The following is a 72089-nucleotide window of genomic DNA, read 5'->3' as shown; positions in this document are numbered from 1 at the left end:
ACCATACCAATATGGCTCGATGCGACACTGCATTTCGTGCATACACCGCCAGAATTTCGCTGTGAACCTACGACCAGTTCGTTCACAACAGTCGTAATGCATCACATGCTTAGGCTTTGGAGTACTTTTCCAGTTGTCACGCCAATTTCACTCGCTGACTGTGATGCACCTGTTATGCGTACGGCAGAACAACTGATAACTATGTCTGCAGGGCACCCAGAACTATATACTCTCTTCTGACAATGCGCTACTCTTATTGCATATTGGTCGTACGGTAGGAGGAAGTGTGTACCTTAGTTTCTCAAGTCCCTGTACAAGTCAGCATTCGCCGCTGAAATCTTGAGCTTCTTCGTGTTCCAGTCAAATGGGTTGTACTTCACTTGGCCAAATCTGTATTACTTTTAAGGAAATGCATAAGGCAGTTTTGGCAATATGAAGAAAGTTTCTTACATATTTCATTTCAACCCAAACAGAGCTCATAAATGTCTTGGTTCTTGTAACCAGATCAGTATTCTTTACCTCTTGAGGGAGCCGGAATCATACCAATATATAATACACTGACGAGCCAAAACACTATGACATCTTGCGTAATAGCCCGTTTGTCCGTCTTTGGAACGAAGTGCATCACTGTCTCTGGGTATCAGGGATCCGACAGTTTGTTGGTATGCTATGTGATCAAAAATATCAGGACACCCCCAAAAACATAGTTCTTCATATTAGGTGCATTGTGCTGCCACCTACTGCCAGATGCCCCATATCAGTGACCTCGATATTCATTTGACATCTTGAGAGAGCAGAGTACGGTACTCAGCGAAACTCTCGAGCTTCGAACATTGTCAGGTGATTGGGTGTTACTTGTGTCATACGTCTGTACGTGAGATTTCCACACTCCTAAACTAGATCCACTGTTTCCGATGTGATAGTGAAGTGGAAACGTGAATGGACACGTACAGCACAAAGGCCTACAGGCAGACCTCGTCTGTTGACTGACAGAGATCGCTGACAGTTGAAGAAGGTCGTAATATGTAATAGGCAGACATCTATCCAAACCAACACACAGGAATTCCAAACTGCATCAGGAGCCACTGCATGTACTATGACAGTCAGGCGGGAGGTGAGAAAACTTGGATTTCATGGTCGAGCGGCTGCTCATACGCCATACATCACGCCGATAAATACCAAACGACGCCTCGCTTGGTGTAAGGAACGTAAACATTGGACGATTGAACAGTGGAAATACGTTGTGTGGAGTGATGAGTCACGGTACACAGTGTGGCGATCCGATGGCAGGTTGTGGGTATGGCGAATGCCCGGTGAACGTCATCTGCCGACGTGTGTAGTGCCGACACTAAAATTCGGAGGAGGTGGTGTTATAGTATGGTCATGTTTTCCATGGAGGAGGTCTGGACTCCTTGTTGTTTTGCTTGGCACTATGACAGCAGAGACCTACATTGATGTTTTAAGCACCTTCTTGCTTCTCACTGTTGAAGAGCAATTTTGGGATGGCGATTGCATCTCTCAACACGATCGAGTACTGTTCGTAGTGCACAGCCTGTGGCGGAGTGGTTACACGACAGTAACAACACTGTAATGGACTGGCCTGCACAGAGTCCTGACCTGAATCCTATACAACACCTTTGGGATGTTTTGGAACGCCGACGTCGTGCCAGGCCTCAACGACTGACATCGACACCTCTCCTCAGTGCAGCACTCTGTTGGCCCGAATGGTCGAGCGGTTCTAGGCGCTACAGCCTGGAACCGCGCAACCGCTACGGTCGCAGGTTCGAATCCTGCCTCGGGCATGGATGTGTGTTATGTCCTTAGGTTAGTTATGTTTAAGTAGTTCTAAGTTCTAGGGGACTAATGACCTCAGAAGTTAAGTCCCATAGTGCTCAGAGCCATTTCAACCATTTGCAGCACTCCGTGAAGAATGGGCTGCCATTCCCCAAGAAACCTTCCAGCACTTGATTGAACGTATGCCTGCGAGAATGGAAGCTGTCATCAAGGCTAAGGGTGGGCCCACACCACACTGAATTCCAACATTACCGATGGAGGGCGCCACGAACTTGTAAGTCATTTTCAGCCAGGTGTCCGTATACTTTTAATCACGAAGTGTAGGTTTGTCTAGGAATGTGGCATTGCATGTCTACGCAACAGGTCATGTAATTCGCGTAAATAGCGTGCCGCCGGTTTTCGTACGTTGTGATGACACCCGACAGTGACCTAGATGGTTTCCATAGGTTTTACATCAGGCGAAGTTGGTCTCCGAGTCATCAATGTGAGTTCACTATAATGCCTCTCAAACCAGTGCAGCACTGTTCTGGCTCCAAGCCACGGATAATTATACTGCTAAGAGATGACATCGGAGTCGGGGAAGACATCATGTATGGGATGTAGGTGGTTCGCGGCTGTCAGCGTGTCATCGGTTGCTACCATAGGCCCATGCATGCGCCGGAGAATGTCTCCCACAGCATAAGACTGCTCCCACCAGCCTGTGTCCATGGCGCGCTGCACGTTTAGAGACTACCTTCACCTCGATTACGGCGTTTGGGGAGACGACCAGCGACCTAATGTAGCAAAAATGTGATTCACCCGAGGAGCCGACACCTTTCCATCGATCGATGGACGAATACCGACAGTTCCGCTCGCACTGCAATCTTATTTGACGATGTTGTTGGTTCAATATGCGAACACGTATGGGTGGCCCGCTGCGGAACTCTGTGTTCAACAATGTACGATGAACGGTGTTCCCCGAAACACTTGTGCGTGCACCGATATTGTTCTGTTTCGGCAGAGATTCCACAGATCACCATCTATCCTACTTTACAGAGCAGAGAAACCTCCTAGCAGCACGTTCTGTGAAGGTTCGTGGACATTCAATCATTTAACGCGTATTGTTAGTTTTACTGTCCTATCTCTTTCCGTAGACGCTCACGCCGGTAGCACGTGAACATTCGACCAGCTCTGTGGTTTCCTAGATGCGCGTTCACAGCTCTCTGCAGAAGTAATCTGCATTCTTTCGAAGTGGCTTATCTCAATGGATTTCCCCATTTGCAACCTATATCTTCGCTAGAGTGATCCCATGTCCGTGTTGGCCCCGCTTACTTACTTCAGTTACCGCGTCACGTGCTCGCAACGCCAACAGGTGGCATCCAACGTTGTGGTGGGCAAAGGTCATAATGTTTTACCTTATCAGTGTAGCTTTATTCGCTAATATCATATATTGCATGAATGTATTGTATTTGAAATAAATCTAGTTAATATCTGCTTTTCTTACATTCCTTTCGTTATTTGTTATTTGCCTAGCAAACATTATTGTTCATATTTAATATGTTATATTTAAAATTAAAACGCGGGGGCTATTCGAAAGTAAGGTCTGGTAGGTCGTGAAATGAAAACGACGGTGCAAATCCTATGAAGCTTTGGGTAAATGTATAAGGCAGCGTCTCTAATATGCTTGCCGATTGCGTCACGTTGTTCTTTTCAGTTCTGAACAGAGAGTGGGCACGTAAAGTGTCTCCCGCTAAGTGTGGGTGCCCTGATTTCGTGTCATCCCATATATAGCACCTGTGATGCATTTCCTCCTTCATGATAATTCTCCGCCGCAACGAAGACGCCTCTACAACATTTTCCATGGGAAGTATTTGACCATCCACCATACAACCCGCACTTGGCTCCCTCTGAAAGACATCTCTGTTCCAATGATCCACTGGCTAGGAAGACAACATTCTGACAGAGACGATGAACTCGTGACAACCCTAGAGAAGTGGCAGAAAGCACAGCCGGCTGCTTTCTATAACGAGGGTACTGGAAAGTTGGTATAACGCTGCATCGAATATCTGAGTCGGAGCAGCGAAGCTCGAGGAAGCAGCGAAGTATTGCAAATAAAATATCTTTGATTTTCGCTTTAGATTCACAATCGATCGGACGTTTCTTTCGAACAGCCCTTTTACTTATTGCTGTATGGATAATCTTATGGTCACCACTTTAATTTTCACTTAATTTTACAAGAATAAATGAAAATGCCTAATAGAATATTATCTTGACAATGGTGAGGGTCTGGCAGTTAGCCTCCACTGTTAATGAGCGCTGGAGAAAAAGACTGAAAAAACCTAGGATTAATGAAATATTGAAGCAATTTCGTTTTGCCTACATTTTTTGTTGTAGTCAGTTGTAGTCTTCTTCGTCTCATTGGCTATATTTTCTTGTTCATAAACTGTTTGCATTAAGTCAAAAACAAACGTTCGGTTTCGCCTCTGTGCATAACATTAACGTCAATAATAAATGTATTAGCAGTTTTGGACTTATTGATTCCATCTTCATTGAAATTTACTCCTATACTTCTGCTACTACAGAACCACACACGATCAAGATCAGGCATAACTTCTTCGTAACACACGCCATAAACAAATCAACTCACGAAGAACAAAGGTAAACCTACTCACAACACAGATCTCTTGCGAGGTATCGATTCTTTCATGTCCAGGGAGATTCACATATAAATAATTACTTCTTTCTGAATAAGTCACAAAAGGTGCAATAATGGCAATAATTGTGGATATAATTACAATTTTAATATAAATCAAAATGTAGAATATAATTATGTTATTTGAAAAATAATTAAATTATAATTGCTTTTGCAAGATCAGTCTCTTGTATACAAACCGGCCGCGGTGGCCGAGCCGTTCTAGGCGCTTCAGTCCGGAACCACGCGACTGCTACGTCGCAGGTTCGAATCCTGCCTCGGGGATGGATGTGTGTGATGTCCTTAGGTCAGTTAGGTTTAAGTAGTTTTAAGTTCTAGGAGACTGATGACCTCAGCTGTTACGTGCCATAGTGCTCAGAGCCATTTGAACCATTTTTTAAGTTGCTGTGAAAGCAGCTACGCTACACTCCTACGTAATGGTTCTCTCTGCGTGAGGTGTGGACGGTCTCATGTTTGTGCTTCTTCGCAGAATCTGCTGGGGTTCGTGATTTATAAGGAACGTTCATTCTGTCCAGAAAACGTCTTTTTAAGCAGGCTGACTTCTTTCGCAGTTCCATAGATTCACCGCCCGCTCGCCCCCTCACTGTGCAAATTGTTGGCGCTTTTATGTCTGCAGGGGTCCTGGAACTGTAGGCAAGTTCTTGCTTCCCAAGGCAGGTAAAATGGCTGCTGTGAGCCAGAAGATGCCGACGCCTCCACGCGCACATTCTTGACGCTTTTTCCCAGTGGCTGCAGGAGATTTCGGCACGCGTCTCATTGTCCACCAGGCTCTTCGCAAGGTGTCCATTCTTATGCGAAGCGAGGGCGTTCTCCGGCCTACTCCCTACGCGTTTGCTGAATGGCTGCAGTGTCCGTGTGTCGGGCGCTCGTCGCACGGCGTTCGGCTCCCTCCTCGTGCTGGGTCGCTGGCGCTTTGAATCGGCGGTAGTTCCCACGGTGGAAAAACCACAACCTTTTATGTTGGAATAATAAAGTAACAGTTTGCTATTTGTTCATTCAAAAACTGAAATTTATGTAACTTCCGAAATGTGTTTATGTATCTGGTGGTCTAAATCTCAAAATGTGCAAAACAATGAAATTTTCACTCTGCAGCGGAGTGTGCGCTGATATGAAACTTCCTGACAAATTAAAACTGTGTGCCGCACCGAAGTGGTAGAGCACTTGCCCGTAAAAGGCAAAGGTCCCGAGCTCGAGCCTCGGCCCAGCATACAGTTTTAATCCGCCAGGAAGTTTCATATTAGCGCACACTCCACTGCAGAGTGAAAATTTCACCCTCGGAACATCCATCAGGCTGTGGCTAAACCATGTCTCCGCAATATCCTTTCTTCCAGAAGTGCTAGTTCTGCAAGGTATGCAGGAGAGGTTCTGTGAATTTTTTTTTAGATGGTAGAAGAAGAGACACTGGCCGGATTAAGGCTGTGAGCAAAGGTCATGATTCGTGCTTGGGTAGCTCAGATGGTAGAGCATTTGCTCCACACAGTTTTAATCTGTCATGAAGTTTCATGTATCTCTTTGTTCTTTTCTCAACAGTTCTTTCGGTGATGTTAATTAATCGTTTTGAATATTGTGAGGTATCAGTTCTTTTATTTGCTAATCTCATGCAGTTTAATGAATCATAAATTGCACGGTGATGTTTTATAAAATTAAATAATAAACTTAAATGCCCTACTGCCCTGTACCACACTGTTGGACAGCATTAGAAATCGTTGATATACAGGGGTGGGATCAGGAATTCCAAGAGAATCGTATAGTGTATCTTGACAGGTGTGAGAGCTATAAAAATTATAAAAATGGGGTGTACGTGCTTCTATATATGTTTTTACGATCCATATCTCCTCCTAATCTACTGGACCAGTTCCCACCGCTCTGATATATATCACGTAAATTGAGAGTGCGGAGGGGAAAAAGGCAAGGGAAGAGAAGGAACTAACAACAGCTGCAAACAGGACTTTATCCGGAATCACAGGCAACGAGTGACAATTTGTGCCGGACTGGGACTGGAAGCCGGGATTTCCTTGCTAGGCAGATGAGTTAACCACAGCGCCACCCTGACGCAGCGTTCAGCGCAGATGCACGGACCACGGCCGACTCACGGGACCCATGGACGGTGACAGCGGATAGGTGGCACTAGGATGAAGTGTTAGTCGGCTGGGGAGGGCACCTGGGTTCAATTCCCGATGTTGCACACACATTTCCACTTGTCGCCACTGATTTTACAGGGTGTCCTGATGCAGCTGATATTAACACTAAAAAAATTGCAAACAGTGGCTGCAAGTGGGCATTGATTGAAATCAATGGGGGAAGTTGAAAATTTATGGCGGACTGGGGTTCGAACACGTGTCTCCTACTAATTAGGCAGATGCTCTGACACCGAGCCATCCGGACACAGTGGTCATTGCAGCTGCACAGATTACCAGAGCACGACTCAGCTCGGACCAGATTCTCAACTTACCAAATTCACAACTTACCCACACACTACTAAAGTAGTCCCCCTTGCCCTATATCCTCATTACTCGCGGTATTTTGCCGATTCCCGTAATATTTCGAGCTTGGTGGACATCTGCGCTAGAGAGATCACTGGCCGTCTCGCCTATATGGTGGATGGTTAAAATTAAACTTTCCCTGATTAACACCTTATAACACGGAAACTAATTGCCGTACCATCGCCGTATCAGGACCAAACGTGGTAGCATTAATGTGAAGAACATGGAAAGAGAAATAATACAGAATCAATTCAACTGAAAGACTTTCAATGTGTTGCTACAGTAAATGATGACCACTACTTACCGGTACCATTATTACTACAAAAGGGGCTCAATATGGCACCCATCAGTGTTCAGAAGAGACTGAAAGCGCAGGATTGCATTCTGAACAGCAAAACGAAGCATGTCCGTAGTTATACTGACTGCCTCTCTTGATATGCTGCGCTTGAGATCAGCACATGTGTGAGTGTACCTCTGGGAAACCCTGTCCTTCAGGCAGCCCAAAACCCAGAAATCACAGGGAGTGAGATCATGTGATCGTGTAGGACAAGCATATGGAAACTATCGGCTGATAATTCCATCGTTTCCAAATGTCGATCGGAGAAGCATGAAAACCATTGAGTTCAATGCGTCTCTCTCCTTAGGGCGAGTACGACGTGCTGACGAAGCACATCGCAGTAACGGTGGCCAGTCACATTGCACGTCTTTAGTTCTTGAGCGCCAGCCTATTAAAAAAATAATGGGCCAATGGTGAATGACGCTGTGAAGCCACATCATACGGTAACACGTTCACCATACAGAGGAACGTCATGCACAGAGGCTGGAGGTGAAGATGACCACATTTGGCAATTCTGTGTGTTAACCTCATCCATCTTTCCATAGAATGGTCCATGAACAGCCCTTGTCAATTTCAATCCTTGCGAGAAAATGGAGAGCGAAGTCATCAAGTCATTGTTTGTCCTGTGGTGCAAGCTGTTATACGACATGGATATCCTAAGGATAGCATTTGAGAATGGTTTTAAGCACCTTCCGTACGGCGGATGATCAACTGTTATGACACAGCACGCACACAGCCTGACGATCGGGAATTGCGAGCTGCGTTGTCTGCCATAGCAACAAATGGTTCAAATGGCTCTGTGCACTATGCGACTTAACTTCTGAGGTCATCAGTCGCCTAGAACTTAGAACTAATTAAACATAACTAAACTAAGGACATCACACACATCCACGCCCGCGGCAGGATTCGAACCTGCGACCGGAGCGGTCGCTCGGTTCCAGACTGTAGCGCCTAGAACGGCACGGCCACCCCGGTCGGCCGCCATAGCAACAGTGATTTCATCAACCACCTGTGGTGAACTGGTTGTCCGCCTCTTACTGGAACGACGCCCAGTTCTCCAGTTGATTCGAACTGCTTCATCATACCATCATGAGTTGCCGAGGCATTTCCGTAACCCTTGCGTGTTGTTCGAAGCTTCCGGTAACAAATCTGGCAGCCCACCTCTGAATTACTTCGATGTCTTCCGTTAATCCGGCACGGTACGGATCCGAAAGATTCGAGCAGTACTGAAGAATTACTAGCGTCCTACACATGGTCTCGCTTACGGATGAATCACACTTTACCTAATTAAGTGGAAGTCGGCCAGTCGCCTTCCCAACCACAATCCTTGCATGCTCATCCCATTTCATATCGCTTTCCAACGTTACGTCCAGATATTTAAACGACGTGACTGTATAAAGCAGGCCACAACCAACCCTGTATGCAAATATTACGGGTTTGTTTTTCCGCAGTAACTTACGTTTACCACATTTACAGCTAGCTTTCATTCATCACACCAGCCAGAAATTGTGTCTATATCATTTTGTTTCCTCCCACAGTCGCTGAACTTCGACACCTTCCCGTACATCACAGCATCATCAGTGAAATATCCTGTTTTATATTTCTTAGTATTACCCCTATACAACTGGGAGACAAGGGATGTTCAGAAGTAAGGCAGAAGATGCAATGGATACTGAACTATTCATCGTGAAATTTCAAAACTATTTCGCCATTTACCGTGACGATAGCACTAGTCAACTCCTTCCTACCTAACGTCCTCGGTACACTTATGTTGCAAATATTTATCTGATGTGACGTGTTACAGGAATTTAGGCCCCCATTTTGTGATCAGGTACCTTGCATTCATCTACATTCAAGGAGAGCTCCCATCCATTACTCCAAGTGGAGATTTCTTCCAAGCTATCTGAATTCCTCATGCTCGTTCAGTGACAATACTTCCCCTACTTGCTAAGATACGTACAAGAAATAATATTATTCAAAAGCTCGCCAATACTAGCTGGGGAGCTGATGTACATACTCAGAATATTTCTTCTGTAGCGCTGGTATACTCTGTTGCGGAATATTGCAGCACTGTTTGGCTTAACAGCAGCCACACGCCTAAAGTAGATATTCAACTAAACAATACCATGAGAACCATAACTGGGACCATTAAATCCACCCCACTACCTTGGCTTCCTGTTCTCTGCAGTATAGCTCCACCACATCTTAGGTGGGAAACCGCCTTAGTTAATGAATGGTGTAAAATCTCCTCCAATACCAACCTTCCAATCCATCAGGACATTGTCCCAAATCTTTTCCGACTAAGATCTAGAAGACCACCATGGAGAAAAGCTCAAAACCTTAATTGCTACGTCTTACGATGCTATGGATACATGGAAAAATTAATGGTCTCAGACCGGACTATCCAAGAACTGTAATGAAATATCACCTGGTGGAAACCTACCTGGTACAGACATGCCAAGAAGAACTTGGGTTATACTCAATAGACTCACAACTGGTCATGGCAGAAGTGGCGAGATGCTCTGTAGATGAGGCATACGAGATTCACCACAGTGCGATTGTGGACATCCAGAGCAAACGATCCAGCACATCATTCAGGAATACTCTAAACGTGCGTTTAAAGGATCCATTCGAAAACTTTATGCAGCCTCCCCTGCAGCCGTCGAGTGGATGGGAAACCTAGACATAGAACTTTAAAGAGACTCTATAGATTCCATATATGTGATTGCTGAATGACCTTATAGCAACAATTTCTATATGATAATTTTATCTTATCTATGACAAGATACCTTATTGTAAGAACCTGTGTATGCCTACTTTATCCTTAAATGAATGTCCATAAGACGAGACATTATTTATGTGTTATAATGTATGTTGATTTTATCTTTATCTGTCTGTATGTATTTAAATATGAAACCATTTGTACTTGAAAACCACATACACTAAATAAAATAAAATAAACTTCCCCTACATAACAGAGTAGTTAGCGAACATTGTGATTCTGATCCTGTCTGATAAACCTTTTCTCTAAATTGAGAACACTAGAGGTACTATTGGGCTTCCGTAGCCCCCACAACATCTAATAAAACAAGGAAAATCAGAGCTCGTAGGAAAGACATAGGTGTTCTTTCTTTCCGCGCGCTATGCGAGATTGGAATAATAGAGAATTGTCAGGTGGTTCGATGAACCCTCTGCCATGCACATGAATGTGATTTGCAGGGTGTCCATGTGCATGTAGATGTAGAACCTTCGCAATGTAGAACATTTATCCTCCAATATGTGGTGGCGAATCTTATTAGTCAATAATTCTCTTATCCAACCGCACATCTAAGAAGATGCTTCGCATGACTGTATCTTACTTATTCGCCGAAGACGTCTTTCAGTACCGAAAGATTGTCGGGATTCAGGATAGGCAGAATCGACCTGTCATCGGCATTTCCACTTTGCAGTAAATCATGTGCTGGTTAAGCAAGCAATATTTAACAGGAATAGATTTTCTTGTATCCGTGCCGATTCTTCGAGAGAAATTTCTTCTCCTCCAGGAGTGACGTATTAATTTTAACTTAGAACATGTTAGCGATATTTGGCAGAAAATCAGAGCTTTCGTAGTTTTACACTTTTTGTGAACAGGAGTGACCTGCGCCCCTTTCCATTGACTCCGGGCTGTTCGCTTCGCTGCACAAGATGGTTTCGATGAATATGAAAATGAAAATTAAAACTGACCAATCCCACTGCTCATTCAGTGTTGTTTCAAGCCTGGTACCTTCTCCAACTCCGTATCAGTACCTGGGATGATTTTTACAATATCTCTCATATGTGAGTATACGGACATCCGACAATGGTGTGAGTGTATTTTCTCATGTTGAGCACTGAGAAGGAACGGTCTGTTTTACTGAGTAAAAAACTTTCTATAGGAATGATCGCATAAATAGTTCTTTATTTTTGACAACAGGTTTCGACAGACTTTGCTGTCATCTACTGGTCCTAAAAATATTTGTTACAAAACTTGTTCGCTTTGAGTTGGAACTTTATGCGTCGTTGTCATATTAGTGGATAAAGTGTAGCACATTACGCAGAGGTTTACCAGAAATAAAACATTTACACCCTAAAGGCTCGTTGTACGCATGGCCATGTCCCTATATGTAGAGCTGACAGGTGTTTCTTAAGTCTTAAAAACGACAATAAAAAGTAAAGCGCGCTTTGGCACATGAGTTTAGGCTAGCTTCACATGATGTATTCATTGCTGATCCACATTAGACGGCGTATATGGTACAACTGAACCTGTGCGTAATATGTTACTCTTAATTCACTAATATGACAATATAGCATTAGGATACAGCTCACAATGAACACGTTTTGAAATAAAAAATTTTAAGACCAGAAGATGACAGCAAAGCCTGTTGAAACCAGTCTTTTAAAATAAAGAAGCACTTATGCGATCTTGGCTGTATTAAATTTCTGCCGAACCCTGGTGTGCTAGTATCTCCGTTCGTTAATACATTTTTAAGTGGAGAATTAATATTTAGATTTGGGTCTGTTGCTTTCATTCTCAGCGCCAGGTTTATCAAGTTTTTAATGGAAACCAAATAGCACTGACTCTTAAAACAAAATGCTAGTAAAGACACACATAAGCCAAGCGGGAAGCTTCTTGTCTCGCGACAATAAAATGAACGAAAAACGTAGAATTTTACTCCGCGCTAATGCAAGTGGGGATTCTGAGGTTAAGCGTCTTTTAGTTTAACGCTCTGGAAATCGGGGCACTTTTAAACGCAGTTAAGTGCAAGAGGTTAATCCTCCAGCGTAGCGGCGAACGAACAGCAACTTGGGTTGCAAGGTAACTTTGTGTGGAGGGGACGAATGGGAGCTTTGCACCAGCTGTTGAGGACCATGTCGGGGAAAATACTGTGCCCCTTACCTGCGCGATAAGCCGATTTCTTTCACTGCCTAGGATTCACATCGTGAATCTCACCGTAGCTGTGCTGTGTTAGCGATATTGTACGAATCCTGTGGAGATGATGTTCCCAACAACCATGGCCAGATTTTCGTCTTACAGTGGTCACCAAAAACCACTAGGCAGGTTATTTACGTATTGTGGGAGTAGTCATAAGTCTGAAGACTGCTCTCCGCTTAGGCCCTTCTATGCAGGTCTCTCCATCTCTCCGTAACTACTGCAGACTATATCCATTATTACTAGGTGACTGTAGTCCACTGTTTGGCAGCCGTCCATAATTTGTATACCACCTCCCCCTCCACACGTAGTTTCACTACCAAATTAACCATTTCTAGATCCCTCAGGACACTTACTATCGATTTGTCCTACTTTTTTGTCAATTTCACCTATCTCGTAAACCGACATAGGACCGAGAGAGCGGTGTGCTGACCACATGCCCATCCATATCCGCATCCAGTGACGCCATTGAGCAGAAGATGACACGGCGGACGGTCGGTACCGTTGGGCCTTGCAAGGCCTGTTCGGACGGAGTTCACTTTTCGTCAGTTTCTTCCGTAAAGCAAATTTCTACCGTATTTGGTTCAGTATGTCTTCATTAATTACACTGGCCACTAGTCCAGTCTTAGCAGTCTTCTTTAGCAAGACATTTTAAAATCTTCTTTTCTCTTTTCGTCCGTAACTTTCATAGTCCATATTCCACTTCCATAGAACGCAGCACTCCTACTTCCTCTAACTTAATTTAACGTTAGATGTTAACATTATTCTGTTTCACAGATAAACTTTCTTTGCTATCTCCAGTCTACATTTTATACATTCCTTACTCCTACTATCGCCATTCATTATTCTACCCGTAAGGAAAAACTCGTCTACTATATTTAACATTCGTTTCTCAGTTTGTTTCCTTTTGAACAACCCTTTTAATTGGACTACAATTCATTACATTTGTTTTGCTTTTTTTAAAGTTTATCTTGTAAACTCTTTGCAAAATGCTATCCCTTATCTCTGCCTAAAGAATGAGATGCTCAGTCCAATTTGGTAGAAACTTTAAATTAGTTGAGTACTTATTCTGTGATTTCATTATCACGTATTTCCTTTGACGTTGAGCACGACTTTATAAAAATCAGATTTCTACCTTCTAACAACACCCTTTTCAGACAAATCATGGACCAGCAAGTAATCTCCAACCTCATCAAACATGTAAAAGCTCTGTTCAAATGTGTATGAAATCTTATGGGACTTAACCCTAAGCTTACACACTACTTAACCTAAATTATCCTAAGGACCAACACACACACACACACACACACACACACCCATGTCCGAGGGAGGACTCGAATCTCCGCCGGGATCAGCCGAAAACCTCTGTTTCTAACTGGTTTTTCCGGGTGACCATCGACACCGATTACATCCTGCCTAATACGTAGAAGGATCTCTTCCGTATCCTTCAGTTCTTAATCTTCATTTATGTAAATCTGTCAGGAGATTTATTACAGGTAATACCCCTTATACTGTGAGAGATCCCTTCTGGGGCTTAACAGCCACCTCAGATTGATAGTAACACTCAGAAATTTGTGTCACGAGAATTACGAAAGACGAATGGCACTCTTTTTGTAGTTCTGATGTTTTCTATACATCTCTGTCCGCCAGCAGCTTTCATAACAACCAACAGCCAACCTTACCCATCACCATGGCGGATGGGGCCTTGGGGAGGGTGTGACGATATGTGTCTCCTAAATCTTGGCAGAATGTGCTCTCTCGTCTAAGATCCACCATATCCGCAGATGACAACCATTCCATTAGCTAAACGGAAAAAACAGGTGTGAAAATGATGTAACGCCACATGTTATCAGTTCACGCTTTCCAAATGCATCGTCTATCATTGTGGGACATCGATTCCGATCCTTGATGTCTGATACCCTCTGACCAACTGAACTGGATGATTTTAAGAGTTGTGGAGGAAAGTCCATTACTACTTTCCGTATGGCAGGCGCAGGTGTGCTGTGGTTGCAATGTGCTTGGACCATGATACTCCAACCTTCTCTTGGTGTTTACCACAGAAAAAATAGCAAACAGCCGCATGTTTTCAGAAGTTGTCATTTCACTTACACGACCGGTCTCCTTATCTCATTAACACCATTTTAAGTTACCTGTACGTTAAAAACAACGAGTATACATGTAGTATGTATCGAGGTATACCACTACTTCACATTACAGGTAACGAAGCGTAATAATAGAAGTCCTTAAAACCTACAAATGCAACACTCAGCGTTATAAAGAATACCAGTGCACGCAAAGCAGAATATGTACACAATCTGGTTAACATTGAAACTAAGTATTTCGACGAACAGAGATAAACTAGAACATGCCAAAAACTTAAAAAAAACTAAAAATAGACTATCTACAAAGTCGGACTCACAAACGAATAAAGCTTGTCTAGTCATCTTTTATAAAAAATTTCCGTAACTAATATACGTGAAAATCACAGTAATTCCTAGGAAAAACCATCCTTATTCTAATTATTTTTAGCCTGGTTCTTCCCCACACTACCTTTTGCAAAATAAGTACCTACGTTTTAGTTCATATTTGAATGGGTTCTTTGATTCTATAAACAGGTCGTCATTACGATGACCTCATATTAGCAAGGAAATAGTAATTAGGTAGCTGAGATTTTCGGGGGACCCCGCTGGGTTGACATGGATTTTAGGGCTCCTTGTTTGTTCCACCCTAGTATTGGTCACCGATTAAGCGATGTTTAAGGTAGTCAAAGTCATATCTTTTTATTTTTTGATTGAGATATAGCATTATGTCCTCTAGGTATTTTACGAGTATTCCTTGTACGTTCTTTGCCTACCGCTATCTGCTTACTAATTCATCGGGCGTTGGGTTTTCCCTCTGGTTACGTTTTTTGATAATGTTACAACTAATTCTGATACACCACTTGTGATGATTTTACTTGAGCGATAAATATGCACTATATTGTTTACTTCATAGCTGAAATCGCTACTCCCTAATTTGAATGCGGATAGTTTTCTTAAGAACTATGGTGATTATCATCTATTTGAGATACGGAAATTTAAGAGAAAAAAAAATGGCCAGATGCGTATATAGACAGTTCATACATTTCAGGAATAGAGAGTCTCGAAGATTTTTGCTGTTATCGTCATTGATATTCGCAAGATATTGGTCTCAAGGATTCCAAGACTTCCTAGCATGTTCTAATTTAAAATCTGAAGTAGGATAATAAGAGACAAAAGAAAGATACTTTTTGTGTGATATAATTGCAGATTAACGATTTCCTTATTTTTCTGCTTTGCTTGTATTGTGAAACATTGTTTCTTGCAAAATTTCATGATTCTATGTCGACGGGAAGTACACTACAGGTTTTAAGTAGTGAGTTTGCGAGTATCAAAATAAGTGACATAAACAACCCTATCTTTTGACTGCATTTACTAACAAGCTCACGATTATTATAACGCCGAGGGACCATCGACAGTAATGTGTGACAGAAATTTCTACTTGATATGGCTACCTGTTCCTGAGAAAAAGGGTTTTTAACAGTCGGACTGACAGACAGACAAACAAACGAACAACAAAGTGACCCAATAATGGCTCCGTTTATACCGATTGCGGCACGAAACCCTAAGAAAAGATAAGACAAGCTTTATTCATTTGTGCATCTATTTTTATATGTTGTCTTTTATTGTTTTTTGTAATGTTTGGCATGTTCTAATTGAACTCTGCTATGTCCAAATGCTTTCGATGTTAACCAGCTTTGTTGTGCTTTGTGTGTAAAGGTACTCTTCTTAACGCTGCATGCTGCATTTCATAGCTTTTAATAACTTTTGTTATTACACTTCATTTTACGTCATTTGACATATACTACATGTATAGTCGTTGTTCTTAACATCCAGGGACCTGAAGATGTCTTTAATGAGATGCTGGAACTGGTCATGTAAATAAAATTACAAATTCTGAAAACGCATTACAGTTTTGCGACATTTTTTTTTTTTTTTTGTAAATATCTGACCTCCCGCTACCCCGTATTCACGATAATTAAACAAAGATAATGTCTTGGTGTGGTCAGACTTTGTTGACCACACAGTTGAAATCTGTGGTTGTCCACTCTATTCCATTCAGTCCACATTTCTTCACTGTCACATCCTTTGTATGAACGTTAGGAAATGAAGGAAGTCTTCGCCATTATTTTCAGTCAGTATAACAAATGCAACGACTCTTTAAGTGTGGATAAATGTAAGAGAATGGCTATAGCAAAGAGAAAGAGCCCGGCAGATACGATTACAAGATTTTTGTGACCTTGATCACGTCATATCGTATTAGGAGCGATCAAAACTTTCCGTCTGTGGGTGTTACTCCAGCGTGTATGTAATGCAGCACAACTCCGATGCAGAAACATAAGCACCGTTATGTAGGCAATGGATTAGTGTAGCACTCCTAGCATTCCAGAGTGCATGCGCTAAATGCTGCAAAGTGAACTATGGCGACGTTATTACCAGCAGTTTCCAAACAGGACTGACGTGCTGTTACTCTTTCCTAGGCTACCGAAGCACAAACACAGGTAGACTTTGATCGGAGAATGGAGAACGTGTGTAGGGCAGCAGGTCAGTCGAAAATCGCGATTGTTGAATGATGCGCCAAGTTCCCGCGACAAGGAGTGCTGCTGCATCATGCTAACGCACGACCCCACATCGAAAATGTCGTAACCCAGAAGTCAACGCCAACTCAGCAATCGTCCTAGAGCCGCGACCGATCCCCATTCAATCATCACACTCCAAGGAGCCTTGAAGGGTTGACGATTCCTGTTCAAAAAAATGTTCAAATGTGTGTGAAATCTTATGGGACTTAACTGCTAAGGTCATTAGTCCCTAAGCTTACACACTACTTAACCTAAATTAACCTAAGAACAAACACACACCCATGCCCGAGGGAGGACTCCAACCTCCGCCGGGACCAGCCGCACAGTCCATGACTGCAGCGCCTCAGACAGCTCGGCTAATCCCGCGCGGCGACGATTCCTGTTGGGCGAGGAAGTGCAGCAGGCAGTTACGGACTTCTTCGCGCAACAGGACATGATATTTGAACAAACGGGTGTCTTCATCCTGGTGCGTCGGTAGGATTATTGCCTCAATGTAAACGGAGATTGTTCCTGAGAAGCATGCCGATTCTGGACTGTACGGCCTTCGAACGGAAACTTTCTGGTCGCCCCTTATATAAAAAATTAGGAGTAAGACAAATAAGCGGCATCTAACTAACCATCACGTAAGATTAGTATTAGGGGAGGCGGATGGAAGAGTTAGACTTGTCGAATGGGTTGTTAGAACCTGCCGATCATCCGGAAAAGAAACCTGTGTACCTGTGTTGTTAAGGCAACTCAATTCCAAAGTACATTTCTTGTGTTTGAAGCCGTCTTCAACTAAGGACAAGCTTAACATCAAAATTGCAGTAACGAAGTAAACAAAGGGACAAAATTCTGCGGTCTGGCAAGATAAGTAATGTATGAAGGGACGAAACACGGAGGACACAAACGAGACCACGAAGACAACATTCGTGACCAAAATAAGTCTAGTACACTGACCGAAAAACGATCTGGTTAAGAGATAAGCCTTTGCGCACGTGCAACGCTGGTACATTAATAGCCGATGTAACCGCCAGAATGTTGAATGCAAGTATGCAAACGTTCATTCACGAATTCACGACGTTGTGAAGTACCGGATGCTGGATGTTAGTTTGTGGGATGGATTTCATTGCCTGCTGCACTTGCTAACTCAGTACAGGGACGGTTAATGCTGTTTGTGGATGACGTTCATTGTCGTCCGGTCGTGTCCCATACATGCTCCACCGGAGACAGATCGGGTGATCGAGTAGCCCAAGGCAGCGTGACGTCACTCTGCTGCGCATTTTGTATTACAACAGCGGTGTGTGGGCCAGCGTTTTCCTGTTGGTAAACACCTCCCTGCAATGCTGTTCCTGAATGGGAACACAAAATATAGAATCACCACACTGGCGTACAACAACAATAACAACGGCGTGCGACGAGGGCCTCCCGTCGGGTAGACCGCTCGCGCTGGTGCAAGCCTTTCGATTTGACGCCACTTCGGCGGCTTGCGCGTCGATGTGGATGAAATGATGGTGATCAGGATAACACAACACAGTCCATGAGCGGAGAAAATCTCCGACCCAGCCGACAATAGAACCCGGGCCCTTAGCGTTGACAGTCTGTCGCGCTGACGACTGAGCTACCGGGGGGCGGACACTGGCGTACAGATTTGCAGTCAGAGTGCGTGGGGTAACCACGAGAGTGGTGCTGCTGTCGCATGAAATCACACACCAGACCAAAACTTCAGGTGCGGGTTCAATGAGTGTAGAACGCAGATGGGTTGGTTGCAGGTCCGTACTGACCTCCTTCTAACTAGCACACGGAACCGAGGCAGAAGCGACTTTCATCAGAATAGACCACAGACCACCACCCTGCCCTCCAGCGAGTTCTCGCTCAACACCACTTACCTCGCAAATGGTAAATGGCGTGTGGTTGGAATCTGTGGAATGCACATTACAGGGCGTCTGGCTCTGAGCTGTCCTTGAAGTAACCGGTTAGTAACTTTGTTGTGGAACTGTGGAGCCAACTACTGCTGCTCAGATTGCTGCTGCAGATGTAGTACGATGTGCCAGAGCAATGCGTCGTACACAATGTGTAAGGTGTCAGGCAAATCCAACACCTTCCATGAAAACCCTGACATGATAAGCAAATCCAGTAGTATGTCACATAGCTCCGAATAAATCGTGACATTAAATTAACCAAAGTAATACGAGTAACGAGTGAGCAAATGGAATACCACAGACTAACACAAGAATGCCTAAATGCATGTCATACCTACCCACCATGAGACAGACGCAGTTCCGAGGGTAGAAACGAGAACAGAAGCCGAGAGCAGAACCGTGTTAAGTTAGAAGGCCCTACGATAAGGGACGGACACTCACGTCGCCAGCTAACCGTTAGGACCACCTCCCAGCCCATGTTAAAAGCTAGAGCCCTCCAGAAGAACAGTATAGATCTTACGATAACACAAAAAGGGCCACCCCAGCCGCATGTTTTAGCGTGAGACTTTCTCGCGTCTCTGTTACGTCAGGACCACCCCCCCAGCCCATGTTAAAAGATAGAGCCCTCCAGAAGAACAGTATAGATTATACAATAACACAAAAAGGGCCACACCCCAGCTGCAAGTTTTAGCGTGAGACTTCTTCGCGTCTCTGTTACGTTGAAAACTTTAAAAACATTGCCCCACCACGAAAAGTTTAACGTTTCTCATTGGATTGACAGAATTTTTGTAGGCAGAGCTCAAGGTTAACATTGAGACCCTGATTGGTCAGATGAAAACACAGCCAGATAGTTTTTTTAAACCAACTTCGGTAAATTGTAGTAAGGAGAAGTTAGGAGAGAGTTGCTTCCAAGACGGCGAGGTGAGCGGAGCTGTGCTGTCCGCCGCCCCCTGACGAACACCGACAAGGTAATGAACGCACACGATGCCGCATAACAGCGCATAAAGCTGCACTCAGAACTGCAGAAGTCTCATCTGTTACACCCCCTTTTTGCGTAATACTAGTGTCGATCGTCAATTAAAGCTGATGGTGTTCACATTTGCCACTTGAAGTAAAAATCTGAAATGCGATGATTTTTCTGTTATATAGTTATTGAGAAGCCACATCAGCCACTGTAATTTACGACAAGTTAGATAAGTAATTAAAGATAATTGAGGGTCACTGTAGACCACTTCGATAGTTTTATCTTTTGTGAAACTTAATTTAAACCTAGATTATAGATGTGATATGGCATAGATCATCCTTCGATCCATTGTAGAACTTGGAAACCCATTCAGGGAATATTCGTTCACATTTTTGTTGAACGCAGTTGGTTTTTACCATCCTGTATTAAAACATTTCCTTTCATCAATAGTGCAATTTATAAACAATGTTTTGTGAGTAGAATAAAATTTCCAATGGTAAACTTAACTGCTTTTTCGACGTTATTTTACCAGCTAACTAAAAATAGGAAAGCCTTGAACCCCTTCCACTAAATTTAGTTAATATTAAGATTCTTTTACAGGGAGTGCAGTGAAGCTGATGCTGAAATCACTAAGTATTTGGTTATATCTTCGCTAGTCTCACTGAACTCTTCTGAATTCTACATGTCATGTGTGGTCTGGCGTCTCATTACCAGCAACAGGTCACAGGTTCAAACTAGTCAAATCCGTAAAAAACACGCTCAGAGCGTCGTTGCGCGAAAGTGGTAGGGAGACACGATATAGAAGAAACAGACACCACGCAGAATGTTAGAAATGGTCTTCTCTCTTGATGGTGCCACATGACCGTCCGAAGCACAGGCTTCTTGAGACCGAACATTGTCGAGATCACCCCTGTTATCAGTCACTTGGCTACGTGGCTGCCAAGTCATTCTGCAATATCGCAGAAGGAACATCCAGCTTTTAGTACAAACTCTGTGAGGCTTTGATAAGGTGTCTTAGTCTCCTTAAAGGCTTTCTTGGATAATATCAACTCACTATGTCCAACTGCAACGGCAACTAACGCTTACGACTGGTACAGAATGTGTTTAAAGCAAACCTAGTTTGCTTCCTCAAACGCGACTGGCGCGCATTTTGAACAGACGTCATCTTTCAGATGTAGAAACACGCTTACAAAGTTTCGTTTATGTCTGACAACTCCTTCTTGGTGTTGCCATTTTGTTCCCCATCGATCGTAACACGAGGAAGAGATTTCTTAGAATGTACGTTTGGAGTACAGCATTGCATGGGAGTGATTTATGACCCGTAAAATAAAAAAGAAGAAACTCTAAGTGTTTGAGACGTGCAGCCATAGAAAGAAGCTGAATAATAGATGGGCTGAAAAGATAAGAAATGGTGAGGTTCTACGTACAATCGACGAGAAGACCTACGTGTAAGAGTTATTGAGTAAAACAAAGGACAGGATGATAGTAAAACCAATCAATCACACCCCTTTCAGGCGATAAAACTCTCCATGTAGAGTAATTTCTGTGACAATTAACAGTAACTGACAGCATATTATAGAAAAAGTCCTCTGAAAAAGCAACAAACTGTTGTACATATCCATCGCACTTGTATTGTGTGCAGCATTTGATACGTGGTACCTACTGGAATTAAGGCAAACGTGGAAGGGAGAACCCACCAGTATAACTTTCTTTTCACACAACCTGTTTATTTAGCAATATATAAACTGTGTTTTACAGATAATCGAAGCATTCAACCATAAAATTTTCTTTAACAAAATAAACAAAGTTGCAAAATTCTTTTGACTTTAAAACTTAAGTCGAGTAAGCTTTTAATCTTTGTAAAAGCGATCTGAAGTGCTGTACTGCAAAACAGCAAATATTATGACAATGATTACAAGACGGCCGGTCGGACCTGCAGTCCGCCGGTTATCGGGTGAAACAGTGATGTTTATTACCGCGCTGGACACAGTCTGTCTTATTAAATGTCCATCTGCAACACAAGATATCCGTATAAGCACCATTGATAACAAAACTGATTCAGTTACTTAAAAAAGATGACTTAACTTTCAATCTGAATGCTGTATGTCGAAAGGTTCGGAGTTAAGAAGCGCACCTGTGCTTGAAGGTTAAACAAATTAGCAAACAATATGACAATGATAAGGCTTACTTCAAAGCAACCAACCTCTTAATTTCAATCGTCAACCTAGGTGCGACTGGATCCCCACCCGTCCCTTCTGACAATTTCATTTTGACTAAAGCCGTGATGACAGTTGGCTGTTAATATTTTCAAAGTTAAACTGATTGTCAGTTATTAAGACCGCTCTGAAGGAACGTCTCAAAACATTACTTGTGAACATTTATTACAAGAGAACTCACTCGGCGGAACCACAAGACCCAGCTAAAATACTCCAATAATGACCCGGTCTTTCAAAAACAGAAACGAAGAGCTTAGTACAACAGGTTGCTCAGATTATAACAAATGACAGAAATGCAACTACAGTCAAAGAATGGAACCGGCTGACAGCTAAATCTAACCACAAGGTCCCTCTTTTGTTTATCGGCAACCTGTGTCTTAATATAAGTGTTCTGGCTGTATTTACGACCAAGAGCTGATTACTTAGAACATTAATGATCGGGTACAAATCGGAAAGGAAAGGCAATATAATAGCGAGACAAATTTTCAAACGACAACTAGTGTCTTAGTACAATAGTACGGCCTATATTTACGACCAAAGAGCCCGTCGACTAAAACTCTGGGGGTCGGGTGCATACCAAAAAATAATAAGGAGGGCAGGTAGACAATGAAACAAATCACCACGTGGATTACAGAATGTTACTCCTCTTTATCAGCGAGCAGTTCCATGGGTCCCCGGCGCGTCGCATCGGTTACTGAGTAGTGCCGATGAAAGCCAGGTTGAAGAGGGCAGCCAGGGCACGAGCGGTCGTCCGACACGAATGCTCCCAACCAACCGACGGAATGTCGGCCTACTGCTTGTAGTCGACACTGACCCCGGTCAGCTCGTGGCTTCGGCCACTCGGACCTCGTGACCACCTCTCGTCGCGACGCTGTCGCCAATCTCCAAACTTCGTGCCTCTCTCTCGGACTGTTATTTCCCTTTACTGTAATTATAATCACCTACACAGGCGGGCTGTCAGCAGCAAATTACGCTGCTCTTCAGCCTTAAGTGGAACAATAACATGACATAGAGGTGATACAGATAATACAAAAAAACGGCGGGCAAAAAATGGAGATACAAAAAAACAACAAACATGAAGCCGTTCACGCTTGACGATAAAAACACTAACACTTGTTGACACGGCGCACAAAACACGGAGGACGGCGACGGCACATGTGAACAGTGGAGTTGGAACTGCGAAAGAACGCGAAACACAAAACGAAATACACACATGAGACACTGATGGCGATGATCTCCGGCGCGCGAATGTTCACTATGCGTGTGCGAGTCCGGAGACCTGCCGAGAGAGGAGGAGGAGGAAGGGAAGTGGGAGACCGAGAGGGGAGAGCAGAGATGCCACGGGCAGGGGAGATAGGGGGGAGGGAGGAAGGGGGAGGGGAAGCCCGGTGGAAGAGGGGTGGAGGGAGGGGACAGGGAAAAAGGAAAGAGAAGGGAAGGGAAGAGAAGGGAGGGAGGGTGCCTAAAGGAAAGGACACCGGAAGTGGGGGGTGGGGCAGGGTCAAAGTTGATAGGAGGGGTAGATGGAGGGGAGGAGGACATCAACAGGGAAGGGGAGCTGGCGGAAGCCACCTTGGGAGAGGGTAAGGAGGGTGGAGAGATAGAGACCGGGTGGGACGTGGGAATACAGGCGCGGCAGCGGGCGGGGGTGAGAGAGGATCGGGGAGATGAGCGGGTGAGGAGGATCGAGTTTACGGGAGGTGTACTGGATCCGTATCCTTTCAAGGAAAAGGAGGAGGTGGGGGAAGGGTATGAGATCGTACAGGATCCGCGTAGGGGAGGGGAGACGGATGCGATAGGTGAGGCGGAGAGCATGGCGTTCAAGGATTTGGAGGGATTTATAAATGGTAGGGGGGGCGGAGATCCAAGCCGGATGGGGACAACAAAGGATAGGGCGGATGAGGGATTTACAGGTGTGGAGGATGGTGGAGGGGTCCAGACCCCACGTACGGCCGGAGAGGAGCTTGAGGAGACTGAGTCGGGAACGTGCCTTGGCTTGGATTGTCCGGAGGTGGGGAGTCAAGGAGAGGCGATGGTCGAGGGTGACGCCAAGGTACTTAAGGGTGGGAGTGAGGGCGATAGGACGGCCATAGATGGTGATGTGGAAATCAAGGAGGCGGAAGGAAGGGGTGGTTTTGCCTACAACGATCGCCTGGGTTTTGGAGGGATTGACCTTGAGCAACCACTGGTTGCACCAAGCGGTGAACCGGTCAAGATGGGATTGGAGAAGGTGTTGGGAGCGCTGCAGGGTGGGGGCAAGGGCAAGGAAGGCGGTGGCATCGGCAAACTGGAGAAGGTAGACGGGGGGTGACGGCGGCGGCATGTCCGCCGTGTACAAAAGGTACAGATGGGGGGAGAGGACGGAGCCTTGGGGCACACCGGCGGAGGGGAAAAAGGTGTAGGAATCTGTGTTATGGATGGTGACATAGGAAGGACGGCGGGAGAGAAAGGAGCCGATCAGACGGACGTAGTTAATGGGAAGGGCGAAGGTCTGGAGCTTGAAGAGGAGACCGGAATGCCATACGCGGTCATAGGCACGTTCGAGGTCCAGGGAGAGGAAGATTGCGGAGCGACGGGAATTAAGCTGTTCGGAAAGGAGATGAGTGAGGTGAAGGAGAAGGTCGTCGGAAGAGAAGGACGGCTGAAAGCCACACTGGGTAACGGGAAGGAGGCGGTGCTGGCGGAGATGCTGGTGGATGCGTCGGGTGAGGATAGATTCCAGGACCTTGCTGAAGACTCTCTCTCGGACCAGCGAACTCCGTATATATATCGGCAGCCAAAGACCTTCTAAGGACACAACCCACAGATACAAACTTGACTATAGATATGGGCAATGGGGTCGCAAGAGTGATAGTCGAAACTACACCTGAGACAGTGACGCCAGACAAAATAGCCTGCTAATTCAATGGCGCCACGGCTCAGCTTTACTGCATCCTCTGTCCTTCTCTTGCTAATGAAACCGGAATGCGTGGAGGTGTGGTTGATCTGTATATGAAATTTTCGCGGATGAAGGGAACCTGTAGCGTGGTATATCTATTTTGCTAGTTTGAGGTGATGTAAGCAAAAAACCTGAGAGCTTGAACTACATCGAAAGGGTATCCAGTTTTTTGTCATGGAGTACCGTTAAGTTGGTGAGTGGCGGAGGGATTACTCTCTGATTCTCTCCCCCGATACATTTTTTTCCAACCAGGCACGCTGGGCAGCGTCCGTGGCTAAACACCCGTGTTTCAACATTAGGTAATGGCGGATGTATGCTTCAGACACTTTGTTGTTGTACGGATTCAAATACTTCAGTAATACAAGCCTGAGTTACAATCATGTTTAACACTTCTGTTTCAGATAGTGGTTATTATTGGGTATCTGGTGTAATAACTTTTTCCTGCATTTTCGGGTGTGCCAGTTATTGCAGTTTATAAGCAAGATGCTTTAATTTTAACTGAACTACTCCCATGTGTAGTGGTAGCACAAAGCGACTTTGTTAGTAAAGGTAATTCTCGTAAATGTTTCAAGTTAATTTGCGATATATACTCTCTAAGACTAAAAAGACGTACCACGAAAGAATTTTGTGTGAATCTTCAGGTTTTGGCGGTGCAAAGACTGTTCCATTAAGTTCCGGGTGTGCAGCCGCAAGAATTCTCCTTCTTCTTCTAATATTTCGGCTGTATAACGCTGAGCCATCTTCAGTCTTGCTGCTCACTCTGAAGATGGTTGAACGTTATACAGCCGAAATATTAGAAGAAGGAAAATTCTTGCGGCTGCACGCCGAAACTTAATGCAACACGAAAGAATTATCCGAATGAGACGAAAATCGGTAGATGTTATGCACAAACAAACGATTACAATACCAAAAAATTAGATCTTTAATACAAGAGCAAAATCTTCACAAATTTAGAACGTCAATAACGCGCTGGTCCACATCTGGGCCTTATCCAAACAGTTATTCGGCATGGCTATGAGTGATACAGTTGTTGGATGCCTCCTACCAAATTCTGTCCAACTGGATAGATCGACAAAGTTGCTAGTAGGTTGGATGGCCTGTCCATAATGCTCCTAACGTTCTCATCTTGGCAGAGATCCGGCGACCTTGCTCGCCAGCGTAGGGTCTGGCAAACAGCAAGACAAACAATAGAAACTCGCCGAGTGCGAGGAGCGCTATCTTGCCATCTCCCTTTATGTACTGTATTAGCCTTCAATATCCTCATGTACTTTCTCTATCTCTTCACCTTCAGCTTGTGACATCAACATATATACCTTAACTATTGTTGTCGATGTTGGTTTGCTGTCCATTATTATAAGAACAACCCTCCTTCTATATCCTCAGATACTTTCTCTATCTCTTCATCTTCAGCTTGCGACATCAGCATATATATCTTAACTATTGTTGTCGATGTTGGTTTGCTGTCCATTGTTATAATAACAATCCCATCACTGAACTGTTCCCAGTAACCAACTCTCTGCCCTACCTTCCTATTCGTAACGAATCCTACTCCTGTTGTACCATTATCTGCTGCTGTTGATATAACCCTATACTCATCTGACCAGAAATCGTTATCTTCGTTTCATTTCACTTCACTGACTTCCACTATATCTAGATTGAGTCTTTGCAATTCCTTTTCAGATTTTCTGGCACTAGCTTCCCTACCACGTTCTGCCTTCTGACAGTCAACGCCCCGACTCGCAGAACGTTATCCTTTCGTTCGTTATTCAATCGAGACTCATAACTGAAGAAAATTCTACTTCAGTCAATGATATTCCAGGTCGAAGAGACTGAGGGCGCAGTTTTTAGCACACTTGCCTCGCATTCGGGAGGACGACGGTTCAATCCCGCGTCGGGCCATTCTGATTTAGGTGCTCCAAGATTTCCCTAAATCGCTCCGGGCAAATGCCGGGATGGCTCCTTCGAAAAGGCACGGCCGACTTCGTTCCCCGTCCTTCCCCAATCCGAAGACACCGATGACCTCGCAGTTTGGTCTCTTCCCACAAACAACCCAACCCAACCAGGTCAAAGACGCTAATACACAGGATGATTCAAAAAGGAAAAAAAACAGATTTCAGTTGTCTATTTTAGACTAACTATGAAAGTCGGAAACACATATTGCATGCCACTGGGTAGAGGAAGGTTCAAAGATTTATGTTTGCACGGACATTATACCGTACACTCAACATGAGTGCCATTCGTTTCTCGAGAAACATGTAAATGGTATTCCATTTAATTCCACACATGAATCAATAGGTCCGTGTCTATTGAATAGAGAGCTTCAATAATTCAACTTCTCAGCTCTTGAAGAGTAGCTGCCATAAACGAGATAAAAACTCAGTCTTTTAGGTATCCCTTATAGAAAAAAACACGCGGGTTGTGAGGCCTAAGCCCTGGGAGGCCAAAAGCTGTGAATAACATCTTGTTATCCGCCTGTTCCAATCCTATATTGTATGATGGTGTTATTAAGATAACACCGCAACCTCAAGATGAAAGTGAAGCGGGGCGCCATCATACATAAAATAGAAACCACCGAAATCTTCGTGAATTGAGGAAACGACCGACTTTGTGACAGTTTCCTCCGCAAGAAAGGAAGGTCCATAAACTTTGTGAATAGAAATGGCACAAAATACATTCAGTTTTGGCGAGTCTCTTTCGTGTTCGACGACGCCGCCAGGATGTTGTGACCCCCTAATTCTTACCTTATGACGGCTTATTTTACCCGACAGGGCAATGTAGATTCGCCCGAAATGATGAGTCGTTCTGAAAATGCGTCCTCTACCATAACCCGGAGAAATGAAACACAGTATTCGTAACTTCTGTTACGGTCGCCAGGACGCAATTGCTGCAGTTACTGCAACTTGTGAGGCTCCATACGCAGGCGTCGTTTCAGAACACGTCATATCCTTGTTTGGGGAAGATGATGTTCCTGGCCTGCCAATCTTTTGGACTTCTAACGTCTCCATGTGAATGTATCTCGGGTTCTCTCGACATTTTCGCCAGACGTACGTAGCCGTCCAGTGCTCTTCCTCTTTCATATACAACCATCTTCCCTGAATTTTGTATGCCTGTCATAAATCTGCTTGTTCTGTGGCGGCTTTCTGTTGAATAGACGGCGGACTGCACGTTGTCCATGAAAAACGGATTGATCCAACATATTAAATTATTTCTGTTGCGTGTACTCGCCATGTTGCTATAAACAACTGCGCAGTTGTCCCAAAACTTTGAACCCTCCTCAATCCAGAGACACGCACAATGTGTTTCTGTCTTTTGTAGTTTGTCTCTAATAAACAGTAGAAATCTGTTCTTTCTTTTTGAATCACACGGTACATTTGAGGATTACGTTTAGCTCAGGGTTGAGGATGCTCCTAGAGTGAGGACCGTGTCATCACTGACCGGTATCGTAAGCCCTGGATGAAGCGTTCTGTGGTACGTGTAATGCAAAACCTGGTAACTCAAGAAGGGAGAGGGTCGTCCACACAGGCGAGGTGAATGGCAAGGTAATGACCCAAGTGAAGTAGAGCTCCGGCAGAAATTGTGACACTTCAAAATCAGTGGCCAGCAGGAAGTCTGCCGGCCTGTAACGACATCACTGGTATACTTCAACGAAACTTTTCTGTTCATTTGTATAGTTATTTTAGAAATTTAATGTGTAAAAATATTGGACTGTTTCGTTACCTAGGCGAAGCACTGTCAATAAAGCTAAATAAATATGAGAAAATGTTAATTTCTTTAATTAAAATATGACATCTACATCTAGACTACTACTCTGCAACTCACAATTAAATGCACACCAAAAGTTTACTTCAAGCACTTTCACGCTATTTCTCTATCTTCGATTCACAAACAGCGCGCGGAAAAAACGAACACTTCAGTCTTTCGGTGCGACCTCTGATTTCTCTTATTTTATTACGGTTATCATTTCTCCCTATTTAAGTAGGTGCCACGACTTACTTTCTCTATCGATGGAGAACGTTAAAGATGGAAATTTCGTGAAAAGATCACTCCACAACGACAAACGCCTTTGTTTTAATTATTGTCCTATCAACTCGCGTATCATATCCGTGACATTCTCTCCTCTATTTCGCGGTAGCTCAGAACGAGTCCGCCCTTCTTTGAACTTTTTACGATGTCCTTCGTCAGTCCTCTCTCGTAAGGTTCCCACAGTGCTCAGCAATACTGTTGTAGAAGACGGACAAGCAAAGTGTGGGCAGTCTAATAGATCTGTTGCACTACTAAGTGTTCTGCTAATAAAACGCAGTCTTTGGTTTGCCTTCCCCACAACATCTAGGCTGCCTCTTAGGAAAGCGTCTTGCGAATTTTTATCTGCCCTTCTAAATAGATATAATGTTGTGGTTTATTTTTCTGGAGATCTGATATTACGTTAATGTCTCTGTGCAACGACCTTATGGTCGCTAATCCCTCAAAATGCTCCCTATATGCAAGGGCTTATTTGTTGCACAGAGGTCTGGTATGTAGTCGCAAATACGTATATTTCGAGTGGGCTCCGAAACTAATTGTACAAAACAATATCCGAAGATAGCAGTTAGTACGATTTCGGGCCTTTTTTTATGTCTACCAACGATTTTGAACATATGTTTTCCTCAAACTATCGAATATAGACTGATGTCACAATCAAATATAATTATACCAGTGGGTTGCCTATATGAAATGAGGCTGTTTACCAACTGTGTCATCTGAGGGGGGGACTTGGGTGATCGGTAAAACAAACCAGTTATCACTTTGTTCCGGTTGCCAAGTGTAACCTCTATCCATTCTAACTCAGAGGAACTATTTACTTCAATTTCGCTACAAGATGGACTACTCCTAACAGCAACAAATACGCCACCGTCAACTGTATTAAAGCTGCCCTTTCAGAATAGCATTAGGTCCTTTGAAAAATTTTCGACTGAACTTTTCTCTGGCTGTAGCCAACTCTCGGCAGTTATAACGATTTGTGCATCACTGATTTCCCACACCACCTGAGCTATGGTTCTTTCCCAACACAACTACGATAACTTACTGCTACAATACCTGTGGTTCCTAGGATAAAGCTTCTCGTGTATTTGTCCCCCCACTCATTGAGAATGAACTCTTTTCGTCCTCACCCAAAACACTCTAACCAAAAGAAAAATTCAGGATCCACTGGACACAGCACCTGAGTAGCCGCTTCCTCTTTATACTGGACCACTAACCTATTATGTAGGACCCGATAACCCACCATCCTAAGTCGGAAGTCGAGAAATCTGCAGCCAACATGGCCGCAGAACCGTCTGTGTCTCTGGTCCAAATCCTCCATTCAACTCTATAGCAGAGGTCGATGATGTTAGATAGTAAGCTCTGCCTTCACCTCGCAAGCAAGACTGGTAGTCTTCACCAATTTAGTTAGCTGCATGAAAGCAGAGATAATCTCTTCTTCTCCAAACGGCCACATATCACTAGTACAGCCACCATGTGCAATTGGCTGCATCCTGTGCTCTTTGTGCAATCCGGAAGGACCTTCGGTATGCAAATAGTGTGCACACTGGACTGCTTTCTCTCATAATGTCCCCAAGGTGCTTCACGTTGGAGCTCCCAACAACCAGTAACTCTACCCTCTGCAGTTGCCTAGATTTTGCAGCATGAGAGGCTTCCTTTAAAACAGGACAAGTGCCTGCATCAGGATCAGGACTTTTACCAACCACAGATAACGCCTATTTGTCAGACTAACCTGGGAGGGCTTTCTATAGCCCACTCAGAAAGTGTTTCACTGCCTGCAACACCTTGGGACGACCTCTTACTCGACTACAGGTGAGAGGTGACCGTCAGTGTGGCAGTAACATGGGCATCAACAATAGTGGAGCAGTCAGGGGACACTTAGGACATGCTGGACGCTCCTCGTATCCCAACTTCCGGTCCCTCACAGTAATACCCATTGGCTACAGCCTCAAGCTACATAAGTGAAGCCAGCACTGCTTGGAACTATGAGTGAAGAGAACTAACTCGTCCTGCGTCCGAACACAGCGATCACGGTCCCTATCCGTACAAAAATGGAAGCATGCGATCATGAACTGAAGCGCCAAAGAAACTGGTATATGCATACGGAGTTATGTAAAGAAGCAGAATACGGCGCTACGGTCAGCAACGCCTATAAAAGACAACAAGTGTCCGGCGCAATTGTTAGATCGGTTACTGCTGCAACAATTGCATGTTATCAAGATTTAACTAAGTTTGAACGTAGTGTCATAGTCCGCGCACGAGCAATCGTACACAGCATATCTGAAGTAGCGATGAAGTGAGGATTTTCCCGTACGACCACTTCAAGAGTGTACAGTGAATATCAGGAACCCGGTAAAACACCAAACCTTCGGCATCGCTATGGCCAGAAAAAGATCCTGCAAGAACGGGACCAACGACGACTGAAGAGAATTGTTCAAATTGACAGAAGTGCAACCCTTCCGCAAATTGCTGCAGATTTCAATCCTGGGCCGTCAGCAAGTGTCAACGTGCGACTTATTCGACAAAACATCATCGATATGGGCTTTCGAAGCCGAAGGTCCTCTCGTGTACTCTTGTAACTGCACGACACAAAGATTTATGCCTCGTCTGGGCCTGTCAATACCGACATTGGACTGTTGATGACTGGAAAGATGTTGCCTGGTTGGACGAGTCTCGTTTTAGATTGTATCTAGTGGACGGACTTGTACGGGTATGGAGACAACCTCATGAATCCATGGGCACTGCATGTCAGCAGGGGACTGTTCAAGCTGGAGGAGTCTCTGTAATGGTGTGGGGCGTGTGCAGTAGGAGTGGCATGGGACCCCTGATACGACTCTGACGGGTGACACATAGGTAAGGATCCTGCCTGATCACATGCATGCATTCATGTTCATTGTGGATTCCGACGGACTTGGGCAATACCAGCAGGTCAATGCGACATCCCACGCTTCCACAATTGCTGCACAGTGGCTACAGGGACACTCGTCAGTGTTTAAACACTTCCGCTGGCCACCAAACCTCCCAGACAGGAGCATTGTATGGCATATATGACATGCCTTGCAACGTGTTGTTCAGAAGAGGTCTCCTCCCCTCGTATTTTTACTGAGTTATGGACAGTCCTGCAGGTTTCATGGTGTCAGTTCCCTCCAACACTACTTCAGATGTTAGTCGAGCCCGCGCCACGTCGCGTTTCGTCTCATCTGCGTCTTAGCGGGGATCCTACAAGGTATTAGGCGTGTTTACCAGTTTCAAAAAATGGTTCAAATGGCTCTGAGCACTATGGAACTTAACTTCTGAGGTCATCAGTCCCCTAGACCTTAGAACTATTTAAACCTAACTAACCTAAGGACATCACACAGTGGTCATCAGTCCCCTAGAACTTAAAACTACTTAAACCTAACTAACCTAAGGACATCACACACATCCATGCCCGAGGCAGGATTCGAACCTGCGACCGTAGTGGTTGCACGGTTCCAGACTGTAGCGCCTAGAACCGCTCGGCCACTCCGTTTACCAGTTTCTTTGGCTCTTCAGTGTATAAGGTTCATATAAAAATTATTTAAGTCAAGATCACCTAATTGCTACCAATATTCTCATTGCTCGTTTCGGATGTTTGTTGTCAACTTCAAATGTATTAATTAATACACAAACAGTTTCGTCAAATGAACGTTGGTCCGTTCATCCCACACGGAGTTTGTCAGTATTTTCAACTACTTTGCTGTACCTGACAGCAGCTCCTAGACTACTGACACTCCCAGAACGAGGTTCATAATATACAGTATACTATTACATCAACATCACCTCGTTGCTATAAACATTCACATCACCGGTTTTGACAATTTATTGCCACCTTGACATGTTATAATTATTCCACAAACAATTTCGTCTTGCTATAAACTCTGAGACGAAAAAACGACGTACCATGAAAGAATTATCCGAATGGAACGGAAATCAGTAGATGTGATGTACAGGTACACACAAACAAATTGTTTATATTTTAGAAAAATAGTATGGTTTGTTGAGAATAACGAGCTCCACTAATTGCGCATGTCAATGGCGAGTTGGTCCACCTATGGTCATTATGGCAGCAGTTATTTGGCTTAGCGTTGACGGACATAGTTGCTGGATGTGCTCCTGATGGATGTCGTGGCAATTTCTGTCCAATTGGCGCGTTAGATAGTTAAATTCCGAGACGGATAGAGGGTCCTGCCCATAATGTTCCAAACGTTATCAGTTGGGGAGAGATGCGACAAACTTGACGGCCAAGGTGTGTCTGGCAAACACGAAGACAGACAGTGGAAACTCTAGCTATGTGGGTACGCTTTATCTTGCTGAAATGTAAGCGCAAGATACCTTGCCCTGAAAGGCAGCAAATCGTGCTGTGGAATATTGTCGACGTAGGGCTGTGCTGTAAGAGTTCCGCGGATGACAACAAAGGGCCCCTGCTACGAAAAGAAATGGCACGTCGGACCATCACTCCAGGTCGTCGGGCTATATGGCGGGTAACAGATTGGTATCTCATCCTTGCCAGGGCGCCTCCAGACACATGTCTTCAGCCTGCAGTAAGACTGGCTTCAGTGATAAGTCCCGCTTGGAAATGTGCACCGATGACCAGCGAAGTTATGCTTGGATACAGCCCAAGACAGCAGTTGGGTACCAACGGCCCGACAATCATGGTTGACCTTCTTGGCAAGCCAACCTAGGCTCATATTTCAGCTAGATAATGCACGGCCGCACACGGTATGAAATTCTACTGCTTGTCTTCGTCTTTACCAAAACCCACCTTGGCCAGAAAGATCACAGGAACTCTTCCCAGTTGAGAACATTATGGGCAGGGCCCACCAACGAACTCAGGGTTTTGACGATCTAACGCCCAAATTGGGCATAATTTAGCACGATATCCCACATGAAGACGTCCAACAACTCTGTTAACCATGACCAAGCTGAATAAATGCTTTCATAAGTCGTAGTAGAGCGGTGGGACAGAGCAAATCGCAGCTGTAAACCGTGGAGCTGACGCAGGGCTGCTTCGCGCCGAGGTATACTGTGGGAGGGAGCGGCGCGGCAGCAGGCAGGCTTGCTTCACTGTGCAATCGGCAAACGCGGAAGCCGGACGGTCTTCAGTCTTTCTCAAACGATTTTAAAGAAAACACATGGTGAAAAACATTGATTCTCGCGCGTCTCATAGCTTTATTTGTCAGCTTCATGACGAACTGATTATCATTTCGTTAATCGTGAAACTTGCTGTAATATTCGGGAGTAAGTAAACTATTTCAGGGATTTCTAAAAGTTTGCGGTGGAAAATGGGGGTCGCTGTGAATCGTTTGGTGCATGTTATGTCGATGTTTCTGAGTATGAAACGTAACTAGCAAAGTGAATTATTCTTTAAATTAGAACCATATGGCCCTCTGTCACCAGCCCCATGAAATTGAATCGTCTGAAAATTGGTTCATACCGAACTTGTGCTCCATAGAAAAAGCCAGAACGAAATTTTTGTATCATTATCTAATTAACGGTTTGATATATCGAAACAAGATTTTGGCGAATTATAGTACGCAAACAGGGAAATATTTTGTTATATGATTAATAGGCGAAACCTCCGTATCTAACCGATATTCAAGCTACTACTAATTTTACCAATGAAACCACATCATCGTTAATGGCCATTGATAGTTAAAGAAATTAGAGTTGTTACAGGGGTCTTAAAAATCAGAAGAAGTTTTCGAGACATGGCTCTGGCATTCACAAACATTGCAAGAATGGTGGAGTCAACTTTCAAACTATTCCCCCCCCCCCCCCCCCCCCATGCTGGTGTCATTTTTAAATACTGTTATACACTGTCGACCGCGGTGGCTGAACGGTGCTAGGAGCTTCAGTCCGGAACCGCGCCACTGCTACGGTCGCAGGTTCGAATCCTGCCTCGGGCATGGATATGTGTGTTGTCCTTAGAAAAGTTCTAGGGGACTGATGACCTCAGATGTTAAGTCCCACAGTGCTCAGGGCCATTTGAACAATTTAGTTACACACTGATAAGCCAAAACGTGGTGACCACTGCCCATCGTGACGTTGAATGCCACCTTGCGGCGTTGCGGGCAGGTGGCGCGGTAAGAAAAGTATGTAAGCGGAGCAGACACTGACACTGGATCAGTGTAAAGAACATATGGACTACAAACAGAGAAATCCATTAAGGTGAGCGATTTTGACACAGAGCAGATTATTATTGTGAGATACTGCGAACGAGTATCTAGAAAACGGTGAAGCTGGCCGAATTTTCACCTTCGACTGTCGTGAGCGTCTACAGAAAGAGGTAGAAGAACAGTGAAATTACCACTAGACGCTAAATGGTTGGGCTCCTCGACCCTTCATAGAACGTAGGATTCGGAGGCTTGTTTGCTCTGTTAAGTAGGATACGTGGTCACCTATGGCATCTCTGCCGAAAGAGCACAATGCTGGTGTACCCACAAGTGCTTCGATGCACACCGTTCATCGTATGCTGTGAACATGGTGTTCCGCAGCAGATCACCCCTACTTGTTTACATGTTGATCCCACGACATTGTCAAGTACGACTGCAGTGGTAACGTGACTATCGGAGTCCGACCGTAGATTACTGCAAACGTGTCGGTTCTTCGGCTGAATCACATTTTTGCACCAGTAGGTCCGTGGTCGTCTCCACAAACGCCGTCATCGCGATGAACGGCGGCTCGAAACGTGCATCGCGATACGGAAGTAAGTTGGTGGCAGCAGTATTATGTTATAGGAGACATTCTCCGGCGCTTGCATGGGACCTACGGTAAATATCGAAGACACGCTGACAGCTGCGAACCACCTGGATCCCTTCATGTTTGATGTCTTTTCCCAATGGCAATGTCATTTTTCAGCAGTTCGTGTCTCGGAGCCAGAATCGTGCTAGAGTGGTTTGAGGGGCATTATAGTGAACCCACGTTGATAACTCGGCGACAGAATTCGCCTGATGTAAATCCTATGGCAACCATCTAGGTCGCTATCTGACCCCATCACCAAGTACACAAATGACCGGCCTGTAATTACTCAAATTACGTGTCCTGCGCGTACACATTGAATGCCACATACTTCCACAAATCTACCAACAAACTGTCCTATCCCTTTTTCGCAGTCAGTGACGTATTTCGCTCCATAGATGGAAAGACAAGCTATTAAGCAGGTGGTCGTAATGTTTTGGCTAATCAGTGTAAAGTACAGTGTATGTGTGTGTGTGTGTGTGTGTGTGTGTGTGTGTGTGTGTGTGTTCAAATTTTCAAATGTGTGTGTAATCTTATGGGACTTGTGAGTGTGGCGTTGATCTGAGATTCTGTTATTCTGCGCAACGGATTAATCTGAGATGTACCCTTTACCCTGTGGCTCTTGCAAGATGCAATTTCCACCCCCCTCACTACTACAGAAATCAGACAGACGCTCCTAACGTTCTAAAGAGAAATGCCTGAAAAACTTTCAGCAATAAATATCTTCAGGAGTCGTCCGCTGTGAGGAAATGACACAAAAAACACAAAATTTCTTACGTAACTAGTGGGATACTTGGGTACTGGAGTAGTGTAAGAAAAACATGAAACTAACGAAAATTATTATTTATTTTGCAAAATTCTGAGAAATCACAATGGCACTTTCAGTTATGAATTGAACAAGCTACATCCAGGTTCTTTTCGGGATGTGAAGTTACCTCTCAAGGATAGGATCCGCTAATGAAATTTCTATACAAAGTTTAAGATTGTTGTTGACTTGGCAGAATGGCTGAGAGGCACGCCTACTCAACTTGAATAATTATCCTTTAGAATGTTGCTAGGTACGGTCGAGGCTGTCGCGTGTGAAATGCAGTGAAGTGTATGGTTGTGGAGGAAATATGGGGCTCGCAATAGCTGTAGCGCACAATACCGTAAACTGCGATGACTGCTGCCTGCGCCACTCGCTGCTGACAAATAAGCTAACTCTCGTTCTATCTGGATTGAACTTTGACAATCAAACTCTCCCTACGCCTTGATGAAGTCAAGGACTCCTATTCGCCCCTAGTCTAACTATTGGCGTGGTATGCCAGTCAGTTAACCAGTCCATTGGGATGCCACTCAAAAATTCGCTCGCGGGCATTTAACTATAGCTCTGTCCGTTCACTCCGCACAACAGGTGTGTCGACCAACACAGTGAACAACGCTTAATCGCAAGAACTCAATACAGAATCGCACTTCGATTCGCTCTCGACAGAAGTGCTCTCCCAGTGAAGTACTGAGGAGACTTGTTCCTCGCTCCAAGAGCGACAACGAAACGGCCCCTCTCCACGCCAGACGTGAAGGGGTATGTCTTTCGGTCTCTCCCATTACTCCTTCAGCTCAAGGCGTCAGAAATATCGTCTGCCAATCAGCATTGCTCTTCTAAAACGGGAAAATGACGTTTCGTTTAAGGCGACCAATCCGGAAACCTGTAGCACTGGCGTTTGGCGTTTGCTGTCTTCCTGTGAACATCTCTGAAACTGCATGCTATGTGTAAAGAATGCGTAGGCTGGCCGCTCCCACACAATGTAGCGGAATTTGCTTTTAAGCCGAACATGGGGTCGTTCCTCCTTTCCCTCAGGCGAGCGCTGTCCGCTCCACGGGCGGCCACCGACTGACGTGGATGGGTTGGGACTGGCCTCCTGGCGCGTGGTTGCCTCTCTCGAACTAAAAGCTCCTGTGACCGTTGTGTCTGGAATGTATGTGTGTACGCCAGCCTCGAGTATTACAACCACAGTGCACACTTGCGATTTATTAGTTATTTGCATATCGTTTACATGAATTCATACAACATTGACTTTATCTTTTCGAGTTTGGGTTCGAATGAAGCATCTTGACGTGCAGAATATGATTGTGAAGGCGGAATATGTAAGCAATGAAGGTCAGGAGACCACGACGTCTTACAGACTTAACTCCTAAGGTCATCAGTCCCTAAGCTTACACACTACTTCACCTAAATTATCCTAAGAACAAACACACACACCCATGCCCGAGGGAGGACTCGAACCTCCGCCGGGACCAGCCGCACAGTCCATGACTGCAGCGCCTTAGACCGCTTGGAGATGTGTCTGTGTGTGTGTGTGTGTGTGTGTGTGTGTGTGTGTGTGTGTGTGTGTGTTGGGGTTCACGGGCGATCAACGCCGAGGTTATCAGCGCCCTGAAAAACATAAAATAAACGAATGTGGACAAAATTAGTAAATGGGGGCACCCACGTACAGAATGCGGGAAAAGACAAAAATGCTGCATAAGAAAATAAAACATAAGTAAAATGATAAAGGAGGATCGTCAAGGACGTCACAGCAAATTGTCACTGGCTGGCCACTTACGTAAAACATGGGCGAGCCAGTACCCTGTGAACAAATTAAGACCCTCTCCCTAAAATCTTGATAAAAACATTGGGCAAGTCACACAACAAACATTAGTTTGATTGTTTCCTAAAAATGATGGCAGATCCGCCGGCAAGTCAGCCGCGGCCCGCTGATCAGAAAATAAAACGCAGTCCAATAAAACGTGAAGAACAGTGATGTGGACTCCACAAGCACTACACATTCCAGTGTTCTCTTCCCAGAGCCAAAAACCATGTGTCATAGGACTGTGACCCTTGCGAAGACGGGTGAGGAGAACCGCGTCCCGTGTACGTGGCAGGAAGGAAGTATACCATACACGCGTTGTGGGCTTCACTAAACGGAGTTTATGGTGTCATTTCCAGCCAGTCATCCTCCCACCGACACAAGATTCGTGAGCTCCACAGCGAAGTGAGTGTGTGCAGGGAGATGGCACACTGAAATACATGTGGATCGAGACTCGCCTCCTTGGCTGCGAGATCTGCTCTTTCGTTCCCGGCAATGCCGACGTGCCCTGGAACCCAACAGAAAGCAGTTGGAGGAGGGCATCCTGGATGGTCTGGACTATTTTAGCTGCTGGATACAAACAATGCAATGAGTGAAGGGCAGTTAGTGACTCGGAACAGACAAGAAATTTAAGGACGGGAAGAGCGTCTCATCTGCTCCAGTGCCCGCAAGACCGCAGACAACTCTGCATCAAAGACAGTAAACGCTTGATGCAGTCAGTTCTTGAGGACATGACCAGAAGAAAACAACAAAGCAACCAACAGAATCCCCCTGTGTCGCCTCATCCGTAAAAACAGCTACATAGTCGTGGTGGTCGGATAAAATGACAGAAAATGTTGCATTAAAAAAGGAAGCAGGAGTGCAATCTCTCTTGTGCCGCACCAGATCTAAAATCACTCCAGGCCTCTCCAGTAACAATGGTGGCAGGCGGTTAAAACTCTGGATTTGGGGCCGGACGGGCTCCACACTGATGGACTACAGAGCTTTCTAAATCCAGTCAGTGATGTCATTCGTCGAAAATGCCCAGAAACTTCTAGTACAACGTTTTACAGTTATACAATTTTTTTCAGTCATATTACAAGTAATTTGCAGATCCGCAGGTGCAGTTTATTACGATCGATGTTGTGGGAGGGCCGGCCGCGGTGGTCTCGCGGTTCTGGGCGCTTCAGTCCAGAACCGCGGGACGGCTCCGGTCGCAGGTTCGAATCCTGCCTCGGGCATGGATGTGTGTGATGTCCTTATGTTAGTTAGGTTTAAGTAGTTCTAAGTTCTAGGGGACTGATGACCACAGATGTTAAGTCCCATAGCGCTCAGAGCCATTTGAACCATTTTATGTTGTGGGACATGAAAAGGAAAGCGATGGCGTAGTTTCTATTCTGCTAGTGTATTTCGCTTGGTGCAAGAAGGGGAGCTTAACATACTGCCAGTCTCTCCACTTCCAAAGATATCAAATGTGTTGTTTTTTGTATTCATTGAAGATGAGTGTTATCCATAGTTGAGGCATTTTACGAAGTCGTACAGTCAATGGGTTTTAGATCAATGAAATGAATATTTCAACGAACACGTTTCCAGACCATGACAATTAACTGAATGTCCTTTTGGAATAATGTGCGTTACGTGCGGCATATTTTGAAAGCCAACAGGGACTTCACCATAATGTGCCGATGATATTGTGAAATGTACGTGTTCTCACAACCTTGTCATTGACCTACAAGGATCCTTGAGTGGCCATGAGCAACGTACAGTAGACATCGAGCGTTCTATGCAAGGCATTTACCAAGAGGACAGAACATCAATAGACCTTCAAATGAAGCTGTTGAAAACTTTTTCTCACTTAATAAAACATGATTTTCATGTTTTCCAAGCTACGCTTGTTCTTGTTAACTATCACATCTCCATTTAAGACAATTAAAGAAATAAGGGGTTAATGACGTGTATTCTGTACTTATAGTCTGTAGTTCTGCGATCATCTCATCAGTGAACTGTCCAAAATCAATCAGTTATTATGATAGTTGTTTCGCTGGGCCTGTAAAGGACACCGAGTACAAAACCTTTCGCTGATGTCATTTTCTCAACAATACAGGAAAAAAAAACACAAGCGCCAACAACAGTACCGACTGCTAGCCGCAACAACAGCCGAATCCTGCCGGTGTTGCCCGAACGCAGCCGGAGTCACAGCAATGCTGTGGTCGCATTTCTGTGAATCAAACTTGTGCCACGCCACTCCGCTTGCAGCGCCACTACAATGACGTGCACTGAACATCGCAGCTTTGTTTCGTCAGCGCTGTTCTGCTCGCCGCGCTGCGCCACTACACTGTAACACAGTCCAAGTGGATGAGGCACAATGACGTGATGCTGACTTGCTCAATTTGTGAAATGCGGTCTCTTGCATAATCATCCGATTTTTCTGAAATTTTAATCATTTGTTTGTCTTTACATGTGCATCACATGTACCGATTTCTGTCCTATTCGGTTAATTCTTTCGTGATGTGTCTCTTTTTCTTTTCTTCTTTTTGTTGTTTGCATTAGAGTGTATAATCTCGAGTAATAAGCATCGTGAAATGGCATAAAATATGTCAATAAAAATGAGTCACGTAGTCAAAACGTAAAAGAGACTGAAGTTAAATTCAGTGTGCTCCTTCTAGTTTCAATAAGCTCTTTGTAAAGAGCATTTAGAATTACTTTAATTTTAGCCTGTTCTACCGTTTGATGAGATGAAGCGTATTTATTTGACTTATTTTTAACATTTCATAATGTTTAGAACTCATAGTGATTAAAATTCTTCTGGGTATTATGCCGCGTCATTGCTAAAAACTAACAACAATAACAAACTAAAACCGACGTTTCGGCCAAATTGCAACGGCCTTCCTCAGGGTACGACTGGTTTTGCATAATACCCTGAAGAATTTTAATCACTATGAGACCGGCCGCGGAAGCCTACGTTCTTATATCATATAACTCGATTTATACATCAATTATCTCAAAATGCCGAAAACGGTAATGCGGATATTCGTGGCATTTGGGAGATTATTGTAGAATGTATATGTCGTTGTGGGCATGACAGCTGCGTAGCACGTAGTTGCCAGTAATATTAGGCTCCAGGCCGACGTCTCATTAGCCGCTCATATGGCAGTTGCTCCACGCCAGACCGCGTGCGACCCAAAGCAAGTACGAAAGCAGCCCAAGAAGGGAATGTCTATCTCACGATGGGTAAATTAAGTTATAATAAAGTGAATACAGTAGAGTCTCGATAGTTCGAGGTGAACGGGACCGGAACCAGCCCGAACTATCGAAAACTCGGACTATCGAAATTTAAATGGGAAAAAGGAATATTATGATATTGTAAGTGATACAGGTCAAAATATGAACTTTATTAAAATAAAAGTATTCACACATGCATTTGCATTGGCAGAATAACAATAATTATTTATTTAGACAAGTAATAGTTTGGCGAAGCTGCAACGTTTCCTTGCGGCAATGTCACGCCACCGTCTCAAGAGCAGTAGGTCAGTTGGTGTCGCCTCAGGCTGTTGTTCCACGTAGCATATGGCGGCCTCGAGAGCAGCGCAGCCATCGGTGTGACTCATCATCGGTGCAGCATCTGCCTCGTCATCCTCTCACACTGCTATCGAATGTTAACCATGTCAGTTATAGAAGAGTCTGTCACTTCCAATTGTTTGTTCTAATTTAACCACTCGCCTACTTCCACCTCTTCTGCCTCTTCACACCCTGGCAATCTTCTGATTAAATTACACAATGGTTGATCGTCCTCATCTGCTAAATCTTCAGTTTCTGTGTCTGGCATACTTTCCTGTAGAATTTTCCTCCATGACTTAGAAATTGTGTCTGACTTTATTTCGCTCCAAGATTCGCTAATCCAGTACACGATGTCCTTCAAAGTCACTTTCTTTAAAGCTCTTACAATGCTTTCGTTGTCTTCGGAATGCGGCATTGACTGTAGCTATCGCAGTCGATACTTTTCTTTTATACATTCCAGAACGCCCTGATCCATGGGCTGAATGAGACAGGTAACGTTTGGTGGGAAAAACAAGGCGCGGAAACCGTCGAACTACAGTTCTCCTGCACTTGGATGTGAGGACGCATTATCCATGAGCAAAATAGCTTTGCATGACAGTCCCATTTCTTTTAAAAAATTCTTGCAGTCAGGTACAAATGAGTAAAAAAACCAGTTCTTGAAATTTGCTGATTCATCCAGGCATTATTCTGATGTGTACAGACAACCGGAAGAGCTGAGATAGATACATTCTTGAATACTCTTGGCTTGGCAGACTTTCCAATCTCAACTAGTTTTAGTTTGTGGTTTCCAGTTGCATTTGAGGCTGCCATAACTGTGAGCCGCTCTTTGCTTTTTTCGTGCCCAGGAGCACTTTTTTCTTCAAAAGAAGCCAGTGTTCTCGCTGGTAACCTTTTAAAATTTAGCCCATTTTCGTCACAGCTATATATTTGTTCATTAGACAAATTTTCGAGAGTTATGTTTCTTTTTAAACTCGACGACAAATTTTGAAACGGCCTGAGCGTCACCAGAGAGTTTTTCTCCACATACGTCTAGTTGACGCACTCTATGCCTCTTCTTCCACTTGTCGAGCCAGCCAACACTAGCGGCGAAATTGTCATCTCTTTCCCGCAGCTGGTTTCTGAAAAACAAAGCTTTTTCTTGCAAGATTGGGCCAGAAATTGGAGCACCCTTCTGTCTCTGTTGGGTGAACCACATGAACAATGCCTCACTTGTTTTTTCGAAGTCAGGCTTCTTTATACTCCTTCGACTGAGAGATTCGTGTGAGCATTTCTGTGAAGAAAACTGTTCCAATTTAAGTCGGTCTCTTCGCCAGTCACCAACAGTAATTTCAACGACACCAAATTCGAGAGCAAGTTTTTTTATTGTTTCTCCTTTGTCAAGTCGTCTTAGTGCTTCTAATTTTAGATGCAAAGGTACAAATTTCCTCTTTTTTATTACAGCACTCATATTTGTATGGTGTACAACGGAACACACAGTCAACTAACAAAGTGACACAGAACGCTGTACAGTACAGGTACTGGGAACTACAGCAGCGTATGAACTCCCCAGGCTTGATCGGTGGCAGCCGGCAGCAGTCGGGGTATTTCGTGCTATACTGACAACAGATGTTCGTGCAACAGGGCAGCGAGCCAATCGTCGGTGTTGATTGCAATTTTAGATGCAAAGGTACAAATTTCCTCTTTTTTATTACAGCACTCATATTTGTGTGGTGTACAACGGAACACACAGTCAACTAACAAAGTGACACAGAACGCTGTACAGTACAGGTACTGGGAACTACAGCAGCGTATGAACTCCCCAGGCTTGATCGGTGGCAGCCGGCAGCAGTCGGGGTATTTCGTGCTATACTGACAACAGATGTTCGTGCAACAGGGCAGCGAGCTAATCGTCGGTGTTGATTGCATTGTTGCCCGCTTTGTAACTGAGCTGTACTCTCCCTATCTATCTTTTGCAATGATGTTTTCATTGTTTATCATTTCAGTAAAAAAAAGTAGATCGTTGCAACCTTTTTTTTAAAAAAGGGAGGCTCGGATTATTGGAAATTCGAACTATCGAGACTCCAACTATCGAGACTCTACTGTACTGCATTCCCTATTTGAAACTTCCGCCATATATCTGACCATTCTCTTTTCTCTTTCTCTCTCTCTCTTTCTTCTCATAGTGTTAGGGTTAATCATATTATGTTCGGCCCAAAAATACTCGTCTTCTTCCAGTGTGACCCAAGGCAAGGTAAAAGATTGGACACTACTTCTCTGTATGTGGTCTCGGATAGGGGCCCTAGCTTCGGTTCCAGGAGACATGGCGTGGAACGGCCACCGGGGTCCGCGTGCGGTGACGGTATCAATAATTGCGCGGTCGGCGACGGTGACCCGCTCTGCCGCTGCCGCTGCCGCCGCCGCCGCCCGCGGAGGCTGAGGTGGAGGCGGAGGTGACGGAGTGGGGGCGGAGCGCGCACGCGCACAGCCGCCGCCGCCGCGGCGCCACCGCCGGCCGCCGCACTCGCCGCCGAGAGAGCGCCGCTCGCCGGGCCGACGCCGCTGGCCACGCCGACGCCACCGCCGCCGCCGTCGCTGCGAAGCGTTCCGCTCCGCGCCGCGCCGCGTCTCTCTGTCCGACCGCCGAGTGCCGAGTGCGGGAAGTGTGCGTCCGAGCGAGCGGGCAGCCGAGTGCCGCGTGTGCGTGCCGTGTGGCCGTGCCGTGTGTAGCTGCGGCTGCGGCTGCGGCCATGTGCCCGCTGTGATCCGCGCCGGCAGCATGCGGAGGCGGCGGCGCGCCTCTGGGGGCGGCGGGGGCGGAGGGCCGCTCTGGCTGCTGCTGGTCCTGCTGCTGGCCGGCCTCTTCTGCCGCTGCTCCTCCTCCACCGGTGAGTCCTAGGCCTCCAGTCGCTGTCGTCACACGCTGTCCAGCTGGAAGTTACATGCAGCACGGGTTTATCCATACGCCAGTTGCAATAGACCTACTCAATGCAGCGGTCTACGACAGGTGACAGCCTGGTATAGTCCCGCCACCTTTGCTCCAATAAGAGCTGACACTGTCAGCTCACAACTGTGTTGCCACTTCCGCTACACAAAACATTTTGTCTACCAGATCTCAACGAGCCGTTGCAGTATGATATTCGTGTAACGTCGAGTTTCGCGTGCCCAACAATGTACGCCAAAGGTATTCCAAAGGAAGGGTCTATTACGTCTTACCCGTTATGTACTCGTATATCAAACAACGGGAAATCTAGGATGAAATAATGACAATATTATGAAAAAGACAGATCACTACTCACCGTATATTGGAGATGCTGAGTGGCAGACGAGCTCAACAAAAAGACAAGTAAGCTTTAAGCTTTCGACCAAAAGCTCTTTTCTGAATTAGATAAAACACACACACATTCACGAAAGATAGCTCATAGACACATGACCACTTCAGTATCCTCTCCACCTGTTCATACCACCGTCAGCTGCAACTGCATTCCACTTCTATGAACAGGTTATGGGGGTCAGTTAGTGGTTCCTGAAGTAGCCTTCACCATACACAATTAGGTGGCTGCGGAAGACAGTGGTCATGTTTGTGTGTGTGTGTGTGTGTGTGTGTGTGTGTGTGTGTGTGTGTTTGAGTGAGTGAGTGACTTGCGTTTGCCTGAATTTCTGCGTGCTTTTGTTGTTCAATTCAGAAGAAGGTTATTTGGTCGAAAGCTGACATGTTTAGCGGTCTTCTTGATGCACACGTCTCAACATCCACTATAGGCTCAATACCTTTACGTATATAGTTGGACAATGCGATTGTAAACATTTCGATATAAATACAGAAAATTTAGAAACAATTCTACCTCGAGCATTCTATATAATGCCAATTCTTTTATACGGCACTGAAGAAAGGTATTTGACATACATGTGAGTGCAGTGTTACTAAACTGCCATTCTTCAACGTTCATTTTCTAACGAAAATGCGCACAAAACGGGAATCTATGGTCGGCAAGCAATCAAAAGGAAAATTACTGATGAAATTGTGTTTATTTCCATGTATTGGTTTGAAGCCCTGTCAGAAAAAATGATTCAATTGGCTCTGAGCACTATGTGACTTAACATATGAGGTCATCAGACCCCTAGAACTTAGAACTACTTAAACCTAACCAACCTAAGGACATCACACACATCCATGCACGAGGCAGGATTCGAACCTGCTGCTGTGGCGGTCGCGCGGTTCCAGACTGAAGGGTCTAGAATCGTTCGGCCACACCGGCCGGCGAAAGGTTCGTCGGACGTATCTTCAGATGCGGCATGCTAAAGCTACATAAATACGTCCATAGCGTCATCTGAGTAACGGTTTGTGGCAGTGTGGTGCTATTGCTGGCAATATGCACGAGGCAGCTTCCATTTTCATCGCCTTTTGGCCACAGAATTTCGTTCTGTGCGTATTTTCGGCACTAAATGAACATGAAAGAATGGAAATTTAGCAGCAGTGGAATCACCTGTGTGATTACAAAAAACTTTATTCACTCCAGTACAACAGCGCTGGCCGTGTATGGAACATTCTAGATACGTATATTCGTTATTTTGCTTGTATTAACGTGCGTAATATGGCATCTCTTTTCGTAATCCATATACAGAAATTACACAATGTCTTGTACAAATAATGTGTAGTTAGTCGATATTGAAAAACCTTTTTACATTTGTGTTCTCTATGTCCTCCTGTCTTGCCCTACATCCCTCTTCGCTTTCCAGCTCGTTGCCAGAATTAATCCCGTGAGTTCAGCCATCCCCCAAAGAAAAATATTAACAAGTCCACCCATCTCCTAAAATGTTCAAATAGAAAGACGCCTACAATAGGAATCACATTCACACCCTGCTCCTCTATTGTTCCAACTCAACACTGCACTAAATGGAGATTGTTGTTGTGGAGTATCGCATGAGCGTACCTGTCGTTCAAACGATTAGTGCATGCTTATTCTCACTCTTTGAACTGAATATTCTGCCAGTGTTATATTACTATCACAAAAAATTTTTGGTGCTAAGTGGCAAGGAATTCTCTCTGACGTCCTTGTTCGAGACATTTTCTTCGCTCGGTACAAAATGCTCTTCTCCCAGGATGCCCTTCATGTAAGGCTGCCTGTTTCGTAAGATTAATGTTCCTTTTCCGTCATTTCGCTGTGGACAATTATAGCTTCCTAACATAGTGGGGACTTTGGTTGATACCGTCAATTACCTCAAGGTGGAACATATATTCTCTGAAACTGGCAGGCTTATATAATGGACATTCTGACAAATGCGAATTTTATGTACTTAACTTCTACGATTTTTCGCCGCATTTACTGCTGTCGAGCGAGAATATTTGCCACAGTTAGGCCGTCATACATCGATTTCAGTTTTTTGCAAACAACAGAATAAATCGCTCTCGTCAGGCATTACGTAATATTTACCTCGTTATCAGTGCCGTGTTACACGTAAAAAAATCTCTCAGGCTCTGTCATAGCTTACTCGGCTGACAGTCGAAGTACTCTAAAGCAGAACTACGGCCCGAAGCGACCCTGCTATCCCATTCAAAACATATTTTAAGAATTTTAATGTTCGTTTCGTTCTCTATTCCACTTTTTGAGGGGCTGTTTGGTATCCGATCCATTAGAGTCGTGATTATTGCTCATGTTCAGGACTTCTTTCAGTATCAACATCAGATTAAAATCCATGAAGAAAATAGTGCTTCCCATAATATAACCAGTAGAAATTAACAACTTATGCCAACTGGATAATCTAGAAAACAACTGCGGGAGAAAGCGATTCAGAGTATATGAACTAGTATTATGTCACCGATTTCTCTTCGTCCGTTAATAACAGAACTGTTTACTAAGGTATTCCAGAAAAATTATTCGGCATAAGTTAAGAACGGTTTTACGCGTCATAATTTAAATACTACCCTTACGTTTCTCACGTATTCACCTCGTCGAATAATATTTTAATCCACTGCCAAGGATTACACTTACGACATTCCAAACGTAAAAGACACTATTTGCAGTAAAGATGTGACTTCGGCAAGTAATTTACATTACAAATCTCTGAGATCGTAATTCTGGGATTTTAGGACTCCCGTCTTCTGCAGGTCACAGTTTTCATCCCTTTGTTATTGTGTCCTCGACATGTTGACCTCAACTGGGTCTCACTTTATTTCTGAAACTGCATTAATTTTAGATATGGAATTGTTAAACATAACGTCCATCGATGAGGACTTAAGTTTTCCTGACTTTCACTTTTGTATTCGAGGATAACAGTGAAGTGAAGAAGGTGTAAGACACAGTGCCCATAATTACAATTAACAAAGATACACAGCATGGATGTACGATGCACAGGAAGTCACAACACGTTATTAAGCTACAAGACGTATAAAGGCAGGCCAGTTTGTATAAATTCATGTTTCCATCATAATATCTTAAACGGCTGTCAGAAAAAAAACTTCCTAATGGAACTACTGCCAGAGGCTATGCCACTCAACACGTTATTTAAGATTTTTTTTAAATTTGTTTCAGTCTATTCCAGTGAGTAGAGTGCGCTATATGGAATTAGAAGAAAACTAATTTAGTTCACAAACGAGGAAAAGTTGTAACAAGAGCTTCGAATTCCAGCTCGTTGATTCTAACGGACTATAAAATTCGACAGAGGACCTAATCCTGCGTTACCAATTCGTGTTCACATATTTCTGAATAAGTATCTGTTTCACGTAAGACCACAAGTTAGCAGACAGGAACAACGTTTGGCGTCGTAAATCAGTGGCTCCGCATTATGGCTCTTTTTTTAGGTCGTTAGATATCATTGATGCAATAATAGCAGCTGTATCAATTTTTATTTTCTTCGGTGAGTGTGTCATAATCTGAGAGAAAATTTGTGATTTATATTTGAGGATTTTGATTTTTAGGAAAACGGTTTTACTGTTTTTCCTCGAAAGGTACTGGGCGTAGATTAAGCTTACTGCCTTTCAGTGCTTGCCTACAGTTTGTCAACAGTGCCATCGATGCTGTTAAGGTTACTTGGACTTATTGACATTAATGTAATTAATACTCTAATTTCATTACTTGATAATTTTCAGCTGATTCAGCAACATGAGTGTAACGAGAGAGTTAAATGATCGGTAATGGTAAGTGGGACGAACGCAAAAGGAATTAAATTGCATTTGTAGATTCTTGTCATGCGCGATCATGCAAATAATGTAAAACAACATTATATGTCCACTTTATACTTTGGCAGCGAAGTGATTTAAGAAGTAAGTTATCTTACAATGAATTTCATCATTATAGAGCAAATGTGTTCTCTCACTGAAGCGGTTACGGGGAAGTGCAAAATTTCAGTAATTAGCTTACTCTTACTCACAACTAAGTTCCACGTTTTTTCAAGAATTTATTGAAAAACATCTGCTTGCAACTTTTTGCTGACATCACTTTCCCACGACGTACTTATTACATGGTTTTAGCGGAAATACTTGCTGTGAATATGAGTCGGCCCTGAGACATTAGAATACTAATTGTGATGTTAATGTTGTCAAAGAAAAGTTGTAAAATCCCTACGGCTGGCGTTAGGGAAATGAATTTAGCGAAAGGGCTGTAATACGCATTTCGCAGCGCGGTCCTAGACACCACTTCAGTCTGTAAATACTAATTCCTGACAATCTGCGTATCGCTGGTTTCAGCAACATAATATGTGAGTATTCTAGGGTAACACAATTGAAGTTCTCGATACCGACATGCTAAAGCAGGAATTTTACGTAAATGATAACGTAAGAACACGCTCACTAAGTAATATACTCGTTCATTTTCAGAGTTCTTATGTCAATTCCAATCCCAAATGTTTTTAAGATGTATAAGTATAGAGGGCTTTTGGAAGGTAGAAAAGTACCTGCAATTTGCCCGAGAATTACGAGCCGCAGTATAGTGGTCCAATCGACATAGAAGACCTTTAAACGTTATTTCGTAACTCAGTATGAACATCTAACATTATTTACTGAATTAAACTCTTGTCTGCACACCTCCCCCTTTGCCGAATGCGGTATTTCCGTTCGGATAGGCGTTTTAGTTGATTTATGTTTTATTGAGAAAGAGATTAGAGAGCTTGTTAAAGCTAATATCTTATATAGGAGCGAGAGAGTTTATTCTGCTGAACGGAAGACTTGATTAGACATCCGTCTTTTATGTAAACAACATCAATAAAAGGCGGTAATAACGGAGAAATGTCTTCAAACAGAGATAGACTTTTATTGCCTGATATTTTGTCGACTTAAAATGACATGTAGCCGTTAATGTGGTTTTAAGTGAAAATAAGTCCATCCAGCTCTATCTCGCTACCTTATAATCTGCTATGAATGAGACGCGTTTGCCTCCCTATGCTCCGCTAAGGCGCAACCGAACGCTCTCCTTGTCAGAAGCTGACAGTAATTTGTTTAAGAGCTTACGTAGTGTTTGCTTTACGTCTGCTATTCCTTTTTAACTACACACGTGTTTCAAGTTACCGAAATTGCTTTGCAATATCCCAGCTAACTTCTGACAAGCAATAAAGCGTCGTCAAACGCACATACAGTATTTTAATTCGAAATGAACGGGTTGAGTTTTGCTTAATGAAAAGTATAAGCCTGGTTTAATGCTGTTATATAAACAACGGTAAGAACAGTGCATCCGCACAGAATATTTACAAATGTCTAGTTCTATATGATCTTATATTATATGGCATAAAACACAGTCACCACTACATTGGGTCACACGCTGTTTTCAACACCTCCACACCGTAAATTTTGTTCAGTTACAAAGGAAGCTAGAAACTCAACGAGTAATGCGCGTAGCACTTTGAACTTCACTGCTTCATCACAAAAGCAATATTCTTCAAAAACACAGAGGTACAGAGGTTTGTAGATACAACCACTCCTTTCTGCTGTAACAGCCAGTGAATGAATAGCATTAACCCTGTAAAATTTAAATTTAATTGTGTTGCCTCATATTGAAGTACACCTTAGATATCAAATGAAAGAATACAACTTTACACTTCCTGGTAATCATAGTAACATATCACAGTTTAATAGCAAATACAGATAAAAATAAATTAAATAAATTACTGTAAAATTACGAAATTGTACTTTGAAAGTTGTATTAATGGAAGCCGTTGGAAATTTTGGATTTAAAATTAACATGTTAGTTACTTTTGTGATACAACATCGTCAGTTTATGGATCGAGAGCGGGATACGGAGAACGGTATCGTGTTTCTCCATGAAGAAATCGTCACGGATGTCACACTTGAGCATATATTAACACAATATTGTCATTAGTCCTCATCCCAGTGCTATTCTAATGAAAGCATATTTATATCGATTTTATATGATGAAGACGATCTGCAGATAGTCGTGAGCTGGCAGTAGTTATGTAGTCCACTTGGTCTCCATACAATGCTCCTATATCACAGCGTTAGCTCAAAGTACCAGTGTTCAGAGATTGCTACTAAATTCATTTTTTGCAAAAGAAACTAAAGAAATACGTGTTCGTGCTAAAAATTGTTTTGTAATATCTTAAAAAATTCCTCTTCAAAATTTATACAATTCTAAACATATTCGAATAAATTCCGCAAACATTTTATCCACTCCGATATTGGTAACTCATAAACGTGGTTTTTGGGAGGATGCTGCAGACTATTTAGGCTATGCAAATCCTCGTCCACGCATTTTTGTTACAGAGAAGGGGCAAAGAAGTCGTTGTACGATAAATCAGGCCAATACGGTCAATAAAACAATAACTCTCATGTTTTTCTTTGTCAAATAATTGTGTGTTTGACGAGCTGTGACAGTGTTTCACAACATATGAAATACTGTCTTTCCCATAATTAAGAGTGATGCGACATATTAAACTCTTTTTTCTCAGTTCTTAGATGACTTGTGGTAAGAAAAACCGTTGTAAGTCATTAAGTATAGCTGCTTTTCGGTCACCTGACGCAGTGATCGCAACATGTCTAGTGAACCTTAGAACCATGAGATACTTTTCTTGCAAGCACTTTGATCAAATTTTGTGAATCCATCGAGACAGATCCTTTTTCGCAATTAAAATCTGTTCTTTCCCGAATGTACTAAACAACAGACATACACACACACACACACACACACACACACACACACATACACACACACACACACACCACTCCAAGCTCGAACTCACGGGAATCGGCGACGTGCTACGAATAATGAGGCAATTGAGCAAGGGCACTCCATCAGTAATGTGTCGTATAAGTTGATTATTTGGATAGTACCCGCAATTTTGGTGGCCACTGTGTCCGGCAGTCGCAGTGGCCAGCGCATTTGCCTAGTAAGCGGGACACATGAGTTCGAATCCCAATCCGGCACAAATTTTCAACTTTTCCCATAGATATAAATCACTACCCACTGGAAGCTAATGTCTTTAATTCCTTTGTGTCTAAATTATAATTCCTGTGGAATCATTCTGTAACAGACTGAGCGTATTTCGTTATAGTACTGCCTCTTCTGGCATGGAAAGTCATGAGTAGGTAGTTCCTCGTCATCACACTTTAGTTTGATATAGTAAGCCAAGTATACGTAAGTTCTACTTTAAACTGCCTCGGATCGACAAGCACAACATGATTACAGTAATCTGCCTTCAAAATGTTATTGTTTAAGCGCAACGGGAACTATCTGCCTGTATCTATTACTTAATCTGAGTGCGTATGTTAACCGAACCTGACTGCAAGGAGAGTCATGTATAGCCTCTGGTGGTGACATACAAACCTCTGATACTTCTAAGTCGTCTTCTTCGTCTGAAGAAAAGATCTCCACTCAAGCAAGAAAATTCAGTTATTTCTTACCTTGAGATGTGGTGGTTCTACGTTGGATTTCGTAATTTTACAGGAAAATGATTTATTGAAACAAGAGAGACCTACACTCGTTCCTTCTTGGTATTATCAATTATTATTTCCACTGTAATATTACGAATCCAATGGTTATTACCTATTGCACTAGCTGCACTCATTATATTGCACTCTGCCAAAATTGTGCTTTTATAGTCAATACTCCGCAGTTTCCTCCACTCTTAGCACTCTGTCTCAACAAGTTCAGAAAGCCCACTGTTCCTTCATATAATTTTACATCACCCCTCTCGCCTCCACTTTGCCTGTGTCTCTTCGCTACTTGCGTCTTCCGCGGTCTACGCTCCCTCCAAACTTGCTTAACCTCACCTCCAGGGCTATAACCACATTTCGGCTGACGACCTAGTGCAGCGACCCTTCGTCATTTGCGACGCTTCGCACATGTTGCACTACATATCCTCACATTATTGAACTATGAATACAGTACTCTTTCAATAATTTTGTTTTCTAAGTGATCATTCTAACCAGTCAGAATGCTACATACTCTGGGTTTTGAGTTCAAGTCTATTTTATCTGTTATCTTTCCTCCACAAAGTTTAATTGGCTGTCGCTGAATCAAAAGAGCGTTGCATCACAAGTTACCATAGATATCGTTACCTTAAAAATGTTCTTTCAGCAAACAATGATGTCTAAGGTCGCAATTACCTACACGTGATCTCGTACCAACCCACTTCAGTCACGCAGCGCACATTATCGACCTTCACGAAACTTGTTATTGACGTTAGCACGAGCACGATGAAATTTAGCAGAGCCATTGTTAACTGTCTTTCTTGAACTCGATAATGAAGAGTTTAACGAAGTGATTGGAGATACAGTTGTTAAGTCTTTACGAAAAGTTTAAAAATGTCACGACACGAAAAACTTCATATGACATTGCCAACACCATTGCTTCTTTAAACGTTCGTTGTAAACCAAATACTTGTCCACTTTCTGAATTTGCCATTGTTTTTAACGGTAACAAACGACAAATTTTGAATCAAAATTATTGCGACTCTAGAGGCTGTTTCTAAAAAGCTGCATCCCTCTTATTCAGTGCAGTCTAGCATCCTTACGTGAGGTTCTGTAAGAGGATTCCCATCCTCAATACCGTTGTCCAGGCACCTAGTGTAACCTTCAGAATTAATTTTTTACTCTGTAGCGGAGTGTGCGCTGATACGAGACTTCGTGTCAGCTTAAAGCTTTACTGTGCCTCGAACTCAGGACCTTTTCCTTTCGCAGGCAACTCTCTATCGACTGAGCTACCCTAGCAAGAGTTTGCAAGGTAGGCTGAAGTAAAGCTATGCTGAGGGATCGTGAGTCGTGCTAGGGTAGATTAGTCTGTAGAGCACTTTCTCGCGAATGGCTTAAGACACCTGTTTGAGTTTCGGTCTCGCCAACAGTTTTAATCTGCCAGGATGTTTCACCCTCTATAATAGGGAGAAGCATTAGTACTCTGTTTGTAAATCGCAGCGAACCAAATATACTTGCTGTGTTAACAACGGGCTTATGAGGCAGAATTTGAGCGTGTAAATATTCCAATCAACATTAACATTTATTTGAATGTCATACATTTAGTAAAACTCTTTGCTATTTTTCTGGTCACTGTCACCATCCACTTCCCCCTTCTCATTACTTAATCAACTCTTCCATAATGGTGTATGATGTGCACTATCACCTAACACTTATTTCTGCCAAGTAGTGGAAAAAATATTTTCTTGTCGATTCGATGAATTAGGTCATAATTAAATGTCAAATCAGCTTCAGCATTCCTTCGCAGCTCATTTCAAAAGCTTCTATTCTGCCACTGTTCCCTTATATCGTCCACAGCTTACTTCTGCAGAACGCTACACACCAGACAAATACCTTCATAAATGGCGACCTAAAACTTGCATCTTATATCCTCTCTACTCCTTCGACCATCAATTATCTTGCTTCTCGAATACCAAAACACGTCTACCTCTTTTAGTTTCTCGTGTCCTAATTTAATTCTCTCAGAATCACCTGGTTTAATTCTACTGTGTTCCATTACCCTTGTTCGTATTTTGTAGATATAATTCTTTTCAGGATACCATTTATTCCCGTCAAGGGATCCTCCAAGTCTTACGAGAATTACGAGGACCTCTGCTAATCGAAATGTTTTTTTTTCTTGTCGTCGAACTTTAATTCCATTTTCCAGCTTTGTCTTTAATTTCTTTTTCTGCTTGCTCAGTGCACAGCCTAAGTAACATCGGAGATAGACTGCAACCCTGTCTCATTTCCTTCTAGTCTTCTGCCTCCTTTACATATCCTTGGATTCTGTTATCGCATACTGATATTTGTAGAAGTTGATATCCATCCATCCTAAATAACGTCAGAATCAGTAAGAATATATTCCCGTCAATATAGCAAAAAGCATTTTCTAAAAACGCAAGTGCTTTAAAGGTAAGCTTGTTTTTATTTAATTTGTCTTTATAGATAATTCATCGGTTCAGTGTTGCTTCGTGGGTTCCTATATTCCCCTGGAACTCATAACGGTTTTCTCGTGGATTGGCTCCTGCATTGTTTCCATAGTTCTTTACATAAATAGTGTTGATGTTTTTCAGTCGTGACCTATTATACTGATGACATCCGTCAGAACCCGTCTTGTTTTATACTGGGATTATTACAAGCTTCTAAATAAGTTAAATAAGTAGCATACTACATATTTACTGTTAGGTACTTCATTCAAGCTATTGTCCCATCTAAGAAATGATGACAAGTAAAGTTAAAACTTTTTATTAAAATCAAAACTTTCACGTTACTCCTGGAGATGAATTAAGAATATTCCTAGTTTTTAAACATGTGATGATAACATTTGTCCCAGCATTGGACAAAAGCATATTACTTAAAAATATTTAAATATGGCCGTAAGGAATATATTTTCATTAAATCGTACAAAGTGACTAAAGGGTTCTGTTAGCAAAGACGCGGTAGGTTTTTTCGCAATCGTTGGCTCTTCAATGAAATGTAAATGTAGTGTTCGTTCCAAGGTATAGGGTGTGCTTTTTGATGGAAAATACAAGTGGAATGTCTTTTAGCAGAATTGCGGAACTGTTTATGGTCAGCTAATTTTCGACTTTGTGAACATGAAAATCAGTAATGCAAGAGTTTTACGCATCTGCAGTCGCTGATGTCCTACGGAATATTATTCTAGCGTAACAACTCACTTAAGATGAAAGTATTCATTGCACAGATTTAAGTAATTAGAACTACTTTCACGTAATAAAATGTTTTGTCAGCAATCCAATGAAGACAAGCAGCAGATGTATTTTCAGAGTATATTACATTGTTGTCACCTTAATGAATCCCAACACACTGACGAGAAATTCTCAAATAGAAATAACTATTCAGTTACAAACCTGTAAATGACTAGCTCGTAGCACTGTAAATACTGATTTTAATTTCCTAAGTAACTGTTCAGTTGACACATTCTACATTACAAAGTTTATCACCAATGTGATCTGTGGAACGTGATAATTATTATCAGCAACTACATCAAGAAACAAGTTCATGAATGGTTAAATATTCTCAAACATGTGAAATCCTTGAATATCATTCATCACACATTCTGTATCACAGAAATAGCCTTTGCCACTCTGTAAAGATGTTGTGATTCACGGAGGCAGCATGGGACTTGCGCGATAATAATTTGAGAAGTTTTGGCTAGCTATTTAACCAGACGTGTAGCAAAAAAAAAATATTCTTATAAGAGTAAAGAGTCCGGAGGTAGTCTGAAAAGTTTCAAAGCGACCGAAATCCACCCCCGCGCTGGGTGCAGGGCGTACTTTGCGAGATAAGTGGATTGAGCGCCATGTCGCCCTTAATGAACGCAGACAACTAGGCAGAAGTTCCTTCGCGAAAATTCCCTCCCACTGGAGGATCTTGTCCTTTTTTTCTCTTTTTTTAGACCACCGCCTGCTTCGCATAGCGTATACTAATGGCGATCCTAGGGAAAATTTTCAATATGTAGATGTTTAAGCAGTGATATAATTAGAGTTATTTGCTGCCTAAGCCACTTAAAAGATCGATTGCATGTTCAAGGTCGATAAAGAACTGACTCTTGCTGGTTGAAATGTCTTTAGCTCTTGAATATTTCAATCTGTTTCAAATTGCACGAAACATAGTCCTGTCAACATTAGAATTATGCTCATAATTTTATGATTTATTTGAAACCAGATACACGAAATGCATTTCATGCTGTGGATATCTGAGTGTGAAAGCAATACAAATGTTCGATTTTCAAGTCTGTGTTCACGTGAAATTAGACTAACACTTATTGGGAGACATGAGGGTACAAGGTTCATAGTGACATAAGAGACTTTTTACGAGACTGCTTTGTTTTATCAATCCGTAAGATATAGTATCTGATGATGTTAAATAAATACATGACATTTCGTATTAAAATATGTTCATTTTGTACCTGAGTGAATCTTCTATTGCAGAATTTGCAGGATGTTAAGCCCCTTCGGTGGAAGCAGTAAGACAAAAGTAACAGGCTGTATTTTAATTAATAATACCACCGAACCCCCCACTACTTAAAGACTCGGAATCCCATCATCTCAAACAGCTTCAAACTTCCAATTACTTTACAAATACACTCCTGGAAATGGAAAAAAGAACACATTGACACCGGTGTGTCAGACCCACCATACTTGCTCCGGATACTGCGAGAGGGCTGTACAAGCAATGATCACACGCACGGCACAGCGGACACACCAGGAACCGCGGTGTTGGCCGTCGAATGGCGCTAGCTGCGCAGCATTTGTGCACCGCCGCCGTCAGTGTCAGCCAGTTTGCCGTGGCATACGGAGCTCCATCGCAGTCTTTAACACTGGTAGCATGCCGCGACAGCGTGGACGTGAACCGTATGTGCAGTTGACGGACTTTGAGCGAGGGCGTATAGTGGGCATGCGGGAGGCCAGGTGGACGTACCGCCGAATTGCTCAACACGTGGGGCGTGAGGTCTCCACAGTACATCGATGTTGTCGCCAGAGGTCGGCGGAAGGTGCACGTGCCCGTCGACCTAGGACCGGACCGCAGCGACGCACGGATGCACGCCAAGACCGTAGGATCCTACGCAGTGCCGTAGGGGACCGCACCGCCACTTCCCAGCAAATTAGGGACACTGTTGCTCCTGGGGTATCGGCGAGGACCATTCGCAACCGTCTCCATGAAGCTGGGCTACGGTCCCGCACACCGTTAGGCCGTCTTCCGCTCACGCCCCAACATCGTGCAGCCCGCCTCCACTGGTGTCGCGACAGGCGTGAATGGAGGGACGAATGGAGACGTGTCGTCTTCAGCGATGAGAGTCGCTTCTGCCTTGGTGCCAATGATGGTCGTATGCGTGTTTGGCGCCGTGCAGGTGGGCGCCACAATCAGGACTGCATACGACCGAGGCACACAGGGCCAACACCCGGCATCATGGTGTGGGGAGCGATCTCCTACACTGGCCGTACACCACTGGTGATCGTCGAGGGGACACTGAATAGTGCACGGTACATCCAAACCGTCATCGAACCCATCGTTCTACCATTCCTAGACCGGCAAGGGTACTTGCTGTTCCAACAGGACAATGCACGTCCGCATGTATACCGTGCCACCCAACGTGCTCTAGAAGGTGTAAGTCAACTACCCTGGCCAGCAAGATCTCCGGATCTGTCCCCCATTGAGCATGTTTGGGACCGGATGAAGCGTCGTCTCACGCGGTCTGCACGTCCAGCACGAACGCTGGTCCAACTGAGGCGCCAGGTGGAAATGGCATGGCAAGCCGTTCCACAGGACTACATCCAGCATCTCTACGATCGTCTCCATGGGAGAATAGCAGCCTGCATTGCTGCGAAAGGTGGATATACACTGTACTAGTGCCGACATTGTGCATGCTCTGTTGCCTGTGTCTATGTGCCTGTGGTTCTGTCAGTGTGATCATGTGATGTATCTGACCCCAGGAATGTGTCAATAAAGTTTCCCCTTCCTGGGACAATGAATTCACGGTGTTCTTATTTCAATTTCCAGGAGTGTATATTGATGTTAAATGTTTGTCGTTAAGCATGTAGCGCGAAAATATTTACAGAAGATTTGAAATTATGTTTAATATTTGTTGGAGGTCTTGTTCTCTTTACGAAAAGTTGGGTGAACGCAGTGTGGGTAATTTGCGCTCAGTTTTAAGCAAAAGCCAGTTTTCCAAGCATTTCAATGTTTACAACGTCATATCATATGAGCTATGAGAAGTAAAATGGTATAATTTTGTAGGTACATTCAATGCCATATGTGGATACTGTCTGCAAATTGTATAGCGAATAGAATCAGTATCAAAGAACTAATAAATTAAAACGTCATTTCTCATGCTGAAATTTTACTGCATGAACAACGAAATGTAGTAAGCGATAAACAGTTTTCCTTTCATCATTTTGAAGGCGGTGTCAGCGAGGAAAAGTTTCGTAAAGGCTTGAAATTATGTGAAAGTTTCTGGAAGTCGCGAAGTGCTAACATTCTCAAACACTGGCTGAATGAAATCCGGTATTTTGCGCGTCGTCAGTTACGGTGGCTCAAGGAAAATTTACGCTTTCTAACTGTAATATTTGTTTAATTGTGTTAACCTTATAGAATAAAAGTATGACTCTTAATGATTAGGTTATTAAGCATTTTAAATTTTTAAATTCGGCCAATAAAAGTTTGTTGCGTCTAGAAACTGTGAATCGATAATATGCAACTACTCGTGTGTTCTGGGTTCCGGGATAGTCACTTATTTATACCGTTAACCACAGTGGACTGTGAATTACTTTATAATCAAACATCTCACAAACATTTTAATGCGAGAAACCACTAATAAGCACGAAATGCAAAATTACTGGCATGGAGATGATTTTTTTTTTTTTACAGTTGTATTTTTTACGGGTTCTGTTTTTTTTTAAACGTTACCCGTTTCGTTTCTCCTTCGTAACCTAGTTGAATAAATTAATTATAAACCGTGCTTAAAAATCAAAAGGGCTGTGATTGAGCCAGGATAACTTTTAGAATTGTACTCAATACCTGTATGTTTGAATCTGAATTTCTGCTAAAAGAAATGTTCTTCGAAATTCCTATGTAAGGAGGTCGCTTCGTTATACCAATCCATAGCGCTTGTTAATACTGAATTGGACCCACACAAAAAAAATCAAAGAGAAATGTTGAAATAGAAAGGCAATACGGTCAAAATCAGCTGTTACGGGGAAACATCTCCAAATGGAGCTTTCATGCCAGTTTTCGCCGTTACGTGCAGCAATAAAATTCACTCTCGGCTCGCCTTCATACTGCATAGATACAGTGGTGTGTGGAATTAAGTGCTGACTTCCATCGCATCAGATGAAGCACAGAAAACTCATTTTTAAGTGAAGAGCTTTTCTTGCAACAGATTGATACGCATCCTGGTGTTAGACCTCATTTGGCGATGTCTACACGGCAGCAGCCGATTTCTGTCGCCTTGTCTTTCAGTTTTAGCACATGTCTAGAGAATCTTTGCGAAAAAATTCAATGCCAATATTAACAAATATTTTATCACCGTATTCGTTATTCCAGAAACTTTCTAATGCCATCAAAACGTATATCGCTCTATTTAAAAAAACAATACTCGGCTGTTACAAGAGATAAGGATCAAACGTACAACAACATGTGCCCATCTCCGTTCCATCAACCGCCTACATCTACATCTACGTGATTACTCTGCTATTTACAATAAATTGCCTGGCAGAGGCTTCAATGAACGACCTTCATGTTGTCTCTCTACCGTTCCACTCTAGAACGGCACGCGGGAAAAACGAGCACTTAAATTTTTCCGTGCTAGCCCTGATTTCTCTTATTTTATCGTTATGATCATTTCTCTCCGTGTAGGTGGGTGCCAACAGAATGTTTTCGCAATCAGTGGAGAAAACTAGTGATTGAAATTTCATGAGAAGATCCCGTCGCAACGAAAAACGCCTTTGTTTTAATGATTGCCACTCCAGTTCATGTGTCATGTCTGTGACACTATCTCCTCTATTTCGCGATAATACAAAACGAGCTGCTCTTCCTTATACTTTTTCGATGTCATCCGTCAGTCCCACCTGATGCGGATCCTACACCGCACAGCAGTACTCCAGAATAAGGCGGACAATCGTAGTGTAAGCAGTCTCTTTGGTAGACCTGTTGCACCTTTTGAGTGTTCTGCCAAGAAACCGCAGTCTTTGGTTTGGTCTACCCACAATATTATCTATGTGATCGGTCCATTTTAGGTTAATCCCTAAGTATCTAGTCGAATTTACAGCTCTCAGATTTGTGTGACTTATAGCGTAATCGAAATTTAGCTGATTTCTTTTAGTAATCATGTGAATAACTTGGCACTTTTCTTTATTCAGGGTCAATTGCCACTTTTCGCACCATACAGATATCTTATCTAAATCATTTTGCAAGTCGTTTTGGATGATTTTACAAGACGGTAAATGACAGCATCATCAGCAAGCAATCTAAGACGGCTACTCAGATTGTCTCCTATGTCGTTAATATAAATCAGGAACAATAGAGGGCCTATAATACTTCCTTGGGGAACGCCGGATATAACTTCTGTTTTACTCGATGACTTTCCGTCTATTAGTACGAACTGTAACCTTTCTGACAGGAAATCACGAATCCAGTGGCACAACTGAGGCGAATCTCCGTAGGCACGCAGTTTGATTATACGAGGCTTGTGAGGAAAATCTGTTTTCATAATCTTGGAGTTTTTTTCGAAACAAGAAGGGTGCTACGTTGTATGTGGCTCACCATTTATACAAAATGAACGTGAATGAAACTGACGGCCTTTCTTTAGATTAGTAACTTACCTTCCTACTTTTAACGCTACTAAACGAAACGTAATTTTGGTAGATATACAGGTGGGCCTCACTGCACTCTACTTGAGGCGTTTCTCAGATACATTACGACAACACAAGTGTCGGAACTGGCTAAGAGCACTACAAAACGCATCCTGTCGCGAGTTACCTGCGAACTAGAAAATGTTACCAGGATTTCTATTAATATCTGCGCTGTCGTTGTACGGCATCAGTCAGGGGGTAACAGATCTGCTAAGCAAACCGTGGTGTCGTTTCATATGCAAAGCCAGTAATCCGTGCGTGGAACTTTCAGCCGCCGTGCAAGAAACCGGCGGCGCAGAATTATGTATTCTGCAGCGCCGACGGTCGGCTCCAGGATGAGGGCCGAGGTTATTCGGGCCTGGCAAGTAGACATGCTAAGGAGGAAAGTAAACGCCAGTAATCCGCCATTGCTTAACTCAAGAAGTGTCGCGCTACAAATTACGCTGAAAGTACAGTGCGTGGGCGCTGCGCACACAGTTGGGAGCGCATAGGTCGTTACTCTCCGCTGCGCGAAATTAGTAGTCGTGTGTTCGTGTGTGTACGTGTTAACGTCACGCGCTCAGAGCACAAGGATGGGCGAGTGGTTACCTTCCTCACTCCAAAGAGAACCATAGAGTCATCTCTTTTACTTTCCCTTTCTATGATTACTACCGAAGCTTCAGTACAGGCAATAACATAAAATAGTTTCGAAAAGTCACATATAAATGTAGCAGCTAAACATCTTCCAAGTAACCAATTAGAAAAAACTGCATGGCGAACTGTGGATGGTTATACAGCGTGTTTCCAAATCTTTGCATCACGGATATAGGGGTGATAGATCACATCATGGAGAACAACTTGTGGAAGAGCCGTAAAACTCGCGTAACTCCTGTAGACTGTCGTAAGTAATCGGAGACTACTATAGTTTTTCCTAGTAGCTTTGGTCAGTTAAGGTCGTAACCACATTACCTGTGCTTTAGGTCTGTTGCACACCTATCGGCCGTTACGTCGTTTCGATCGCTTCGTTTGTGTATGAAGTCAGTTTCTTACCAGGTTATCTTAGAAACCGAAAGCGGTAAACCGTCTAGAAACAGAGTGAGGATATGTAAAGGGCTGGGTAACCTACGGAACATTTTTGGTCCACACAGTTTTCCTCCGGATCGTTACTTGAGAATAAACAGTATTTACAGCAAAACTGAAATTGTCAATGTTTAGTTCTGTTTTCATTTAAAATACTGGTGGTTTATAACCTTGAAACAGAGAAATATTGTAGTAAGAAAATAGATTTACCATACACCGTATTTCACCGACTATAAGACGCACTTTTTCCCTTCGAAAAATTGCCTCCAAAATTCAGCAGCGTTTTATATTCGAAATTAATATGAAAATTGCTTTAAAATTCCCACCAGTCTTAAAAATTACCATATATTCATTGCCCCGGGAAACCTATCTCTGTCTGGCAACAATGGATTCAACTGGCCGTAGCATTGCACTGATGCGACGAACATGAGCTGCGGGGATTCACAAGCTTACGAACAATGTCTCCCTCCCACCAGAACACTGTCTAGCCTGTGATGCGTCATTGCGATCTACGACGTCAGTGAACTTGAATTGAAAGAGATTTGTGTTACCAGTACTAGCAGAATATTTTTGTTAGTAACTAGTTTCGAAATGGAAAAAAATTAAAGGTATTCATATGATGCTAGCCATAATAATAAGCCGGCCTCGGTGGTCTAGCGGTTCTAGGCGCTCAGTCGGCAACCGCGCGACTGCTACGGTCGCAGGTTCGAATCCTGCCTCTGGCATGGATGTGTGTGGTGTCCTTAGGTTAGTTAGGTTTAAGTAGTTCTAAGTTCTAGGGGACTGATGACCACAGATGTTAAGTCCCATAGTGCTCAGAGCCATTTGAACCATTTTGAAAATAATAACATATGCACAATAACATGGAAACAGAGTAGCTGGGTGGCATTTCGCGCATCCATCAACAGAAAAGAACCATTCGCGATTAGCGAGCTCATAAAGAAGAAGTGAAAAAAAAAACTGAGGAAGCCTAAATGTGAAAATGGAGGACTGAATGCAATATGGCGAAAGATAGAAGTTGACGTACTAAAATGATTTCAAGGACACCGACTAAATAGAATTAGAATCAACACAAAAATTATTCAAATACGTGCTCGTAAGCTAGCGCTACAGTTGAACGTAACAGACTTTAACGGTGTAGTTGGTTGGTGGTACAGGTTAATGAAGCGTCATGGACTTAGTAGGCGAAACAAAACCAGAATATCTCAGAAGACTACACTGTTGTCTTTTCATGTTACGCTCACGGCACAAAACTTCATCCAATATCCATTTCCAAGCACAAAACAACGCCAAAACCTTCTGAAATACCACCAGGTTGTTCACGTACATGACAAAAGATGGATGGAAGAAGTGGTATGAAATTATGGATTATCAGAGTGAGGAAGAGAAGGTAAGGTCCTGGATCATTTAGCAGTCATTTTATAAATTCTGGGGAGAGAAATCGAAACAGGGAAATACAGAACTCACTGTTATTCCTGAAGGACTTACTTCACAACTGCAACCTTTTAATGTCTCGATAAAAAAGATAAAGTCTATATGAGAAAGGAATTGAACAAATTCGATGATGGTTAAAAGCCAACATGAATTCACGCCGACGGGAAGTGTAAAACGCCCTACAATCAAAAAAGTGTGTCAGTGGATAAAACAGTCGTGGTCTAGAGTGAGATAAGACATTATTGTTAAATCTTTCAAGCAGTACGGTATAGGTAACGCTCTCGGTGACAGTGAAGACCATCTTACATATGTTGAGCATAACGATGACGACGAAGAGAGAAGAACAAGATCAAGCAAGTTCAGATGACGATTATCTGATGTTTTGAAGGACAGTTCGGTTTTACAAACTACGAATTTTTATTGGCTTTGCAATCTAATAATAGAAATGGTGAAAATGTCATTTTGTAAAAAATTCTTAGAAATTAAAGTGCGTCTTAGTGTACGGAGTGTCTTATGGTCGGTAATATGCGGTAGCACTAGAAACCGCATTTTTCCGCAAAAGGAAGATAAAATTTAAAAAAAAGGCAAGCAAAAACATATCAAAAATCGCTTCAATACTTCGTCGAGCGTATATAAAAGATCTTTGTGTTATTCATAAAAAACTTTCGCACATATTAACAGTAATAAGAAACTCTTGTCTTCGATCATGATGAAAAACGGTCTGTTGTATGGAAAATAACATCAATAGCTCCGTAGATATTTTACTGTACTTGCATAAGAAATAATGGCTTTGGTGTATTTTTAAGGATATAAAATACACAATGGACTAACGCTGAACCGTATGCAGTTTTAATTATGTGTCTTTCACACATTAATCAATGTTTCTTTCCATACCAGTGGTCATTTCGTACTGTACCAAAATCACCGGATCATAGATTTGGTAGAACACGGCTCTAAATATGACAAAAAAGAAATCTTTTGCCACCTGAGAGAGTGTCACAGATTACTCACAATGACATAAAAACAAAATTGACATATCTTGTTGGTGATGATAAAACGCGTAGTGGATATAAAATGCATCCCGACTGGCAACAGTAATCTTGATTCAACCCATATCAATTCAATACCGCAGTAAATCCTAAACTAAGATGTTCACATTCATGAACCTCGTTTTTAGATTAGTGACAAGATATCACTACCAATTTTGGACATTAACATATTAATAGTTGTGGAATGTAATTGGTCAGTGAAAGAACTTTCTAAACCACAGGAGCGTGATTACAGTTACTGTATGTAATATGGTTAGTTAAGTTAGACAACGGTTTATGGGGGCACCTGTGGAACTACTCGTTGCTAGCTTGTGATCGGGTTACTTGTGGTGTCACCGCTAGACACCACACTTGCTAGGTGGTAGCCTTTAAATCGGCCACGGTCCGTTAGTATACGTCGGACCCGCGTGTCGCCACTGTCAGTGATTGCAGACCGAGCGCCGCCACACGGCAGGTCTAGAGAGACTTCCTAGCACTCGCCCCAGCTGTACAGCCGACTTTGCTAGCGATGGTTCACTGACAAATTACGCTCTCATTTGCCGAGACGATAGTTAGCATAGCCTTCAGCTACGTCATTTGCTACGACCTAGCAATGCGCCATTATCATTTGCTATTTATCTTGCGATGCATGTACCGTCAGACCGATGTTTACCAATTATGGATTAACGTTAAATATTCCAGAAGCTACGTACTTATTTTACTAGACTCAACTCCTTTACTGTTCCATACCTCACGCCAGCCTGCGTGAGCTTAAACGCGTGCCTTTCGGCTTCCTCCTAGTGGCTTGGCTGTCTTGCCAAGTCACAACATTACTCCTTACTTCCACCGGTACCTTCATTCGGTATGCTGGCCAAGTGCTTCGCTGCAAAATCTTCCTGGCATGGAGCGAAACTCTTCTGAGACGATTTTTATGTTTTCGGTTGTTATTGATTTTAAGTTTCCATCAAACCTGAAGTATTTAAAATTATTCACAGTGTTTTGTTTCGCACGCTTTGGAATTTTCCAAATTGTGTATGCTCAGCACATACCCGTGAGGCGCAGTCACACAACATTACTGTTCTTCCTACTAGTAGATGAGGTTTGTTCATTAGAATAATAGAAAATTGTGAAGGAGGTTCGATGAAGCCCCTGCCAGGCACATAAATGTGATTTGCAAAGTATCCATGTAGATGTATACGTAGATGTAGATGTAGATAGGTAACACAGTTTGCTTTATTCGCTGTTTCTGTGACTTGCTTTCTGAAGGTAAGGCATTTGCTGAAGTGGAGTGCAAGCTATTAACGCACTCAGTCCATGGAATTTTTTTCATTATGCAGCTTTCTTCGCCAGAGTATTGGATAATAAATAATTAACAGAATTAAAATTTATTTGGTACATTGTAAAGTTAATTCATTGGTATACTTAGGTCTGTACTCTTAGGATTTTAATTGGCGATATTGTTTTTGCGTGTAGTCTATGTTATTGACACAGTCAAGGCTAGCACTCGGCGCGGTGGCTGATGGGAGCTATCATAAATGGCAAATGTCTTCGCTCCAGTACCACACGGTTCCCTTTTGGGACCGATACCGTTCGGTATTTACCTGACATATTATACTTGTCTACAGTTAATATAGCATCGTCCGCCGATGATAAAGCAGCATACGAGTATATGTCCGACGTCGAGGTAAATAACATTCACGGTTAACTACACCGAGAAATATGAGAAAACTCACGAAAAACTGTTAGCAGAATAGTGGGGCAAAATACATGCGCAGCTGCTATTTTTCTATAAAATATTCCGTAGACTGTGAATGGAAACGTCATTTGGCATTGTCAGCTGGGATATCCCGCGGCTTGGTTTCAGCCGCAAATCCTCACGTACTTGCAGAGTGCATGTGAATGTGAAGGATACGTGTATAGAATAGTGCTATGATTGTGTTGTTTGATGACGACAAAAGCGCTGGCAGGGTAAGCTTAAGAACCACATCCGACAGTAAAAGACCAACAACAGTGTCACAATCCGGCTTCCAAGGACTGAGTCTATCAAATGTCACTGAATAAGAAATAAGCGATGAAGGCAAACAGTGTTTCATCTTGCTTATATTCCTAAATAAAAGGAAAGCACCACCCTAATGTCTTACTACAACAGTCGGTATTAAGACCACTAATGACTGCGCCTACCCACATTTGCAAAATCTAAAGCACCCAAAAGCAAATAATTTGAATAACGTTAAGGGTCCCATCCATCGCCAGAAATTGAACAATTTATAATAACCTAAAAACTCAAACCGTTTCAGAAGAGATTCACTCAACAATGCAAGCTTTGATAGCGAACTACCGCACTTGGCCAACTTATAATTTCTTCAACTAACCTGTAAAGAACATTGTCAGATTGGCGGATGATCTTCCAGGGTCCATGATCACCGTCATGTTGGTATCTGTACACTAGTATAAAAAATCTAAAATTAATTTACTTACCAAGTTAGTAGTATCAGTCAAAAAGATTGATAGACAGTAATGTAAATATATTTTCCATACATATGTGTGTGTGTGCTCATATGAACCATACGCTTTTAAACAACACCAACAAAGCAGAATATACAATACAGTTACCAAATTAATTTTTTCATAAAAATATGATTCCATAGGACAATAAGACGAATGTGGTAGTGTACAAAAATCCACCGAAGGATCCATATTACGACGAGCATTGACGTTGCAGGGCTACAGTGACACATAAGACAGCCTTTCAATAGAAACCCGAGAATTTTACGTTTAATTCTCATCTTTTTCACTTCTTATACAATCAGTGTTGCCATTTTACCAACTGTTGAGCTTTTTACAAATGTTGACGTAGACCTAATTAAACACTTACTGTACAGGTGTAGAATGTGGCTTTTTTTGTTCCATGACTGAATCCAATGAGGATTGCTGTAGGTCCTGCATTTCACCTCTCTGCAAGTCATGCAGTTCAGTAAAACATTCAATGCGAATTTTTTGGGCATTGTCCGCAGCTCGTGGTCTTGCGGTAGCGTTCTCGCTTCCCGCGCACGGGGTCCCAGCGGGGTCAGGGGTTTTCTCTGCCTCGTGATGACTGGGTGTTGTGTGTTCTTCATCATCATTTCATCATCATTGACCCGCAAGTAGCCGAAGTGGCGTCAACTAAAAAGGACTTGCAATACGGCGGCCGAACTTCCCCGCATGGGGCGTCTCGGCCAACAATGCCATACGATCATTTCATTTTTTTGGCATTTTTGTAAATATTTCCCACCTTTTAGCAGCGATGCCTTCACTGTCCGGTAAGGCGTAAGTAGGCTGTGCATTTCACCTCGGCGTAATTCGTGCAGTTCAGTAAAATACTCAGTGCTAAATTTTGTTGTAATTTTTTTCAAAAGATTCCCCCTAGCTTTTAGCTAATGTGTGTATCACTCTGCCTTCATGGTTGATAGGAATACTTAGAATTAGTTGAGGTGTAAATAATGTAAATAAGTTTGTAATTCAGTCCTAATAGCTCATCTTACTTTGAAATAGAAGTATTTCATCGTTTGTAATTATGTCATCAACAGTGGTTCTGAAAACTATATTTACGTCTTCATATACACACCGAAAGTCCTAGCACCGTACGTGTAAAAGTGCACTTGTACCAGTGTTAGCGAAATATCTGTAGTATTGTATTCGCATATTAATTGAGGGAAAATAGCAGACTATATGCCTCTATACGGGCACTAATCTCTCTCATTATTAGTTTATCCCGATTTTCTTAATGTGAGATACTTGATGGTAGCGTATTCTTCCTGAAACAACAGTGCCTTCAATTTTCTAAAAAGGGTTACACGAGAGTAACAGCTATCTCCGAGGGTGGAACGGAAGAGAAATAGCTTGAATGTGGTTCGATGAACCCTCTATCAGGCATATTATTGTGACTTGCAGAGTACTAATGTAGGTGCTGATGAAGATTCCTGCTCTTCAAGCACCCGTGTAACACTCTCATATACGTAAATACAGATAACTCTTTCTACGATATCCTTGGCGTCTCTGTAATTATACTGTCGTAATTCTCTGGTGCAGGTAAACGTTCATACTGCTAATTGCAAACTGGACATTGTTCGCTGCGGATGAAAATCAATGTTGTAGATTGGCCTGCAGTGCTAGAAACATCGCGAAGGCGCCACTGGAAAAATATAACAAAACGGTGTGGGCCACCTCTAGCAACTTCGAAATAGGGATACACAAAGTTGACAAATCGTGTGTCTTGATATGAATTTTAACTTGAACAGCTAAATATCGATGAGCCATGATAATCGACGAAGAAACATAGTTTTTGTTTAATATCGAGCCTAAATAGTCAGTTCATAGAATGGCGTAGAAAGCAGTGTACAAGATCACTTGACATGGTGTCATACAACCAGTGAGTAAAATAAAAAAATCTAGATCATTTGTTCTATTGACGGTATAGATAATATTTTTGGAAGAGGATCCCTTAGGCTGGAGTTCGTTCTACTTTAGATAAGTCTATTATAAGATGAAATATAAAAGTACTGCTTCCATAACTTTCGCTGAGTGTAACCAGTTATTTAGTTTCACATGTGTAATGTATGTTGTTCACGACATAGAAGACGATCTTCCAGATACTAACTAATTTATAATAGTAGTGTAATTTTTGTTCGAATTTGTTTATTATTTTTTCCCTGTATCATTTCATACTATTCATCGAAAACATCAAATATAGTTTTCCATTTATAATGTATAATATCAGAACGTTGCTCAGTTTTATTAACCATCGCTTCTGCTACACAAGAAAATCCATAAATAGTTAAATTGGCGTGTAACATAAAAATTCTGAAAGTGTTTAATCTCCACTCTTGGATGGAACAGCCTTGACATGGCTAAATCATTAATCGTTTCGGTGGGATAACAAAACTCTTGAGTCTTTTCAAAATCGTCAGTCTTCGCTGGATGTCTGGAAATTTTTGTTTAGTATCCTAATTAGAAATATTACTCATATCGTTACATAAACTGAAAAATATCCCTTCAACTACAAAAAAAAAAAAAAATTTTGGTATCTTTTTTTTGCCAGCATCGAAGATTTGTGTCACGTTTATGATGTCAGGCCAGTGTGTATGAAGATACAGTGCCGATACTGTAATATCAATGTTTAAAATCCAAGCATCGGTTTTATGTAAATATCGATGACACTCGTTCATCGCTATTCAAAATTCCAACACACCTACAATATGCATCACGTAATTACATACGACACATTACGTGTTTTACGTACCACAGTTTTCGACGTCCAGGTTCTATGTACGCAGGTAATATTAAATTTCTTCCTGTCTGTAACGATCCCCGAGTTCTTCCTTCACCCGGAGTGTAAAGATAAGGCAACATGTTGAATAGGATCAGTAACGAAGGATTGTACGTATTTAAACGCTTCTACTTCGAAAATGAGACGAAACCAGTAACATTTATTTGACTTTGGCTATATTTTAAAATTGAATATCTACTCACATTACATCGCTGGATAATTTCTTTGACAATTGTGTGATGGCATACCGCGCTTCTGTTACACTGTGACAACGTATTCCCAATTCCGAGAAGGCAGATTAAATTTTACGGTGATCTGTAGTTATTTATGAATTCTAACACGAGGCTGCAAAATATTATAGCTTTCACCAATCAACATGAAAGAAACTAAAACCTCTCCACAGAACTACAGTTATATATCATTCTCACCTGATCTTGCTTCCGTCACGCATGTTATCCTCATTGTAATGGATAGACGTAATCGATTGATTCGTTGTATTTACACTTTCGAAGACCTTTTGATTTACTAGTAAACTGACGCAAACTACAGAGAAGACGTTCCGATGCTCCTAGGTCAAGGGTGCATACAGGGTCTGAGCTACGGTCAACAAATGGGGGAAGGGGAGGGGTGGTGGGTGGGGGCAAATCATGTCGTTTTTGCGGTGAATGACTTTTTCACACAACAGCCATTGCATGCAAAATCCTCCAGTAGTATACAAGACACATTTCATGTCGTACTAACATGGGACTGAGGACAGTGTACAAAGATATGTTGCAAGTCGTTAACTACGGACACTCGAAAGAAGAGACAGTACATGGCGTGATGGCCAGCTTAGAAAACTTAAACAACAGTGTCAGGCTACAAACTGTAAATGTTCGTTAGCTCTCTATGTAGCTATCCCGTAGTGATCGTGCAAGTATTATTAAGAAATCAACAGCTGACTCAGAGGTATACAAGCGTTCTTCCCACCGTCCATGTAGCCTCTGTCCGCTACGGCACAGTCTTTCGCAAAGAATAGAATATATATCTGATGCAGATATAGAAAGCGAGGTGATCTTGTTGCAATGTATCGTACTTTGCTTGTACATTGCTTCAGATTCGGGACAGGATTGAGGCACTGCTATTAATAAAACAGTGTTGATCAACAGTAGTCTTTGGAATTTATAAGATATATGTTTCCTCTACACAACTTGTGGTGGCGTAGCAAGACAGCCACGCCACGGAAGTAGCCGAAAGGCACGCGTTTAGTTCACGCAGGCAAGAGATAGGTCTGTAACAGGATACGTAATGAATGCTATAAAGAAAAGTACGTAGCTTCTGGAATACTTAACTTTAATCCATCCTTGTTGTATACATCGCTCTTGACGATACAAGTGAGACTCTTTAGATACAAGCTATGTATGGCTAATGGCGCCTTGCTAGGTCGTAGCCATGGACTTAGCTGAAGGCTATTCTAACTATCTGCTCGGCAAAGGAGCGAGGCTTCGTCAGTTTAGTCGCTAGCTACGTCGTCCGTACAACTGGGGCGAGTGCTAGTCAGTCTCTCGAGACCTGCCTTGTGGTGACGCTCGGTCTGCGATCCCTGACAGTGGCGACACGCGGGTCCGACATGTACTAATGCACCGCGGCGGCCGATTTAAAGCTACCACCTAGCAAGTGTGGTGTCTGGCGGTG

This window comes from Schistocerca serialis, chromosome 5 (genome assembly GCF_023864345.2).
Source record: "Schistocerca serialis cubense isolate TAMUIC-IGC-003099 chromosome 5, iqSchSeri2.2, whole genome shotgun sequence".
NCBI classification, from domain to species: Eukaryota; Metazoa; Arthropoda; class Insecta; order Orthoptera; family Acrididae; genus Schistocerca; species Schistocerca serialis.
Note: the sequence above shows the minus strand (reverse complement) of the source record.